Source organism: Acipenser ruthenus, chromosome 28, assembly GCF_902713425.1.
Source record: "Acipenser ruthenus chromosome 28, fAciRut3.2 maternal haplotype, whole genome shotgun sequence".
Taxonomy (NCBI): domain Eukaryota; kingdom Metazoa; phylum Chordata; class Actinopteri; order Acipenseriformes; family Acipenseridae; genus Acipenser; species Acipenser ruthenus.
The window spans coordinates 19,679,212-19,740,159 of NC_081216.1; the positions used below are offsets into that span (position 1 = coordinate 19,679,212).

Here is a 60,948-nt window from a genome sequence, read left to right on the forward strand (position 1 = left end):
GATGTGCTTGTTGTCAACCAGACCAGTGACACACTGCAAAACTGCACACTAGAACTGGCCACACTAGGTAAAGGATGAGTAGTTGATTCATCATTTATGCAGTTTTTAGGAAGTGAGGATTATTTAAACAAGATTTTCTTTTTCACATTGTGATACACCTGTAGAGTATCTGATTTTTAATCCATTGACTACAAAACATATATTGTTGTAACACTTTGAGAGCACTAGATGGTGCTGTTGTACAACAAGCCTCTCTAGTGCAAAGTAACTAAATTGGTTTCCTGAGAGTTACAGTACTGTGGTTCTTCTGCTTAATATAAATGATACGATTATAGTCACTAGCGTTATGTTAGTATTAAAAAAAAAAGGGTACAATCTGTAGTTCTGAATGTTGATTTATTTTTGTTGCTTCAACAGGAGATTTGAAACTGGTGGAAAAACCATCCCCTCTCACTCTGGCACCACATGATTTTGCAAACATAAAGGCAAATGTTAAAGTGGCTTCTACAGAAAATGGCATCATATTTGGTAACATTGGTAAGTACAGTAAATTGAACATTTAGCCATTTCATAAATATTATTATATGTCATTGAAGTACAAACACAGTTTTGTCAACTGTAGTTTACTAAGATTGCTTATAACAGGTCAGATAAAAAAAATAACTGATCCTTGTCTTTCTAGTATATGATGTTTCTGGTGCAGCCAGTGACCGAAACTGCGTAGTCCTGAGTGACATTCATATAGATATTATGGACTACATTCAACCTGCATCTTGCACAGATGCAGAGTTCCGTCAAATGTGGGCTGAATTTGAATGGGAAAACAAGGTAAGAGGAAGAGAGAACGCAATCTTTAAGAAAATAATGCACATTTTCTACCTTTTGTATACACCACACAACTTTAACATCTACAGTTACAATTTTAGAGAGATAAAACATATCTTTAATTATGTATTTCTTAGCAGACGCCCTTATCCAGGGCGACTTACAATTGTTACAAGATATCACATTATTTTTACATACAATTACCCATTTATACAGTTGGCTTTTTACTGGAGCAATCTAGGTAAAGTACCTTGCTCAAGGGTACAGCAGCAGTGTCCTCCACTGGGGATTGAACCCACAACCCTACGGTCAAGAGTCCAGAGCCCTAACCACTAGTCCACACTGCTGCCCAATATCTGTTTTCATTGTAATTGTCACTTATATTAGATGTATAGTAATTCATACAGAGAATGTACTTAAACATATATATATATTTGTTCTATTCTTTAAGGTAACAGTTAATACCAATATCGTAGATCTCAATGAGTATCTGCAACATATCCTTAAGTCTACCAACATGAAGTGCCTGACTCCAGAAAAGGTAAAATGCTTCTATTGTGTGTAAAAACACCATTCTGAATGAAATGTACAGTAAAGACAGGACTGTAGTGCAGTGAGGTAGACCTCTGCCACCAGCAAAAGATTAGATAGGGTGGAGAAGTGATTTAACATTACAAAGCAATATGGACATCAAGAAATTAATTGCTTTTAATAGACATTTCTGTCTTTTGCGAAGAATATATAATAATAATAATACAAAAATGTTAAGTTTAATTTTTTCCTTTACACCAGCTGATTTGTCTTGAGTAAAAGGCAGTCTTTAGGCATAGATCAGAGGGAGCCTGTGGCTATTCTTTGTAATAAAGGGAGTTAGGAGGATTGACTTTGACAAAGAATTATGTCATTGCCATGTTAATAAATACACAGTATAGCTTCAGTGACCATAAATATTTCAATTGATTATAATCAGTTGAAATATTTATGGTCACTGATGCTATATACATACATACAGTGCTACCCTGTTATAATGTGGTTGTCAGGGTCAATAATTAGGAGACCACGTTATTTGTGTTTCGCCATTAAAACAATTATTGCCATTTTTGTTTGCAAAATGATTTACAATGCCCACAAGCCAAATTATTATTGTAGCGTACGGTGGAAAATGAGACACACACAATTTGCAGGTACTCGAATCCACAGTTTATTGGGAGGATTATTTCCGGCCCCTGTTAGCCTGGGCCTCACCAAAAACAACAAACAGTCTTTCACTCTCACAGCAGCTTGTTGTCTCACTCAGCTCTGCCCGCGTTGATGTGGGCACCCTAATATATGCTTTCATGTCCCTGCCTCCCCGGACGTCACCCACCAATCCCAGCTGAGGCAAGCTTACCGCGTCCCTGCTAACATAAAGACCAGTCCTGCAACAGTATAAATCCCGGGTCGTTACAATATATACAGTATAGTAGAAACTGCTATTCCACCAGTTTAAAGTTTACACCACTCTTATTTGAATTGTATATGTTTTATAACAACACAGAATCCAAGGATGTTTATACACTCTTGTATTGTTTCATACTTGTTTTGTAACATTAAAGGGCAGTTTGTTTTTACTTTCATAAAAAAATATATAGTGCAAGCACAGGAGCTTTATAAGTACCATATGTCCCAGTTTCAAATTAAATGCGTTTTAAATACGGTAATGTAAAAACAGCAATAAAACAGTGTTGTAGGTTTTCTTTTTTCTTTTTTTTTGAGTTTCTATTACAATTTATCCTATCATATTTCACTATAACATCACCAGGATCACTTAAAGTATCTGAAACGTTCACCTAATGTTTGCGAGTCAAATTGCATTATGGGGGAAATGGGAGCCATGACCTTACCGTGTTATAACCGATTCCGCACTATAACGGGTCACGTTGTAACGGGGTAGCACTGTGTGTGTATGTGTAAATAATTGTATTTTTTTGTGAGATTGCTAATCTCTTTGCATATTCCCTGGTTAGGCTCTTTCTGGCTTTTGTGGTTTCATGGCTGCCAATCTGTATGCTCGTTCCATATTTGGAGAAGATGCTCTCGCTAACGTCAGCATTGAGAAACCAATCCACCTTGGACCAGACGCACCAGTCAACGGGCACATTCGTATCCGAGCAAAGAGTCAGGTAACAACTTGCTGGTTAATATCTCGCTTTGTAAATATCAGTACGTGCATTAATGCTATTGAATCAAAAATAATAAGGTAGCATTTTAAAATGTGACTGACCTTACGGGTGGGTGGGGGGGAGAGATTACAGCATAACTATTATTATTTCATACGTTTTGGAAATGGCCATTTACAAGTTCCTTAACTTGCTAACTTGGCACAATTGCACAGCATAACATGAAGACATCTTGTGGTCTGTATAGTTTGACATTGGTGCTGTGTAAGTTGTAGCCACAAGGTATTTTTTACAGGGAATGTATGACTTTTGTAGTTTTCATGAATGCCTGAGTGATGCCAGATATAACGTAATGACAACAATAGAAATAGAATGTTCTTTATTTCTGAATACATTGACACTGGTGTTCTTTTTATTACCTATATATTTTGTACTGTTTTATTTCTCATTACAGGGAATGGCGCTTAGCCTTGGGGATAAGATCAACCTGTCTCAGAAAAAATCAAATGCGTAAAACCTTTTAAATTCACTTTTAGATATTGTGACAAGTCTGGTTGAGAATATTTTTTACTTGTGTATATCTATAATCTTGGATGACAATTGCTTTAATGCTAAATACTCCAATGCTGTTATGTGTAGCTGTCCATGAGATTATTAACAGTGTTTCTTTGTCTTCTCCATTGTCTTATAAAACATGTGTATCTCTGAGTTCACCATGCAATAAATATATAGATTAAGCTTGAATGTGTTGTCATTATGTACATATGTTAGTTAAATATTGAAAGCTGATCATCGAATCAAATGCAGCATGGGGATTTACAGTATAGAATGCAACAGCTTACCACAGTATCCTGGAAACTCAAATTCACGAATTTTCCAAACCTGGAATTTTCCAAATTTTCCAAAGCTTTTTTGTTCACGTTTTATGTTCAGTAGCATTTGACCATTGATTAGTATTATAAGAAAATAATTTGATATATAACAATTATTAAGTGTTTTGAGTACTGAGCAGTTATCTTTCTTTAATACATTATACAGGTAATACTTTCGAAAAGTGATATGCTGATGCAACAAGAACTATGTGTCGTACAGCAGTGACACCACAAATCATAAGGAATTATCAATATTCATTTCCAATGGCTTGAAATCCTTGAATCTTAGCTGCTGATTTATATTTTAGTGACTATACAATCATTCTAATAAGCAGAGCCATTTTATATTTTACTTTAGCAGAACAGGAGAAACAAGATATTTACTCCAATAGCATGGTTGTCTCCTCAAAGCTGTAGATGTCAAAACGAATTTATTAAAATTGTTATTCAATATTGCTTAATTCCTTTGTGTTTTCTCTTAAATTAAATTTTGTTCGTTACTGCATGTGATGATGAGAAGTTAAAAACAGTTTCAGTCTTTTTTGGTTATTCTAGAAAATGTCCTAATTTTGAGAATCTATTTCTGTTTGAAACCACTAGAAAGATGATACACAAATCATAATTTACTGTATACTTCAAAAGCTACATTTATGAATCTTTACTTATCTTGGAATTTCAAGAATCTACTCCCCCCCCCCCCCCCCCCCCCATCACATGCTTTTCAGATGACAGTGCCTTTAAGAATCTTTCATTGACCATATCATTCTAAATTATAGTTTGCTAGCTTTAGTGTGGAAATTGAAAGTTATGATTGGCCATAGTCAAGCCTATCCATCATATTACTCATCTTGTATTACTGTGCCAGTATGGAGCACTATTTTTAGAGCCTACATTATCTAAGGAGCACTTTATTTGATGTTTAATGATTATAAAGATAAGTCGATAGAAACTTGGGAGAGTTCATTTAAAGAGAGGGTATTCCACAATGATAGTCTGCCAATTTGTATGTATGATTTTAGGTGTTTAGTTAATACCGTTCCACCTGACGTGAACTGGATTTGAATCCAGCTAAATTAGTTGTCACTGGGCTGTTGCAATACACCTCAACAAGAGAGCACACAATTTGGCACAATTACATGGGATCATCTCTGAAACTGGTGGTTTTGTTCGAAACCGTGGGTTCCACAATGCTGGTGTGCTGTAGGGACTGCAGTCATTCTAAACCCAGCTCAAGGAAAAGAGTGCAGCCAGTTTTTTTTTTTTTTTTATATAACACATTATTATTATTATTATTATTTATTTCTTAGCAGACGCCCTTATCCAGGGCGACTTACAATTGTTACAACATATCACATTATTTCACATTATACAGATATCACATTATTTTTACATACAATTACCCATTTATACAGTTGGGTTTTTACTGGAGCAATCTAGGTAAAGTACCTTGCTCAAGGGTACAACAGTAGTGTCCCCCACTGGGGATTGAACCCACAACCCTCCGGTCAAGAGTCCAGAGCCCTAACCACTACTCCACACTGCTGCCCTGTTGTGCCTCTGTTAGAAAGTAAAAGAAAAAACTATACAGCATAATACATTGGTGTTATTTGCTAAACTACCCGGATTGCTGGTAACTGAGTAAAGAAAACATTAATATTGCTAAGCTGCATAGCACAATAATTGCAGAAATCATTCCACCAGAACAGACTGAAAGATCTCAGTAAAGTTTACAGTATTTATTACAGTTAATACAGTTCATCATCATAATCACATTTAAATAGAAGTATCTATATATTAATCTATAGTACACTATATACCCACATCATGTTATATATATATATATATATATATATATATATATATATATATATATATATCTATATATATATATATATATATATAATATTATATATAGCTCTCCAAGTATTGTGCATGCAATCAAACAAAATGGAAAAGGGGTTTTAAGATGAATGGTACCATCTTATCAGGAACAGATAGCACAGTACATTATTGTGTAGGGTGTCAGATGCAGGGAGGTGTGTTTCATCTAGGCTGAACCACACATACTGCAGACGTAAGAATAAGATGACAGCTCTGTTAGAAATAAACACAATCTTAGTAATTTACAATACTGTGGTGAGCGGTAAGGTCATGCTTTTAAGAAGTGACTACAGCTAGTTGTTAACCTATTTGCAAACATTACTTGATGCACTGTCTCAGCATTGCAATATTTTAATGCTGATTTATGCTAATCCTTGGAGCAATAGTCACAGTGCAGCTCATGAACCTTTTTTATTGATTAGTTTGACATCAAAACCATTGCAGCTTTAGCATTAGATCTTCACCTTGAATGCCTCTATATTGCTTGACAGGTACATTATCTTCCCTGTTAGCCTCATAACAAATCTGATACCATGCAAATAACTCTAGCTCATCGTCATGTAATGCAGAACTATAAATAGCTATGTCTTCTTTCTATTGATCTCTTGCTGTAGTGTGGGTGTAAATAACCACATAAGGAAACGACTGTTCCTTTCCTAAAATAAGCCCTTTGAGGAAATATTTGATTTATTTAGATCAGCAGTAACAAAGAATACATTATTATGGGTTTGAGGTTTTTTTCTTGTGTTTTAGATAAATATACAGCTCATGGTAAAGTCTAGTGTTTTAACTCTTTCAGCAGTAAGTAACTTTAGTTTCAGTGTCTTCTACCAAAATTAACATAGAGATCGGAGTTGAGTTATTTTGGTCCGAGGTATTGAAAGACTCATTTAATTGAGTTACCAGTAAAAAAAAAAAAAAAATTAAGAAAAAAAAAACAGCTGTCAGAAATAAAGCTTAATTCTAAAGAACTGTAAATTCAGTTGAAATGTCGTTAGATAGATAGTTAATGACACAAGAGTGAGGACATTTTCAACTAAAGTGGTGACAAGTGTAGTCTTGTATACCAAATTCTAGTTGACATTAGATTTAAAAAATTATTAAATTGGATTATTATTTTTTTATTTTTTTAAATAGTGCTCATGAAACATGAATACTCTGGCATTGTGTATAGTGATTGCTATGATGGTGATCACCAGTAGCCAGTGCACTTAGAAAAAGAAGTGAAGAACTAAGAGATATTCAGTACAATAAAAGGGGAGCAGTAATAATATTAATAAAGCTGATCGGGTGTAAGAAAATGGATTTTATAGTACTGGTTAGCACTCCTTTAAATTAATAAAGACAATCTTTGGATGCCAGTCCAGGAAGGCTCCTTCTGGGTTTCAGGTCTTTTCAAGAAATGTGCGTAACGGTAGCTATTGCACACTGCAGATCAATGGCTAGAAAAACATTTTAAAAAAGTAATCATTTTAATAACTGCAAATAGAAAGTTAAACTACACATAACAGAAAAGCAGGAAAGAAGATTTCAATAGAAAATACTTTTCCCTGCTGAAACCCTGCCACAAAAAAAAATTGATTCACATTTTTCATTATTTTATTTTGAATAGGCATTCCTCTGGAGCAACTTAAAAAAGAGACGAAAGAGTTAAAATCCATCTCTCTAGGAACGTACATAGTAACTTTATTTTTTAACATGTCCGACTGGAGATTACATTGTAGTGCCCGAGATGAATGGAAAAATGCAGAGCAGGTGAACTCAAAGCTTAGGTAACGGTTATGAAGTGCAGTCATTCGGTTGCCTCGCTGTTATATTTTCTGATCATACCTACTTGAGGATGCCTTTTGAAGCGGAGTAAAAGGGCTGGCTTGACAATGGGGAATAGCTGTCCCTGAAGAATGCTAAAGTTGTTTGATGTGCTGCAATTAAAAAGACCTTCTGATAACTTAAGAGATCTCTGAATGCAATAGTCAACTGATTAACTACAAAGCACAAAAGGTGAATTCCAACATAACCTTCAGTCTGGTCTACCTAACCTTTTTATCTTCACATCACGTGTGACCTAAATGGACAAGACAATAAACGTACAAGTAAATAAAAACAATCAAACAAAAAAAAGAATTAAGTAGAAATCAACGAAGTGTATTATCCTTTCGCATTTTTAGATTTTTTTTTTTTTTTAAATATTAATAGAAATGCAATTATGGTCTCCTGGTGTCACTCAGGGGTCAAGCCAAAATAGTAACACCTTCCAAAAGATTAGGAAATATTCAGATATTCCTGCATTTGAAGACATCGAAACGTTTCTCCTTTAATTCAGTTTCTTTGAGTATTAATGTTTTTCTTCTCAAGGCCAGCAAAAAAAAGATTTAGCTTTTATTAAACTAGATGGTTTGGTGTCTTCTTTTGAAAAAAAAAAACAAAAAAAAACTTCAGAACTTAAATATAATATAGATACTTTAAAATGGATTGTTAGGTAGACTGAGATGGTGCTCATAAAATATGAGAGAATGGTGTATTGTTAGAGTCAAAAAACACATTTATTTGCCAAGGAAATTATTTAAAAAAAAAAAAAAAAAAAAAAACTTCCCACTCCTAAAACCTTGACTGTACCAGGAGGTCTTGCTTGCTGGGGAACAGAGTTAATTGAAATTCCTTGAATTCCTGAGCTAGTGTGTTACGGTGTGGGAGTCAATTGAAACCTATTGATTCAGCAACTACAAAACAGCCAGTGACGACCTAAAGCAGAACAAGACCTATAGATATTGGGAAAAATACTACACTACATAATTACAATACAACAGAGTGAATGCAGTGTCTTTCTCCTCAACGCAGTTTAATTATATCCTGTCTGTTTCAGTCATTGTAAGCTGCAGTGCCTCACAAACATGTTCCATTTTAAATATGATTCCTTAGTAATAGTTTATTAATTGTTTCTCCAGTAGTTTAGAATTTGATGCAGCTTCGTAAGTAAGCAGTCTGATTTCACTGTCCAGTTGGTATGTATTCCCCAAGGGCAAAGTTTGAATTGCAGTCAAACAAGCTGCCTCTTTACTTGCAATCTAGCCACTCTGGCATTATAATAACTTATCAGACACTCAAGCTACTGCCAGGTTATGGATGTCATCTGCAAGCTCAGATCTAGCTCAAGTTAGCAGAACAAAACTCTAAGCAAAGAAAAAAGGAGATATTTATTTATGAACATTTTATAGGGACACACTAAGAACTAACATTTTCGGCACAGGCTTTGAGAGGAAGTTATTTTGAAACCCCTTTGAGGCACTTCACCACTCCTTCTAAAACCTGGTACCTGAAACAGAATGTACAGTGGTGTCCCATTCCTCAATAAGAGCAAAGGCAAGGGAGAGGAGTAAGCCAATTTTAAAACTAGCAAGAAACCGTAGCAGGAAAGAGCAGTTGGAGCATTGTTGGAGTAGTTTGTTGCCAGTTTAATTCAGTTAAGTTTTGTTTTTATTTGCCCTTGCTGTTGACCCCTAATCTCAGAGAACAATCACCCCTGTTAAACAGTATTGAAATGAGTCAATACAGAAACAATATTAGGAAAAGATGCAAATAGTATGATTGCCAAAAGCAATTAAAATATGCTTGAGTGTGTCCAGATGCACTACTGTTTAGTGCGTTGACCTGCTGCAGTCTCTGAGGATCTGGAAAACTTCCCCCTTCTGGGCTGCCAAAATGATGTGCATTACTGTAACACAAGTGAGCCCATCAAGTGTGGCTTATGTAAACTGAAGTCAACAGTGTGAAACATAACAGTCAGGCCTGTAATAACAGCTGAAGAAGGGTGTGAGAAACGGGCTGATCAGCTGTAAAAACAGGCAACATTAAAAACACCAGACAGCACACATGAATCCCTCCTTTAAACTAATGTACAATGAGACAACTTAACACACTTGTACAGTATATGTGAGAAATTCGTTCAGTATTGGTGTCAGTAAAATTCAATAATATACGCTATATATTTAAATGTAACATTTAGCATTCTGGATGTCCGCACTCATGAATTTCTTTATCTCTTTATATTGCATTCATTGATAACGGAGGTTAAAAGTAAAAAGTAGTTTATTGATTACTGTGAGGTCGACCCACCTGATTTGTAGAACTTGGGAAGAGGTTTAAATTGAGCGCAAGGGTATATATGGAAATACATTAAAATGTAATAAATTATCTTTCTATATAATAAACACACTTTCTACAGCTTATTGTTTATCTATTTTCAAGTTGTATTATAATTAAATAACACAACTGGGGTCTTTTCCATTGAATTAAACAGAAATACTGCCACAGTGTAAATAATAAAGCGATCAAGGTTATGAAACACAAACTGAATGAACAGATGGCCGGCTTGAGTAATTTCTTAAACTTGGGCATAATGTTGCTTCTAATGACTTGAATACTTTCATTTTGAAAATACAGCTAGAGTTATACAACACACCACATTTCTAGCACCTTTCATCACTGAAATTGTTTGCAAAGCATAACTTGCTTTTTTACTCTGAATCTGTATTCATTTATTTACTAAATATTCCATGGCACTGCTTGAATAAAGACTATACGAAAGAACATGACTGACCATCATGATCGATGAAACTCGACGATGAAACTGAGTGGATCACTGGATGGAATCACTAACTAGGCTCTGTCCTTTCCGGTGTTCTGAGAATCCCAAATTGGATTAATGGGAACATTACCATGTAATGACCCCGGAGCATTGCACTGTCAGAGTTTTAGCCCTTGCTAATTGAAATGACTTCTTAATCATTTTAGTTCAATTCAATTATATACCCGTAGGTCAACCTAGGAATACAATGCTTTAAAATCAATATGTCTCCAAGCATTCCAACAGTTCAAACTAGGGTGACAGACTTCAGGTGAAATTTACTAGGATTAAATCATCTGTACAGTTCAACTACAGTCATAATAAACAACCCCTAGATAAAGAGGGGTTCTGATGCTAAATTGCATGATTTTACCATAAAACAGTGTTATGACTTGACAGATCCCTTCATTAATGGTGTGGCATTATTATACATTAATTATATTTTCTCAAACAATGATCAGGATCATTTTATAAAGGAATAATAAAAACAGACCCTGGTTTCACCCACATTCCACATCCCACAGGATCCAGTGCGTATCTTATTTTATTAAAAAGTTTTACTCAATTTAACCTGAAAACAGTAAAAACACCAAAATCGGAACGCTACACATAAACATAGATTTTGGTGACTTAAACAGCACTTTTTTCCTGTTAAACAAAGACATGTTCCTTAAACGACTAATACAGCAGCATTAAGGTATTTAGTACGTACATGATGTTTTAAATATTGATAACATTGGACAGTATTGCTGTTGTTCAGTTCTGGAAGGTGCTGCAATGGCTCCAATAATGACACATGAATTGTACCACAGTAATATTTTAATGGAAACAACAGCATCAGCACAATACATTAGTAAATCCGAAACATTACCTGAGTACTAAGTACTATAGGCCACTGCAGGTCTTCTAATGGTTCAGGTAAACTGGGCACTGGCATTATAGGGGTATCCTAATCTCTATAGGCACTTGAATCTAAAACAGGTCGCTATGCACAGGCTGTTGTAGAGTAATGTAAAGAAACTAATCACAGATTACCATTCCCCCACAGTCACCCGGGTAATTTTCACAATAGATTTCCAAATAGGTGCCTTATAAATTCTAGAAATAATAGCTGCCAGGAAAGGGAAATGAAATTAAAAACAAAATACTTCACAACGTACACCTGCTCCTGAAATTAGCATGGGCTACTTCCCATTTTACACACACTGTGAATTACAGTTGTCTAGTTTGCTCTTTCAATTGCTGGAACCTCACAAACAATTCCATGAAAAGTGTTCCCACCCGTCCATACCACCCCTGCTGTGGTTTAAGACGTGTCTGTGAGACAGAACCTTTAACAGATTTATATACCATATTACTATCATGGGGGGAGGGGTATTGTCAGTACATTCTCCAGTTACTTTATGGTGTGCCTCTATTAAAATATAGAGTAATAATGACTTCCCTGCTGAGGCAGTTATAAAGGAAAGTCCTTGCTCACCAGTCGCAAAGGACGCTAACTGGAGTCACATGTAAGACAACGCTGGCATAGCCCAATTTAGACTGGCCACACACAGCGTAGACCTTTGTCACTTGATACAATGGTTCGCTAAAAATGTACAAAACTGCCAAAAAAAAATACTGACCCATTCAATACACTCAATAACAATGAATGATGCAAGCTGTACACTGAAATTGTATTCAAGGCAGTTTATATGCTACTCTTATCACATGACAGTTTCATACTTTACCCTTCTGGCTGTTTTTGTTTTAATAGCTACCAGGGGCTTTGTTTGTCTGTGCAAGCTCTCCTGCAATTGTAAACATAGGTATAATGAAGAGAAAAGATTATGCAAACAAACTCCTGATCAATGCTAAGTTTATTGAACAGAAGCGAGGTGAACATAGAGTATACAAAGCAAAAACCTCCCTAAGGGTTAAATCGACCTGTCTCTAGGAATTACCTGTTATTCTGCGCTCCCTTGTGGATATAATTCTACAGCCTCCAAAAGTACAAATTTAAATAAATAATATATTTCACAAATAATACAGTAATAAAATAATAATAATATTTTTCGACACAATTATTCCTTTCATCTTCCATTACAGCGCTAGAATCAGTCATTGGAGCGGCACCAATTCAGCTGTCAATTTACTGAGCTAAACCCAGTCATCTGCTTGCCTTAAGATAGGCCACTTTGAGGAACACAAGCATTGGACAGTACATCGACCAAACAGGGCCAAGCAACAAGCAACCCACTGAGAACCCAGCAGCCATGAGCATCTTAATGATCTACAATATATTTTAATAGTGATTTCCTGGTATTCATTTATCCAAGATAGTTTATAAAAAAAACTGCGAGTGGCAAGATCTACAAACAAACAACATCTAACCTAGCATTTCCTTTAAGGACCCTTATAAAATGTTAGCATAGTAAAAGCATAGAACATTGTAATAAAGCATAGGTAAGCATTGTAAAGAATACCTAGTCATGGTAAAGCATACACACACACACACACACACACACACACACACACACACACATTGTGCTTAATATATATAATTATATAGATAGAAAACTTGCCAAGGAGCACTACTGGAAACATTTTCTTCCCATATTAAGCCCAGAGGTGCGGTATAATCACAATCTGCTTTGTGATAGAGTAGAATGCAAAGCAGTTATCTACTAAATAATGCACAGAAAAACAATCAGCAAGGTATCCACTTTCAGTTGTCTAAAACAGCAGTTTATTGTTTAAGTTTACAGAGGAACACTGTCTAAACATATTGAGCATCTTGGCTCCTTGTGAAGGGATACAGTTTTGCACTGTCTCACACACGAGGCAATTTCACTTGGACATTCTGATTTTTTTCAGGGATAACAACACACTAAAAATATACTGTTTAGGGCTTGAAACAATCAATAATGTGTGTTCATATGGCCTCTTGGTTACAACTAAGCCCAGATGTCTGTATATACAACCCATCTATATATATATACATATATATCTATATATATACATAACTAAACATAATACACACACACACACACACACAAAAACCTTCAAAAAATGTGCAACATACTTTTAACATAGAGCTCATAAATATTAAATACTTCGTTTGGCTGTGGAAGTGCCCCTAGCGATTGCCATTTGTAGTAAGTGATCCCCCTATCTTGTTTCATTTTTAGTACAGCGCTGCAGTTTGAGTATACAGTGGAGAAGGCGAAGGGACCGACTCAATGCTAGTAGCAACCTCCTGATAGACGTATTTATACAGATTTTTGTTTTTTTTTTAAAGAAAGAAAATACATCTCATATTTATTTTCCAAGCGGATTTCAAATTTTTCTCCTTCAAGCATTTATTGAATTGCACCGGCCTGTCTAAAACTGGGTGTTTATTGAGTGTTACGAGGACGGCGGTGAGTTGTAATAGGGATCCCCGATGGCAGGCTGGAAGGACCGCTCGGTGCAGGAGAAGTATCGGCTGGTTGTGGTAGGAGGCGGTGGCGTCGGGAAATCAGCTCTTACTATCCAATTCATCCAGGTCAGTAATCTGCTGGAATCCGATTCCACCACGCTGCTCCGGGGGGTGACAGGGTCGGGGATGCCTTGGAATGAGGGATGAACGGAACCCCGCTTCTGGGGAATGAGAGACCAGTACTGGTAGCCTGGGCCTACATTATACATGTAGGGGTATTTCATTGCTTAAACCTGGAGATTTTTAAAGTTATCTGATTAGGGATGGGTGGAGAGTAGACTGAGATATTATGAAAACATGTCGTTTTTCACTAAATCACTGTTTTACTTATGTTCATGTCAAAAACGGAACATAAATTTAATTTTATTGTAAACATGTTTTTTGTTTATTATTATTATTATTATTATTATTATTATTATTATTATTATTATTATTAACGGTTACAATTTTATAATTAAATAGTTGTGTAAGTATGTAGATTGTGTATGAGTAGCGTAGGCTGTGTAAAGTTGGAAAAAGCGACCAATTCATTACATCACTTTTTAATTAAATGTGTATCTTTTTGCATGAAAATAAATCAAGGTATAAGGTTAATCGGGGGGCAGGTTAAACTAAGCGGGTTTAAAAGTTGATTCATACTTCCTGCTTCTGTAGCCATACTGTATGCATACATTTCTTTATTTCTTTATGTATTTATTTTTTTGTTTTAGACTGTGATTTCATGTTCTCCAGTACTGTGATTCAATTACTAATTGTGGCACAGTACACATGATTTTACTCAATTGTTGCTACATTTGTTACGGAGTGAAGATTATTTATGCTGTGACATGTTGCTAATACATTTGTTTTTGACAAATTTAGCAATAAAAACACTTGCATTATTCATATAGCCTATGTCTCGACCAGATTACGTTTTTTAATCGGTGATCATTTTTTTGTTTTATTTTATTTTTTTAAACGCTGTTTGTGAGATGTAATCTGAAATCTTTATTTTCGGTTGATAATTTTGTTTTTAGTTTAGTAGTCAAATGCTTGAATATTGTCAATGGTTGGCTCTTATAAAATAATTTATAATAAGTATAGCTTATTATGTGTATAGTTTATTATAACTCCGTGTTAAGAAAAAAAAAGTGAGATTGTTGTTTAATCTTCCTGCGCCGATCAGAGAAAGGGGTGGGGATAGTGTACAAACTCTGCAAATTACTTTCTGTTTCTCCAATCTCCAGGCTACACTTTAGTAACAGAAAAGTCGAGGAGTGAAAAAACAAACAAAACCCTTTGTAAATTCCAGTCGCTTATGTCTTAAAATGTAAAATAAAATGTTTTCTGCGATTGTTTTATTTATTTTTTTATTTTTTCTCCTAATGTCTGAGGTATTTGAAAACACCAATTCAGCTCTGAAACGCCCCACCCGGTAAAAAAAAAAACAAACAAAACAACTAGTTTGACTTCAGGCTACAGTATTTTACAATTGAGACGATGGTGCGTCAAAAGTTTTAACGATATAGTTTATTCGATATAGCTGTGAATGCAATTCCATTCCCTTCTTTCTGTACCCGCCAATATGTTGCCGCTTGTATTTGTTATAACCTTGTAGCTTCTGTTAGTTAACTCTTTCAACACTGAAGATCTGTATGCAGGACTTAGGAAGACCGCAGTTATAGAGTACAGGAAATGTCAACGCCGCTCAAAACAACAAACCAGGAGATACATGTTCTGTATTTATACCTATTTTTAGGAAGGCCTAAAACATTGAAATTAGTTTATATATAACCCTAAGATGACCTTTCTGTAAACTTACTTGTTGCAGAAAGATTCAAAATCTTACAACTTGCTTGAGCTCTGTACTAGTGTATAACCAATGCAATTACGTGCGCATTGTACTTCACAAATTGTGATCATTTGGATAATAATAATAATAATTGCGTTCGCATGCATGGTTTACTATTGCAGGGGTTGTTTTTCAGGGCAGTGATGGGGGTGTTCTAGGTTATATAAGAACACTTACTTGACTCTGAATTGGCAGTTGTAACGTTAAAGGCAGCTGTGCATTTAAAACAGCTGTCACACCGGCAGCCTCCCTCCAGCTGTCTCCCTCTTGCCCTGTCACAGATACCCTACATTCCAATCGCACTTAAGTACTTATCCCAACAAAACTGACGGAACATCTTTTAATACGGTTGTCTTTTTTAGGTTGGCATACCAGCTTGGATATCTTCCGAGGAATACTTTGAAAACAATACATGTTTTTTTTAAGGACCAATACAGCTCAAACTTTATACTTTATGACAACAGGTTAAAATAAATACTTATTAAAACCTTAAACTATATATGCATATATGAATTATTGAGCACTACAGCTTTAAATACCCAGATGTACATATTTTCACAATTCATTTGTAAAGGGCAAGATCCCCCCTCCAAATATAACTATCATAATGTCTCTTGTTCAATAGCATAGATAAAGTGTAAAATCAGTCATACACATTTCCATATTGTATTCCGTCAATACCATTTTTTATCAATGTATTTTTCATGTGATTTATGTCTTTTTAATATGATGGATAGTGCTGCCAGTGCTTCAATTACCTGCTTGTAAAAGCTCCACATGGTTACTAAGCAGTCTGGATAAATGACATGCTCTAGCACAAATACTTGAACATGTTATTGATTATTGTTATTCTTCCTCCTAAAAATATATCAACATCATGCATTTCCTGAAATTCCTAAACAGGCCTAATAATGTCCAATGCAGGTGTTTTGTATTGGTTATGATCATTTGAGTGTGTGTGTGTGTGTGTGTGTGTGTGGGTGTGTGTGTGTGTGTTTGGTATATGCCAGGTCTCCCTTGTAAAAGAGATTTTAATCTCTATGGAACTTTCCTGGTTAAATAAAAAAATACATATTTATTCTGCCAGTGGTTTAAAAACCTTGTAGGGTTACTCATTAAACTAACACAGTCACTTAATATTTGTACTGTTTTTACAGGTTTTCTTACAACAGCCTCCAATGTCATCGCCTGCTGTTACTGTAAATAAATGGATTCAGAAGCAGTTAAATCTCACCTCCATTCTGTAGAGCCGCAGACAAGTGTACAGGGCCATTAAATACAACCCTGACAAACACTACAGTAACAACAAGTGTGCTTGTCCTTGAAGGACTCGCCTCTTACTACTTTTCTCAGAGTTGTTTTACAAAAAACAAAAAAAAATCTGTTTTGTCATATCACATATTTTTTTTAATGGTTCGTTTTTTTATATCAAATCTTATCCATGTGGAATGCTTGCAGTCAGAAGTATGCAACAAAAAAAAAAAAATGTGCAAATGCCAAGGTTAGAATAGCAGTCTGAGATTTTCTCACAAGATCAAAGGTTCTTGTTGGTTGACCTATGGATAATTTCCATGGTAACCAGCCATAGGTAGAAGTAGGTGGATAAACATGTTTCTGTTTTTCGCAGTTTTAAAAAATCAATATTTTCCTTTGTTTCATGTAAAGTTCATTTTTATTTATACTCCAGTCTAAATTAACAAAGTCTGTTGTGCTGCCATAATAATTACTAAGTGTTGCTATGGCAGCGCCATACAAGTTTATTCAGGCCAATCTATGAATGCAACATGGAGACTTTTATGTGTTTAATAGCAACATTTATGTAGTTTATACCTTGCAGCTGCCCCCTCTATCCTAAAACACACTGTGCCGTGCGCTATTGAAGTATCTATTGTCTGGAACCTTGTTTCACTTTTTTTTCAGAATGATTTGAAAGTACTTTTCCAAATTTAGCTCTGAAACATGTTTGAAATATTTCCCTGTTTACTAAAGTTTTCTCAATTTAAGCAGAACTGATTCTTTAGAGTGATGTCATATGAAAGCAGAATTAAAGCTTTAATATGAAAAAAAAGTTATAGTTATATTTGTCACTAAACTAGTACATTTCTTTGACAAAATGTTTCGGCAAGAAATCTTTATCACTATTGTCATTTATCTATTATTTTTTTCTTCTGATCTTGTAGTTAGAGGTTGTAACCAAGTCATGTTGGCATGCATCTTTATGGAAAGGGGAGTCACTTCATTGCACTTTTAATTCTCCAAAGAGCCCTAAGATAAATATATAGTAGTGGAAAACGTGAGTCAGCATTTGACTCATATGTGCTGTGCTGTGCTGTCATTGTTAAGCTCAGGGAAACACATATCCAAGTAGAGTGTTTGGGAGGGTTAAAGCATTTTTAAAAACCCTTGCCTACCAGAGTGGTAGAGACACCCAGTTACATTTTTCCATTGTTTTTCAGAATAAGTAAAGTTTGCCTGGTTGTTCTGGAAAAAAGTACTTCATTGAATCCACAAACTACCGCCTCCAAAAATAGTGTTACAGATTATTATCATAATAATTGTTCTTCACACTGTCTGCATTCACTAATATGTATGATGTAAAAAAAGAAAAAAATATTCTTTAAGCTAATTCTGAGAGCTAAATGTTAGTGAGGCATACTGCATCTTTAACTCAGAGAAACAGAAAGACCACATTATTAAATTGGGGTTGGTCATGACGTCACACTCTAAGATCATCGAGCACAACCAAAGAGTTTTCATAAAACAGAGATTAATTTCCAATAGGTCACCAAGGAATGCAGCAGCTCAGGCAGACATGTAGACATAAGTTTCCAATCCGTACTGTAGCTTTCCAAGCAGGTGGTATATGGGAAGTGGAAAACCCCAAAGTGACTCAACAACTCGTTAGGATTCCAACAGAGGAATGGCCTTTTTTGGATTGTATCTTCTAGTTGCAATGTGTTTTATGGTTTCAACTATAAATCAAATTACTTTATAGTTAAACTGTTTTTTTTTAATGGAAAGATGAAATATAAAAATGTATTCATATTACCGAAAAAATAAAACTGATGAGCTCAAGGTAACTGAGAAAAATAAAGTGTGCTTCTGCTCTCCTGTGTTGAGTTGAAAACATTTATATATTTAATTGGTAGACACATTACTGGCTAATAACTTTACAAGCTTGGTAATCAGCCAAAGTTTCAGTAACACATTCTTTAGTAGGCCAACAACTCTTTATTTAGGCTATTAAGCTTGTGATCATTTTTAAATTGTCATTTTCGTAACAACAAGGTTAAACATTATTTAAAAACAAAAAACAGTTTCTCCACTAACGTTTCAGACCCTGTTCTTGTGTGTAACCGTAAAGAGTGGTTTAGATTACTAAGACATGAGGTAATGTATGAAACATGCTGTACTGGAAAATAATGGAATAAATATAGACCCCAAGTTAGTGAGGTTGTACTGTGGTATGTTACAGAAATGTACAGACATTGCTTGCTTTTGTGAAAGGGATTGTGTTTGATTGATGCAGGATAACAATAATTTATTAAAATGTGTTCACTGTGTGTGCTTATGTGTGTTTTAACCCCTTATTTACCCAGGATATTTCTGTTCTTGCAAAAATATTTTAAAACCTTAATTTTCATTTTATTAGTGTAAAGCAATTCCTAAGGAACACAAAATTGGTAAGCACTCAGTCACTAAATAGATAAACGTTTAGTTTGAAAACACTTTTGCATGAAAAAAAAACATTATTGTAATTCCTAAGAACACATTGCTTACAATTGCAGTTGATTACGTTTGCATTTAATCCGTTTATTTACTTGCTTAAATACGTAGCTATTCAGTATCAACATGGCTGTTACCATTTTGTACGCACCATGCCAAAGGGAAAGAGCAAATTAATTCATCCCAGTTTAAGTCATTAATCAACAAGCTCCTCGGATCATGTCTCTAATCTAATATAATCTGATCATCGTAAAGTAAAACAAAGCTAGCCAAAGTCCATAAGCAGCACAGGTTTAGACCTCCTAAATGGAGCCTATTGATGGTTTTAGTGATGCTTCAGAGGGGTTATAAAAAGCATCCTGGTCTGCATGTAGCTTGCCAGTAAATCTTAGAGCGATACAAGAGATCTGCCTTGCTGAAGGAGAGATTGTGGAATCAGCCTGAAGTGGTGCCTGTGAACATGCTGGATCGTTTAAAAGGGTATTTTTAACGTGATCTTTCAGAAGCCAAAGGCTGTTGTAATGGAGAAAAATGTTTATGGGAGACATCTGGGGGTTTCTCAGCTGAGAACACTTCCCAATGCTTTCCAAAAAGAAAAGACTAAGCAATTAAACCTGCAACAAGATATTAATTGCTCAGCTTCCATCCTGAATACTCTACTACACATTAATGTTGTCTCTATGTTTAGAATTTTTTTTGGCAAAGTTCAGATTATTTTTTTTCCCCCCTACTAACTAAACAAATTGCACAAGCTTTGTTTTTACAGTTTTTATGAAGACATTCATTATAACATTTGTCATAATCTATCTACAGCTGTACCAGTTCAGGTTTAGGCTTGAAATGACGTGTTCCAGAAGTTGTTGTTATTCAAAATAGGAAGCAGAAAGCTGTTTTTCTTTAAATCACAAGTCTTCCTCATTGTAAGATAGTACAGACCTAGCCTGAAATCAGGGTTTGTCTTACCCAGTTTGAAGTTGCGTGAAGCATCTTTCTTGACAGCTGTAGTGAATCTATGTTGACTTGTACTTTAGGTTGTCAGAAATGGTCCCCTATGATTTGGTGCTGTAAAAGATTATCGATTTGGTTTGCATTGTACAGCATTGACAGATACAAACTGAATTGCAGCATTAAACATTTTCCCAGAAAAAGGCTTTCTTTGTTCCTGGTTTAAGACAGTACTGACTGAGATCATTTTCTTGGCAAAATATCACAAATTTAGCATATTATAAAAGAGATGAATATAAAAATACCTGTGTAATGTCCATAGAACTAATGCTGAAATTATTGAAGTTAAATTAAACACAGTTCAAAACTGCTCCTTTTTATAGAGACGATGCAAATACTCACAGACAGGACCTTGTTTGCGGAGTCCTACCTGGGTATTGAATGATTCCAGATAGACATTTGAGATAAACCAGTAAAGTGCACCTTGGAGGACTGGTTAAGTGGCAATCAGATATCTCTAGAAAACATAATACACACAGCATAATAAAACATTAAAACAGCATAAAAAAGATTATAATAAAAAGACTATTTTAAATAAAATTAAATATATTTCCAATCATGTATATTAAAAAAAAAAACCAATAATAATAAATAGACTATAATAAAAAGGCCTGTGAATATAAATAAGCCTTCAATCTTGACTAAAAAACAACAAGACTCCTAGCTTCTCTGACAAAAAAAGGCAGAGTGTTCCATAATGTAGGAGCCTTATAAGCAAAGGCCCTTTCTCACATACTGTTTGTATTTACCCTTGGAATAACCAAGAGCCCTGCATCCTGAGATCTAAGATTCTGTTAAGGAATGTATGGGATCAACAGCAACTTATAAATAAATGGGTGCTAATCCATTAAGGGCTTTATAAGTTAAAAATAAAATCTTAAAATCAATTCAAAACTGCACAGGAAGCCTGTGGAAGGAGGCCAAGACAGGAGTAACATGTTCACCTTTTCTGGTTTTAGTTAGAATTCTTACAGCAGCATTCTGAATAAGTTGCAAGCAAGACACCAAATACTTTGGAATCCCAGAAAAAAAAGTGCAATAGAAGCACAGGGGTTCACAGGGGTAGTACATCCTGTCGGTGCTTTCCAGGGAATCAGAGTCAAATTCCAAGAAAAAGGTTGGCATTCAGAACTAGTGGATTGCTACATTTAAATACTCTATTGGTGCATGTTACTGGAGAAAAGAAAACGCGTGTTTTTAAAATGTCATTATAGCTATAGGTTAACTGGTGACATTGCTGATTGATGGTGTTAAAATGTCGGAGCCTGCAGAACAAGTGGTTAGATGTTACTGAAAGGGTTAAACACATTCACTTACAGCCAGTATGGAGTTTGAACTTTGCACTTCCACTTGTGTGTTTATATTGCTAAGTCAAAAATAGCTACCAAACACTCAAGAAAATGCATTATACTAAACAACTGGGGACAAGAATGCGCACATATTTAAACTGGAGAATTCTCAGCAGACAACAAAAACTCCCTTTCAACTAATACAATAGGTTCAGGACACCTACACGGTGGTCATGTAACAGACCTACTGTCGGCAGTATTTGTGGGTTTGGTAAGAAGGAATTTGGTCCAGTATCTCATTGTTTTTAGTGTTTTAAATAATTTTCTAAATTTCTTCATGGACATCTTTTGTTTATTATGTAAGCATTGTTAATGTTTAGGCTAAAAAATGGAAAGTCTTGAAAAGAAATGCAAAACATGTTTGAAGACAAGAAAGGAGTAGTCCATGAAATGTGTGTTTTCTTCATACATTTTTCTAACACAATTTCTTCAGAAGTATCCCAACACTCCAGAGCAGGTCAGTTACAAGTATAATTGTGCAACTCGAAATTCATTCAAATGACATCATTATTGTAAGTGTTGAACATTAGCACACCTGTGGAATGTGAATTATACCGTATAATTGATCGATTACAGTTCCATTGCACATTTGTTTGTAATTCGATCATTATTCTTGTATTTTGAACCACTTTTGGTGATCCCGTTTGTTTAAAAAAAATAAAATAAAATAAATCATATAGTATGTTTCTGTATTTGTACCTGTGATAATTGTTTGGTTATTTAGAATAGAGTAAACATATTAATGGGTGTACTGTAGTTCTTTATGTAACTTTTTAGTGTAATTTGTAATTACTGCAGCATAATTGTAACTGTAATTGAACAGAATAGAACGGTAATTGTAATTGGTCCCAGGCCTGCTTCAGAGAACTCACTTCCAAAAAGAACTTCACCTCCTGTATGTTGTGCCATTCTGTTTTCCTGCAATGATCCAAGTGGTGGATGATAATTCTAGGGCTATGAAAATTGATTTAAAAACCTTGTATTCAGTAGTGGAACCTCTTCTTTTGAAAGTCTCACATGTAACATATGTTGATTTAAAAAAAAAAAAGTGGTAATGGGGTTCTCGCCAGCACACCCCAACATTTTCAGTGACATACACAATTTAAAATACTGTATTTTAGCTTGGAGGGGATAAGCTTGGCATTGCATACCAAACAAACCATTTAGTAATTCCACAGCTTCCAACTGTGCAAGTAGTGAAGCCCTTTAAAACAAACCCATACGAACAGTCAGTCTGCAATACTCCCTGCAGGTCTCCGAAAGGTAATGGAGACATTTCTGTCCTGTCTGCTCTAAGGCTGAGAAGGTGTTTTGGGGATAACCGTGCCAACTGCATTATATCCACCCTAAACTGTGGAAAGCAGTCTTGAGTTATTCCTTTTAATGTTGTGTAATTATAATTGACTTTGCAGCATTTTCAAGGCGCATCTGGGACTCCAGTGTTCTCTAATGTAAAACTTGCTTATAACAAAACTATTCTAAAGCAAAGTAAAAAAAAAAAAAAAGTTTGTTATTGTCCATAATGTTCTTGTAGATTTCTGTTTTCTTCTGCAAATGGTTTAGTTTAGCGTCACCGTAGTTTTTTAAACAGTTGATGTAATGCAACGTATGTTTCCACATATCGTGAACTTATTGGTTTGTATAACATAACAAATCCTTTGCTGTGCCCACAACCATTAGTGACATTTACTATATATCGTTCATATGCCCTAGTTTTCTGCATGTGTTTCTGTTCTGTTACATAGTCATAAAGTACACAACGATAGCCGATTTTGTTCAAATTCGCTTTCTTTTGCCTAATTTGTTATTGAATCTTGCCGCCACACTTTAATTGTTTGATGTTACTTCAGATTGTGTGGTTTATCAAACACTTTAACCTAACTTGAAATATCCTGTTTACGTAAATTTACTACAGGAAGAAACATGGGCTGTTTAAACCTGCAATATTGTCTGAGCTGCTGGAGATTTTCACATTTATCAAGGAGATTCCAGTACAATGTTCCTCTTTTATTATATACACACAGTGTACAGTAATTACAGTATGTGCAGCCACTATCTTTATCCCTAAGAAAAGTGCAAACATGTGCAATAAGGTTTGTAAAACTTGCAGTGTGGAAGAGTTTCACACGCATTGCTAAAGCACAACATTGAGCCACTGTGTTGGCATGAACTTCTCTGGCTCACCAGCATTCTGCCTCAGAAGACCATCGCAGTAGCACAACGTCAATGGCTGCATGTATGAAAAGGATCAGAAGTGGATACTGCGTGCTTGCATCCCAAGTTCGACAGCCTCTTAAACACTTTACAGATGTTCAGCTACCCCCATCCCTCCCTCCCCCTACAGACTTGTCAGAAACAGCTGGGATACTTCCTATGATTTCATAGGTTTCAGCCGAGCATCACAATCAGACCATGAAGTGTACTCATGCACCTAGTTCATTCAGTTTGTCAGATGATTTCCACAAGCTTGATTTTCTCTGCACCGAGCACTCGGTCGTGTAACGGGACACTGTACATAAATCGTAAGCACATTGTATAGCCGCTTCGCTGGGCTACTGTTACCGTGCAGCATCAGCAAATGATGATCTCATGGAGGGACCTCAAAGGATCAACCAGATGAATCAATCAGCTTGTTCCCAGAATGGAACACTTCATCTTCCCCATGAAATGAACACAGTTTTGTGTTGACAGAAAATGGAGCCTCCCCCACTAATGAGAAACGATGGGATTTCTCTGAGCTCTGACCAACTGTGTTCAATTGCTAATAGCTGTTTTCTTGTAGTTGCACTAGTGTTTGAAACAAGAGCAGGGTTTGGTAGGGTGGAGTGGTGGGAACTGGCATTTATTTTTAAAGTTTTTCTATGTGGTCTTCATTAAGAAAATGTGTCCTAGCAATTCATTTTTTTTAGTGTAAGCTTCTATTTAAAGTTTACATTTTATTGGTGTTTTGTATTATTTTGTATTACAAGTGTTTGAGATGGACAACTGTGTTATTACCTGTGTGAAATACCGATTTAGCTGGCTGTTTGTGACTATTTAAACTTTGAGAGAAAGAAGAAAGTCAAAAACAGGATGCCAAGGCAGGAGGTGTGTGTGTGTGTGCGTGTATCTTTTCTCTTCAGTAAAATACTTCGTTTGATATGGACTTTTGATGCATTATAGGCAGCATCCGGCTAAAGGTCGACAACAACTTTTAGTTTTAAAAATGATTACCGAATAATATTAAAATATGAACCCTTAAAAACAATAATATGTAACAATTTTGATCAAGATGAACAATAAAAAAGAAACACATTGCTATTTTGTAAACAAATATGAAAGATAATTACCAATTCTGCAGTGTTTTGCTTTCCTATTCACTTTCATCAGATTCTATTTTAGTTGCACCCAAATGCTTGATAATCACTTGCAGTCTCAGAAGTGGATGGCATGAGAATGCCTATACAGTATAGCATGGTTGGCAGTAAGGTTGCAGTCCAAGCTTTTACCACATTTCCTTTTCACCGTTCGTGTAATTGCAAAGTCTCCATATTATTATTATTATTATTATTATTATTATTATTATTATTATTATTATTATTATTTATTTCTTAGCAGACGCCCTTATCCAGGGCGACTTACAATCGCAAGCAAATACATTCAAGTGTTACAATACAAGTAATACAATAAGAGCAGGAAATACAATAATTTTTGTTCAAGTGTGACAAACCACAATTCAATAATACAGCAGATAATAGTGATAGTTACATATTATCTCCATAGATCTCCATATTAAGCTGACACATAACTGGATATATTAAACAGTTTTGAAATGATTTCATAAAAACCTCCTATCGTATTGGCTTCTTCTTTTTTTCTAGCTGGTACTTTCCATATCTACGACTGGGAAAGAGTTGAAAGTGATTACAAAATTCGATTTATTTTCGGCATTCACACGTTTTGAACGGCCATCTTCATTTTAAAAAGAAATAAAGTATACTAAAATACACTTTGTGTGTTATCGCTCCAGCTCAGTAACTATGATGGAAAAAGTTACCTAAATGAGCACCAAGTGTGAAGGATGAGGTGGGTTTAAACCATGGATGGAAGAACATTTAAACAGAATGGATGGCAGTGAATTAATTATATATTACGAAATGATTAGGGGTAGGTGAAAAACATACATGTACTTTATAGGCAGTCTAGTTTGTATAACGTTCTATTTCAGATTGGATTGAAATCTGACATTATAACAAGATGAGATTGAGTTTGACTTTTTTTTGTTTGTTTTGGTGCAGATGGAAACATTAAAATGTGTTCAGAAACTCAAAATTCACCCTGTAAAATATGTATTGGGAGGCATTTTATAACACATGTGATACATAACAGCTTTGTTCAGTTATCTACACATTTCTATGTCTGTTCAGGCAAAATTTAAACGAAAAGCAACCCTAGTTTTGTACAGTGACTCTCATCAAGTACAAATTAGGCTACAGTGCTGTGATTGCAGCTATCTTTCAATCTTGAATACTTTGCTCACAGGTTTCGTCGCCTATAAACAGATGTCACAACAGATCAGCTCAGCAAATTTCCATAATTACAAGTCAGACAATCCAGAGAAAGAACCTTGTCATTTGAGCTTAAAGTCCATCCAATCAAGCATAGACAGAGAGAGTGCCTTTAAGAAATTCATTCTGGTGTATTACTTACACCAGAATCCTTATATGGCTGGCTTAATAAATGACCACCTGCTCTTACCAGCCAAAACCTCCAGAACAGATGTATTATTATTATTATTATTATTATTCAGGCACTATGAAGAAGCAGCCATGAAGGTGCAGTCCGTTTAATGTACTCTTCATTCAGGTTTGAGTTTATTACGGGTTCGGGGTGTTGTAGAGATGTGTGCCTGTCCGTATGAAGACAGTATCTTGGTTTTTCATGGCCCTTTGCCACAGTGAAGTTACTGGAATCTGTAAACTATAATTTCTGTATAGTAGGTTATATTCCTCTACATGTGTGTTGTGGGTTTAGGGCATTATGACATGCATGTAATGTGTTTGTCATTAGCACAGGGTAAAAGTGTTATTGATGCACATTATTTGAATTAATTTCGCCTTGGAAACTTTTTTTCTTTGTGGTTAGCGGGTATACATGGATGAGTGTGGGTATTTTTTTTCTAATAGGCTGGCAGGAAACAGCCTTGTACAAATCAGAAACATTTTTTGTTTTGTTTTGTTCGCTCAAGACCTATTTGTTCTAAAAGTCCCACCAACAGGCAAATCAAGATTACTTTTTATCTCCCAGGTGTGGTATCGGTCCTATTTCTTAATCCAAAAAAAAAAAAAAAGTGACATGTTACATTGAAACCCTTTGAAGAGCAGCATCTGGTCATTTCTTTACTATTTGCTCAGTAATATAGAAACAATTTAAATCGATTAAACACATCCTTTGTGTTTTGGACAGCTGCAGTTCTAAATATCTAGCAAACCACTTATCCAATTGTGATAGAACTTGCTCAGGATATTCCTAAGTTGTGAGGGGGTCCAAATCTGGGGATACATAAAGGAGCCTGTTTTGACGTCCTTATGTACAGTTTTACTTGTACAGTGGCTATAGGTCTTGGTGAGCTTCTTTTTCATTATTCTAGTAGCTCTAATTTTGTATTTGTAACTTTGGAGGGTGATGCATGTTACTAACATACTCGCTTTTTATTAGAAATAAACTTGCACCTCCAAGAATGTAGTTAAAAAATATATGCAATGCAATATGTTTAGTCTCTGGCCAATAACTAACTTTGAAATACTGCCCCAGTATTTGAAACCTGTGTTGCATTTCTTAGCTTCTTGGGGAAACACTGAATTCCTCCTTAAATGACCACAAGTGCTGTAAAGCACATAAAAAAATACACTTCTTTAGTCTCCTGCTGTTTCCCATGTTGCTGGAAGTTAAAAATGTGTTTACAACCTTAAATATATTAAATGTTAAGACAACCAGAAAAACGCTGTGTTTTATCAATGCTAAAAATAGGAACCAATTATTAAGTAGCAAAACTTTCAGTAATAGTTCTAAGACATTTAAAATGAAAATCAATTTGTGCACAGTGCTGTGTAATTTACAATTTAATAAAGAGGTTAATGGAAGTGAAGTTGTTTCATGGTAGAGATACCATCATCTGAGATTTATTTCATGAGACCCCAGTTCTGTCATCCAAGAAAAAGACATGCTTCAGACATAACGCTGAAGAAAGAGAGTCATTTGGCTGGTTTCACAGACCATGATTAGCACTAGAGTCTGTGAGATGTTAAACACTTAAGAGCATAGTCATTTAGTGGCAAGTTTCACATTGTTGCTTAGTTATTGTTGCAAAATAAAATGTGTTTTTTTTTTTTTTTGCATTGGCGCCACTTCAGGTTTTGCTTTGAGCTGTCAAGTTGGCATTAATGAAGCTTGCAGTAATGTCTGACACTGTTGCAGAATGAGGCTCTATTTCAAATCATAGTTACCCAATGAGAATCCAGGGCAAAGGACTTTAGCAGCTAGTTTTCTACTGCACGTGGCGAAAAAAAGACTTTTAGACGCAGGGCTGTGAATTAATTTTATATATACTATCAGGAAAATGAAATTCATTTGGCAATTGCAATTATACAAATCCTGCTACATAAAGTTACTGGGGCCCAAAGTACAATATATCTAGGGCTTCTGTTTTTCATTTTTTATTCATTTCATTTTTCAGTGCTTATTTTGAGCTATTTTCAAGTTTTATGTAAATCGTTTTTTTGGGGGCTTTCACTTTTTATATACTGTATGAAATTTATTATTGTTTTTGGTTACTTTCCAAAATGATTGGGTGTTTTTTTCTGTCACAAAATGAACTCGACAGTACTTGCTCACTTAGTTGTACCTTCTTTTCTTGCTGTCTTCCACAACAAAATCATTATGGTCACAGGCACATTCTTCTGGGGTTTTTGTGTGTCAAGGCATTTCAGTACAATTTGGAATTCTGTTTTAAATTCTCACTATCTAACTGTAATAAAGCTTTAAAACCTGTGAAAATGCCTTCTACTGTAATTGTAATCTCGTTTTAAATCTCGCAAGCGGAGTCTCCAATAGAAATGTAGAATTTGCTGCCACTCAGTAGTTGGGAAGGAGGGACATTGCTCAACTGCACAGAAAAGTCGTTTGTTTTTGTTTTTTTGAAGTAGTTTTTGTTTTGTTTTTTCAAATGAGAAAGCTGTGAAGTCAACGTGAATTAAGTAACATTTCCAGCGTTTTTCCGATGTTTTTTGGCTAAACATTGATTTAATTTTTTTTGTATTGGGGGTTATGTTTTTTATCGGTTAAAACCGAAATCTTCAATTCAGTTTGCCTTTGATTATAGTTGATCAGCAGTTTTCCAAAAGCAGGTGTTTTTTTTGGGGGGGGGGGATGGGTGAAACATACATAAGTAATGATAAATACTGTTTAAACTTGTCATTTTATGCTGAGACAGGAACCAACTATAGATAGACCAAATTGGCTGTGGACATTGACAGCCATCAGCTTATTTTTTAAAATGAACTGTATCTAATTTAAAGAAAATGTAATTGAGTACATTAAACTTTTGTTCTATACAGTGTTCTTAAATAGTTGGTCAAGTTTCTCATTTTGTAACATTCAGATGTTCTCATAGGAGTTCATTTATACTTCAGAGGAAGCTTTAAAAAAATCACCCATTGCTTCCTTCCTACCCAATGCTAATTTCAAGATTTCGAGGAATAACAGTAACTTAAAACTCTTAGCTACGTACATACCTGTAATTTGCCATTTAAGATTATTATTTTGGTCTTGCAGTAATGTTTTTTGCCAAAGTTGCATTTTTTAAATATCTGGACTAAGAATAACTTGACTGTAACTGTACCTCTGCCCGGACGGGGGGGGGGGGGGGCACCCTGGTAAAGACCAAAAAAAACTATTTCCTCTCACCGGAGCCATCTAAACCTCATGATGAAATCAATCCTAATAAAACAGACAATCTGGCTGGGGGCTGTTAAAATGCAGTGTAAGAAGTAATGGCCTTGTGCCTGGATAGAGACTGGGTCCAATGAAAAGTGTCTGAGCTGTTACAGTATACATCTACAGTAGAACTTCAGTTGATCAGCTCCAGATACTATTAAAGTGTATTTTTTTATTTTAGAATTCATTTGTTATTTTTTTATTGATACTGTATTTTCTATATTGACTATAAAATGGGGAAAAAAAGGGTGTTCAAACGTTATGTTTGTATAATGCTTGTGTAAAGCGTGATTTAAGGTCGATCATCGTTGAAAGAAACTTCTATATGTACCTTAAATTATTATGACATTTATGGTAGGTCATCACAGGACAACCACTCTTTAAGAACTAGTTTTGTGACATCTGGTTGTTCTGACCTCAACTGCCACTTGGGGGAGGTCCAAGTGTATTGCTGGCTCTTCTGACCAGTTAAACTGTTCAAGCTATTTGAATAACATGTGCTTGAACAGCAGGGGGTTGATTGGTCTGTTACTAAATGCTCCAGGAACATCCAACCTTTGAATGGCAACTGTTGTACTGTTTAGAGAATATTTTTTTTAATCGTCATACTGGGTAGACTTAATAGCAATTTTGCAATCTGTTATTGACCTTTAGCAATAGGATTAAGTGAAAGGTTTTAGGTAGAATTGTGATTTTATTAGTTAGGATTAGGTTGACGTGTGTTCCTGGATCATTTGGCACCAGGTGAAACAACAGTTAGAACCCAAAAGTTTCACTTCCATATAAGCACACTGTTGATACAGGGGCTGGGAACACTTGCCTTGCTTATTAGAACTGATCACACAAGTATTGTGAGAGCAAAGAGGTGATTTTCTCATCTAGGTCAATGTGTGAAGAGTAGCATCTTGCATGTTACTTGGTTTTGTTGTTTTTGCCTTGTTTTGTGGCAAAACAGTTTAGAGGTGATGGTAGAGGTAGGCTTCAGTTGGTTATTTGCGATAAACAACCCTGCTGATTTTATCAAGTCAAATCTGTTAAACAATGACACTCTGTCATGTGGTTGTCTACTCGTTTACTTACTCTGTGCGTTTCCTTGTTTTGTGTTTATCGTTAGATAGAGCACATTATTGCTAGTCTCACTGAGCAGGAAATAGTATGTAGTTGTAAGCGAACCAGTAACCTCAACAGCCTTTAGCACTTGTCAAATTCTAAAATAGGCAAGCTTTTTGTGTGTGTGTTTGTTGTTCATCTTATGCACAGGTGGGTGTACATGCATGCACGGCAGCACGTAACTGCATCAAGTCAATTTTGATAGCACACATATCATTGTACATAAAATGCCTTTTTGTTTGTAATGTGTATTTTTACAAAAACATTAAATTCAAAGACAGTGGGCCCCATTCACATAACAAAGGATTGTTTTAAGGAATGTTTTTAATAACTGTTTTCTGTGAGTTTCTAAACAGTGCTTTGAAATGTCTAACCCTCTAAAAACAGTTGAAACCCTGTTCTGAGTTTACTTTTAAGTTGCTTCCATTTGATGTTCTCTCATCCTAGTATTGACTATTGAATATATTATTCAAATGTGGGAGAACTCGAGCATTCTTTAATCTTAGCATTTTGAAAATATAAGTACATTATATTTATTATATAAAGGACTATACCTTGCCTATACCATCCTCAAAATAAGTATACTCTAGGAGCCAGGACCTCCCTCTTCTGAATTCAATGTGGTGACCCAGCTTTGATGTCTTTCTCACTTTGACAGAGCACCATATCTGTGTATCAGTTTCATAAAAAATAAGTGGTTACAAAAAAAGAATCCCTGTCTATCCATGTAAACCGTAATATGCAAATAAGTCAGGACTTGTAAGAACAGTTTAATTAAAAACACCAAGGGGACAGCATATATGTATTTATAATATCAGGTTCCCAAGATGAACTCTTGAATTGATCAACTCGTTGTTGTTGTCATTGCAGTTTTTTTTTGTTTGTTTCTGCTTCGTAACGTCTTTTTTCTATTTTCGTGTTTTGCGACATGGTCCCCAAAGTTTTATATTCCAGATAACTGAGGTTATGTACTTGCAGTTAAAAACTGCAGACTTTGCCAGTAGATTATTGTTTGTCCTTCCTCTTTGTATGGGCAGCAGTGTGGAGTAGTGGTTAGGGCTCTGGACTCTTGACTGGAGGGTCGTGGGTTCAGTCCCAGGTGGGGGACACTGCTGCTGTACCCTTGAGCAAGGTACTTTGCCTAGATTGCTCCAGTAAAAACCCAACTGTATAAATGGGTAATTGTATGTAAAGTAATAATGTGATATCTGTATAATGTGAAATAATGGCTGTGTGGTCCAGTGGTTAAAGAAAAGGGCATGTAACCAGGAGGTCCCCAGTTCAAATCCCACCTCAGCCACTGACTCATTGTGTGACCCTGAGCAAGTCACTTAACCTCCTTGTGCTCTGTCTTTTGGGTGAGACGTAATTGTAAGTGACTCTGCAGCTGATGCATAGTTCACACACCCTAGACTCTGTAAGTCGCTTTGGATAAAGGCGTCTGCTAAATAAACAAATAATAATAATAATAATAATGTGATATCTTGTAACAATTGTAAGTCGCCCTGGATAAGGGCATCTGCTAAGAAATAAATAATAATAATAATAAATATGGTTGTGCAAACAGTAACTGGTTACCAAAAATGATTCTCTTATTAATAAACTCTAATTTCTAAATTATTGTAGGCCTCAGGTTTTTAAATGCGATGGTTGGATGTTTGTGTGCAGAAGGGGCTGACTGTTACATGAGTTCCAGCTATCTTTAATAAAAAGGCTTCTTGTTTGTATCATAAGATAACAGGACTTTCTTTGTGCTTTCTGTGAATTTATTCTCTTGTTTTGAAATGTTTGCTTTGAATTCAAAAACACCCCTGTTAGAGTAAAGATACACTCACTAGATATAAACATCTTGTTTAAATATCAAATCAAGAGTTGGCATATCAGATAAATACCACTTTTTAATGTAGCCCCTGGATAAGGTTGGCATTTTCTGGATGATGTGAATTTCTATTAAAGTCTGTTGAGAGTGAATGTGTATTTATACTTTTAGTATAAACGACTAGATTCCAGTTTAGAATAGTATGAGTTATTTGGTATTTGTTATCACAGCATGAATTCATTTCTGGGTTTTTTTAAATATCTGCTTTTTTTACAAATTGAAGTAGGAGTGTAGAACCTTGAAGAGATCTTCACAGAAGAAAATGGGGACCGCTGTGAATAGCTGATCTAATAAGATGTAAAAATACATTTTTAAAACTTTGGTTAGCTTTCTTTGTACTGCACTTTTTGTCTCAAGGAATGGTTCTTTTGTCAACAACATTAAAAGGGACAGTCGCATCCTCTCCAACAGCATCCGGACCGCACTGGATCTCACATCTGGTACCTTTTTGTCTGACAGGCGAGAATTAAACAGAATTAAACAGAACCGCACGAAAAAAAACCTCGATAACATGAGCAATAAAAAAAAAAAAAACCCGCTTTCCTGTTCCATGAATTGAATGACAAAACTGTACTGTAACGATACGTTTTAGGCTGCAGCATTCATGAGTTAGAAAATTACTCGTTTTTCTGCACCCAAAATGGTGCAAAAAACAACAGTGTTGTTGCTACTGTTTATCAGATCAGTCGACCTGCCACTGGTATTGTTCAAACCTGAAGATTGTTAAAAATGTGGCTAGGCAAAGGTGGGCCTGCAGCTACCTACACCAACAATAAGGCACAAGACCAACAAGCAGAGGAGAAGTGAAGCATATATGGAAGCTACTGTAAATCAAGGTCCGTGGGTGTACTGTATAAACACAGTGCTATCCCTCTCCTTAATTCTAAGATCTGGTGCCTTTTTGTTTCCAAATTTACCCCTGTGGTGTCTATACCATGAAAATATAAATGGCATCCATCTCCAATACATCTGCAATAACTCGTTTCAGTCTCAACGGGGGAAGTTGGACTTGGCATGGCGTCAAAGCTATGGAGTCTGTTCTAACTACCTTTTTAAATCTTTCAGCTGCTGGTGTTATTAGGAATCTTACATTTCGATCCTGAACTTTTAGGCTAACACAGCTGCCAGCCTGTCAATACTTAGCAACTGTAAAGCAGGACTACTTCCAGCCCTAACTGGATTATCCAGATACTAAAATTGCACAAAACATCTGTTTTATGATTTAGTATCATTGAGATACAAACAAAACAAAAATAATGCTAAAAATAACTGTGTGTTAATATGCTTTCTAAATTGTTTCAATTAAAATCTGAAACACATTTTGGGATATTGAGATTTGTTGAACAGGGCAACAGATGGTGATTATTCTGTAAAAAAAGCACAGTCGTGTCAAAAAGTTTTGATTCTTGGGCACCAATGTATCAATGTTAGGTCTGGTTATAAATTAAATTGGAAATTTTAATTGCACCAAATTACAGTCCAAAATCATACCAAAATGTGTGTGCAGTACACAAGGAGTGTGTCAGGCTGCTGAGCTCTTGATGTCTTGCACTCTGTTGGTTCTTTGGGAGGCATCACTGTGTTGTAGATCAAAGGTGGGAGAAAGTGATCTCCTGAAGTTGTTAGTGTTGAAATCGTTCTGAGTAAGTAAGGATGTGCTGTTCTGTAGCTTTTTAACAAGGGCTATTTAAGGGCAATTGGTAACATCAGTAAGGAACGCAGGCAGAATATTGCAATATCTAAGGTTACTGTAACTACAGGATAGTTCCTTTTGTAAATGCTTTTGTATTTTGGAATTCCTCCAAGCATATTATTTTGAAAAGCCCGATTTTAAAACCCTTCAGACTGTACACAGCCAACTGCAGTCACCAATTCAGATCAAATGCAGATGTGTAGAGTTGGCACCTATCATGATGATTAAATCCGGAGGTGGACAATTTGGGTGCATTTTTTTTCACTTATGTTAGTTCAGTACCGCAAGCCATTCGCTTTGAGATTTTGCCAGTGCAACCAGACATGTGCGTCTTTGAAGAGACTACATAATGAATATCATAAACAAAGATGGATGTACAAAATGGCAAAATGGACACTTCTTTGTTAGACCTGTGATGATAAAACAACGGTTTTACTGTCACGCAATTGCCAGCTCAAGAAAATTGTACACACACCACATTGGTCAGATCCACCATCTGCAATAGAATAGTGAATAGTGTCCGTGTTATTGTTGATGGTACAGCATTCATTAGTGCGTGCCCTCCAGCAAGGTAAGCTTGAGGATTAAAAAGTTTCCAGGACAAGGCTCCTTGAACCGTATGAGCTTTTCAATGTTGCATACTCTTGGGCAGATTTTTTTCCTGTTCGCTTCACTGAGGGGGAAAAAACATCTCAAGAATTCCCTCCCACTATCGCAACTCATCAAGACTTAATCTAGAAGCCACCAGAAGAGTGAAATATCAAACAAGTTATGTGGCAGTCCTCCTGTTCTAAGCCTGATTACCTCTTGAATTTACAAGAGGGAACATGCTAGCTTAGTAACCACAGGGTCAAGGTTTGGTCGAGTTCAGTTTCCATTAGAGAGAATTAATTTTTTTTGTTATGTCATCTGCATTTGCAGGTAAAGCAAAGAGTGAATTTCTACTCGATCATGAGTGGAAATGGAAAAAACCCCAGAAAATAAGAAGTACATTATTTCAGTCATGTAACATGTTGAGGTTCCTTTGCCTCTAAGAGAACTACCTGCTATAATTAAGATTCAGTAATGAAGTGTCTTTCTTTTAAGTACTTTTTTTCACCATAGGAGACTTGATTACCTGTTTCAACCACATGCAATGGAGAAATCTATTCCCAGAGTAGTTTTGTAAAGTGTTCAGTGGAGCTTTTTGGATTTAAAGCCTGTTGTATGAAGATGTACAATTGAATTACCATAGGGCATCATCCTGGATTCAGCTTTTATGATTGCAAAACCTTCCATTTAGAAGAGGAAGTTCTGTTTTCTGTTGCTTCCCGTTATCTACATTTTCTCTGAGAAATCTAATCAGATTTGGAATATATTTCCTTTGTTTAATATGGCATAGAGGGAGCTCTTATTTAATTTAATTTTGCGTTGAAGCTTATTTATGAGCTGTAGTAATTTAATTTTACAAGGATTGTATGACGACTCATCTACAGTAAGTGTTTACTGCCATTGATCTCCTGCTGTTAGCCACAGGTACGTTTTATACAAACACTTTCTCTACAGTGCTGGCCTAGCCTGTGGTACCATATTGTCAGCTAAGAAATCAAGCACCAATGGTTAAGATACCAACATGCTGTGGGTTTCATTTTCCTTGTGACAGTGCAGTCATAAGGTGTTTTTTTTTCCTGACTGAAGGGTAATCACTGAGCAGTGAAGATCAAACACCAGTGTTTACTTAAAACACTGCATGAGCACATGGAGTTCTGCATATCCTGTACCCACAACAAGCTCAAGGTCACCTGTCTTTTTATTTCATTTTTTTTTTTGCACAGTAAATCCTGTAGTGGTTAAAGCTTGTTTGATGACAGTATTAAGTAGGGGGTGTAATGATACACTAATGTCACGATACAATACATATTGCGATATGCAGGTCACGATAAAGTAAAGCAAAATATCATATACAGTATATATATATATATATATATACACACACACACACACACACACACACACACACACACACACAGTGGAGAGTCAATTATCCAAACCGATACTAGTTTGCATAATCGATTTGTATGGATAATCGAACAGGTATTAATAACAATTACTGTATCTTTAATAATGTATAGAATAACGTTAACATACACAAGATGAACCTGTTTTATATCACCATGCTTAATATCATACTGTTTTATATATCACGATTTTTCAAAAACCACTTGCCACGAGAAATTACCTCTCTTACTAACATCTCACAAACCTGCTTATTGTCACGTTTTGTGCAGCTTGTTTCCATGCTGCGTGGCCGGGCTTTACTAAGTAACCACAGGATATAATTAATTTTCAGCGGAACTAACAACCAGTAATTATCTCGGCTGATAAACTGACATTTTGTGCAGCCTATCAAATGCTGCATGGGCGGCCTTAAAGGATACAGTTTAGTTACAAAACTGTGTGTGGAGTTCATCATCCTATGAAGAAACCATATTACAGGTAGTCTTCATCATATATATATATATATATATATATATATAGTTTATTATTTTGAAGCATCCGGCCACCTGTACTATACTATACACTAACTACTATAATCTATAAACATTTGTCTCTTAATAACATGGACAGTAAATCCCTTAAAAAAAAAAAAACAGGTTGTGGTATTTCATAAATTCGGGATCTGGCTTTTCCTCATGAAGCTGTGAACATACAGTATTAAAGCGAGAGCTGTCTGAATAAAGATCATGAACCTCTGCGATTTTTCAGAAATCCTTCATGCCATTTTTCTGCCTCCGACAGCAAAACAAGCAGGCTTTAATACATAGCTTAGTTACAATAACAGAAACACAATAGATAGGCTTAGTGGGGAACTGAAACAGGGGACTGGAGCTCATGCGAATCACATAACCAGAGAGGTCACAGGACTTTCAATGAGGTTCAGTGTTCGCTGAACTGCAATTACTCAAATGCAGCTGTCCAGCATTTTTAAGAGATATGGGGGCATGCAAATAAATATTCTCTGCTAATTGGCTTACAGTAATGGCTAAGTATTGCATTTTGTAACTTTTGTAACCTTAGTGTAATTGTCTGTGAACATCAATGGTAACATTCTTCCTGTTGTAGAGTGCTTTGAACGATTTAATACATTATTTCCCCTTTGTTAGTAGTCCAGGAATGTGGGGACCCGTATCTCACACCTGAAGTTGGGGAAGGGAGTCTGTAGCCATGGAATATGTGTCTGTGTGATAAAGCACAGGGACCTGTAGGGTTTGGTCCTCCTCTGCTAAATCAGTGGTTCCACAACTGCATTCATTTTAATCAGCAGTGCTTTAAACACACCAACACATTACCACTAGCTGATCAGGTCACTCATGCTGTTTTCATTGGCATGCACAGCTGCACAGGTCCGGTGCCAAGATGGGTGATGTCAGACATGGAAGAAGGTCGGACAAAGTACTGTGATTGAATGTGCTGCTACGCATGTTAATAAACAAACAAAGTAAATATTTAAACAAAACAAAACAAAACGGCACGGTGGCCAAAACAGACAGACAACCAGACACGGAACACACAAGTATCGCGCTGGTATATATCCAGCATGAATAGCAATTGTATTTACTTTAATTCACCTCTCGACTCATTCTGCCTCTGAACACACTAATCCCGTTCATCCAAAGCTGCTTGTTTTTATATTGTGGGCGAGGGATTAACTGGCTATCAATTAACTAGTTTATACCTCGACCACATTCGGCACAGGTTTTCTCACATGCGTGGTCAACAGCCCAGTTTGTCAATAATCAATCGCTGTTGAGCACGCATTCTCACAATTTTGTCTGGATGGGGCATTTTAAACCCATCCAGGTGATAAACAATAATAAGAAAACATTGTGGTTTTACACACTAAACCATACATCAAAATAATAACAACACAAATACAAAATAATACATATGCGCACAGGGGCGGGGAGTACCCATTCACAGTCACAAGTATGTATTTTTCTTCTGTTTTTAAGTGTTAGAAATAAGTACTACATACAGTACTGTACACACATGATGGGAGGGATACAATGAAGTGCAATGAAAATACCCGTAATGAAACTTTAACAAGTTATTAAGAGTACAGTTTGTCTGGAAATGAATATACCAGCAGCAGTTCATGTTTTGGTGTGATTTTTGGTTGATCAGTACAGATCAGGTCTCGTTTGACCCAGTAAAACCTGGGATTTGATCCAAAGTAGGATACACAGTGAGCCCTGGAATCCGATGTGCCCCAGCCAGAAACGATGTGTCCAACTACAAGGGGCTAACATATGTATAATTTAGATTCAGTTCATGTGAACCTTGGGAAATACAAAACAATCAGGAAATAACAAAACATTTTGTAGTGAAATATTGTCTGCTTCTCCTTTTCACCCTTCGCTTATTGGAAGCTAGTCCTACCACATAAGGACAAGGGTAGATTTACAATGCTATTTTACATGCAAATATAGAAAAGCAGTTAACCAGAAATATTATTACAGAACCTTTCAGAATTGTTGGCCTATATAAAAAATTTGACCTTCCATCATTTTGTAATATTTATAACCTGTTTTCTTCAATACAGTATGCTGAAACTTAAATCTGTACAACACTTCTTTCATGTTATTGAGTTTTTTGATAGTTACGGATACAAGTTAATTTTCTTTTTTTTTTTTTTTAATTTAGTCGTCGGCAACTTATTTATTAATTTTTTTTACCCCGGTTTTTCTCCCCATTTTTGTATGCCCAATTATTATCTGTATCCTCGCCCTCGCCTCTGTCCCCCCCGCCAACTTGGGGAACACTGGCTGGAACACGCGTCCTCCAAAATGTGCTCCTGCCAATCCGTCATTTTTCACACTGCGGATCCACAGCGAGGCCACCAGACCTATAGTGCCGGATGACAACACAGATCTGGTGACTCCACTGCAGAACCACAGGCGCCCTATCGGCCACAGGGGTCGCTGATGTGCGGTGAACCGTGGATTCCCCTGCCGACCTAAGACCGCCCTACCTGGGCGGCGCTCGGCCAATTGTGTGCCACCCCCTAGGAACCCCCGGTAATGGTCAGCTGTGACATAGCCTGGATTCGAACCTGCGATCTCCAGGCTATAGGGCACATCCTGCACTCCAGGTGGAGCGCCTTTACTGGATGCACTACTCGGTAGCCCACAAGTTAATTTATGTCTGAGTGTAAAGGTTAACTTCTTGATTTTCTGCTTTTTGTCTTTGCGTTCTCACAATTACTTTGCTCCCTGCTGGATAAAAAAACTTTGCACAGAAATAGCTCCACTCGATACAAATCTGTGCATAATGTAGGCCCCTCAAAAAACAATGGGAGGCAACGGTGAACTGACTTTGAAAGCCTTCGGTACAAGGCTTTTATCGCGGTTCTTTGATGTGGCCTCCAGTGTGTATTCAAACACAGATAGTGTCCCAGAAATAATCTGATCTTTCACAAATTGATTGAAATTGTAATCGCAGCGCTGTTAAATTGATCTTGGTCTCCTCTTGTATTTATCACAACCTTAAACAGAGCCATATCCTTTTGCATAACAGGTCTGTATCACAGCCACCTGACTTACTGCAGCATGCAGCTTTAAACAAACAAGTCAAGAACAAGTTTCACCTGTAGCTAAGCTGCTGTTAAACCACATTTCTCCACTGAGGATCTTGGAGTTTGTATTGGTCTCTAGGCAGAAACGTTAAAGTTAAGTTAATCAATGTTAGACTTTTTTTCAATTTTTTTTTGTTGTTGTTTTTTTTAAAGCAACAGGTGCCAAAGATGGTCCTTAACCAGCAGAGAGTGTAAATGGTTGATGCATAGCTTCAAACATCTACTTTGTTTCCTATGGATCTAGGTTATTGGGTGAATCCCTGCAATTCGATAGATTAGCGATAGACTTGGAAAGTTTTAATAACTGATAAACACATACTGACCTTGGTAAATGTGCTTCAACTTGTGCTTACAAATGTAAATGTTGTATACACAAGTATTACTTCAATCAGATAAGGAATATGTAGATTATGATCTGTTTTGGAAATATGTTGGCCTGTGTCTACAGTAAATGCAGTACTGTATGTATATACAGTACAATAACATTATTTGTTATATTATTATGTTATGATAGTAAGTAGGGCTATGATGGTACCCCTCAAGATCATGGTTCCACAAATGGTAGGGTGACCAGATTTTCAAAGCTCAAAACCAGGACAATTGAAAAGACTAATTTAAACATGTTAAATACCGGCTATTTAAATAGCCACCCTCTCACTTAGTATTATCTTCTTTTTTTAAGCAGCTATCTAATTTCAGTACACTTCCGGGTGTATTGTGGCTAATTAGTTTAACTTGCCATATTGTGTAATATATGTATTGCTACTTTTTTTTTTATTGAGGTTTTTCTCCAGAAGTGGAACTGGCTAGGATTGTAAACTCTAGGTTTGCCTTTGGCTTTTTCTTTCCTTTACAGCCCAGCGGCTGAGATGTTTCAATGCCAGCAGGGCTTTCTTTCCTGTTGGAATGAATGCAGTGCTCATGACAAAGGCCCTGTGCAAATCGCAATTTCATGGGCTGTGCCATGTTTTTTACAATATTCTTAAGAAATAAAAATAAATTATTTCATAATTATTATTTGTATTTCATACAAAAAAAATCACATTAACGAAACTGTAGAGCTCTGTTGTTTGCCTGCATATACTATTCGCCATGCACACAGTACTGTGCAGTGATTTATGATTTATGACTATATGCAATCTAGTCAGGAAATTAAAATACTACACACTGTAAACAAGAAAATGTTTGTCTCTAAAAAGGCTAAAAATGCGTCTGCAGCAATGCGTCTGCAGTTTTACACAGTGATGGAGGTAAGCTCTTCTGTACGTCCTGCAAGGTTACTGTGTGGTCCAGTAGTTAAAGAAAAGGGCTTGTAACCAGGAGGTCCCCGGTTCAAATCCCACCTCAGCCACTGACTCATTGTGTGACCCTGAGCAAGTCACTTAACCTCCTTGTGCTCCGTCTTTCGGGTGAGACGTAATTGTAAGTGACTCTGCAGCTGATGCATAGTTCACACACCCTAGTCTCTGTAAGTCGTCTTGGATAAAGGCGTCTGCTAAATAATAATAATAATAATAATAATAATAATAATAATACTGTAGATCACTACCGAGAATCGGCTGTTGACAGGCGTTTAGATTCAAGTATTCACCCAAAGAGAAAGGCGGAAATCCAGAGCAGTACTGCAACTGCTTTACTTGCAAACAAACAAAAAAACAGTGACTTCCATGTTCCAAAAGTCCACTGAAAACTGTGAAGCACAAAACACATTAAATTTTGACCTGCGTTTGCGCAAATATACCTTTGAAAAATTGGACAACCAAAAGTTACGCAAATTCTTCGCAAATTCTTCAGACAGAGTGTAGCAAATGGTGGAGTGATTCCTTCATCAGCCCAGCTGAGACATGAATACTTTATCTAAAGTTTCCAAATATCACAAGCAGGAGATTATGGAATTGGTAAAACAGTCTGGTTGCTTGTCAGTCGTCACTGTCGAGTCGACTGATGACCAAGATCAGTATGGGTTAGACATTGTATTTATTTTGGAAGACCTAAATGATGAACATGCATTTTACGTACTAGAACTGAAAGCTGTCCTTGCAGATACACTTTACCTACAGGCTGTTAATTACAACACCGTTTCACAAGCTATTGTAAGGTGCTTGAATAACTTTGACGTTGATTTTGATGTCAGTGCATTTATCTCTATAGTTGATGTTTAAAAAAAAATAATAATAACCTGTACACATAATTTTATAAAATAGTTCCGTACACAGTCAGTGAAATATGATACTTTACTCATGACACTGCTGTGAATTTTAAAGAAAATGTGCACGATTTTCACTGGGCCTTACTCATGACTTCAGACTTGTTATTCACAACCTGCTTCCCAATTACTTCCCCTCCTTGGCCTAAAGCAGTACAGTAGATTGCACAGTACCATTTGCACTTACAGGAATCTATCCAATTGATCTAAACACAGGTACAGCTAGAATCTGCCATCATTTAAATTAGTAAAATATTAACCTTCTTGACGTTTTATTTTCTTTTTACATTTTGCATGCTGGAATAAACTAAAGAAACTTACATGCAGGTTAGGTGTCTGATTTTTCTAACCTTTATGACATAAACATTTAAACTGTGCTTTTTAGATCAGCTGCTGTTCAGTTCAATTGAATGTACTCCACAGTAGGTTGTCTCTGTAGACAGAATAGAAGTTTTAAGCCAGAATTAAAATATTCCTAATTCCAGTTATGACAACACCCCTCTTTCACCAGCAGATGTGCTGATGACTGCATGTAGTAAATTGATATCCAAGAGTACTGTCCACACCAATTAATATGAAGGATATACAGTACAATAATTAATGTGTATACTAATTTCCATTGCAGTGCATTATACAGTATGTGACTTCTGCTACACCTTTACAATTTTAGACAGAAAATACACTACAGAAAGGTGAGAAAAGTGCATGGTTAGTATTGGGGTGCTTTTTTTAAAGAATATATTAACTTGTACTGTATACTGGGTTTTTCCATTGGGCAGTTATTGGATCTTCTGCCAGGGTGTGCAGACTACCTCTGTGGCAGAGAAAGCCAGCCTTGTGAATGACGAATGAAATCCTGTTCCAGAGGACTCTGACTCGTACCTCGACGATGTGTCTCTGCATATTTGTGTTTTGTCATCATGTTTTGTTGGATTTAATGCTGTTCTAGCATCCCATCTGTGTTTCTAGTCACTCTTCAGCAATTGTGACTCACAAGTTTGTTAGCCATTTCTACAAAAAGGTCTACAGTTTTTGTTTAGCCAGGGGAAGAAAAACAAAAGCATTAACCATAAAGGGTTCATTTCCCCAGACTGTGGCAATAAGATTTCATTGGAAATGGACAACCCTGCTAAAAAATAAAATTGGAAAATTAAACTGCTTTACTGTGTCAAGGAATGCCCTTTATCTTTCTTACTGGCTGTTTAGTGTGTTAGATGTTTGGGAGAGCTCTTGCAGTAAAATTGCAAATAAATCAGAAATAGATAGTGCGTGGTATACTTTCTTCCAATAAAGTGCAGCCTCCTAGAAGCCAGCTGCTTTTAAGAGACACGCATCACTGCATTTCAACTTCCCAGAATGCCTCTTGTGGAACAGAGTTCAGGAGTTACTGCAGGAGCTCCAGCCCTTGCACTGCAATGCTACATTCCTCAATTCATGTTTCAGTTCAGCCAGTGAGTTATGTGTAGAAAGTGCCTCTGCTTCACTGATCCCTCTCTCAGCTACACTTCAGACTACAAGGGAAATTATATAAAATCTAGAAAGGAAATGATTAATGGGCTCTCTGCAAATACAAGTCAAGCGGATTATTTGCCTAGAATTTTGCGGCTGCATTTTTGTCTTCCTTAAAACAGGAAATATTGTCACTGGAAGTGGGAAGTCATTAGCTAAGCTGCCACAAATGACCACAAACTGTCTTGGTTTGTGATTGGAGCTCACTGTAAATCCCTTAGGATTAAGCCAGTCATAACTGGAAGTTCTCATCTTTCTTTTAAACAAGGTGTAGAAGCTAGGGTTAGGGCTGTTTGTCTTATGAGTGGTAAATTGTGAATAACTGTGTTTTTGTAAGAAAGGTCTAAAGAAAATAGTTATTTGAAGAGCAACGCTTTTTGAAATGATTTGAGGCTTAAATCACAACCACTATGAATAAATAAATAAGAATAGTCACTGAGTTACTTGAATTAATTTTACATTGATCAGGTAGACAACAGATTAGCAATGGCCCGAGTTTGATCCGTTATCAGTTGATTTTGTCTATTGTGAAGTGAACATCTGAGCCATGTTTGGTAATCATATTAATCTTAAAAAAAGCTGTTAACTAGCAGTCATGATATTAAGTACAATCATGGTGCTTTTGATTTTAACAAGCTGCTGCAAGTGACTCATTGTAAAATGTCAGTGATTCTGAGCAGTAGTAAGTTGAAGTGACATACAAGGGTTACAAACATGATATAAAAGCAGCAAGCATTCAAAACAAGTCTCTTATGATGAGCTGGCCAGCTGAATGTGCTGAACTTCTTATAAATGATACATGTCGTTACAACATGAAACACATTGTATTTGATTAGATGTTTTGCGCGTTGGGTTGCATACATTTCTGCACAGAGCAAAATGTACTGAAGTCGTAGAGGGCGCTTTTAATATGCCTTCCCAGATTCTAGAGGGACTTTGTCTTGTGACAGAACCTCAGTGACTGCCATGATTACCACTGGCACTGCAATAGTGAATTCCTCTGCCAAGAAATTGGTATCAGCTATGAAAGCTTTGTATTACAGTCTTCTGTGATCTTATTCTGGGGCCCGGACGATCTATATGTCATTATCTTATAAACCAGTGCAGTGCTTTAAAAATACTTTACATTTCACTTTGTATAATTTATTTTAAGAATAAGAATGCTATCTCATTGTACTGGCCCAATTACTGCATGTGTTTTCTCATTCATGATGCTGTTTGGGACAGAGAATGTTAAATGTTGACACAGGTTAGCTCCCCCCAGAATTTTTCTGAAATGATGTCCTTGTTTACCAGGCTTATTAATATGCTTTGCCATACCTAGATATTCTTTGTATTGCCTACCATATGTGTTACCATGCTTTCACTGTGCTGTATTACACTTTGCTATGCTTTTTTAAAATTTAATTAATATATACTTGAGCCTGCAACCCCCTAATTCTGTGTAATCAGCTGTAGTTTTATTTTTCCATTAGCTGTTGCTAATTAATTTCCAGTTTTCATTCAGCTGCCCTTGAAATTTCCTTTGAGGTGCTGGTGCCTTCTTGCTCCGATTTATTGAGGAAGTGTCGATTGATTGAGGAGCTCTTCAAGAATTCTGAATGCGAGGGCTGTGGGACAGGCCCTTGATTAGACGGTTGGCATGGCGCCCATGTGACTGTGATGACCTGGCTGCTTCCAGACTGTACTAAAAGTACCCGGCACACTCCACAACAATACATACAGCATTGTTAATGAGTAAAAGCCCTCTCACATCTGGTGGTGAAATTACATTTCACTGAGAGACTCTGGTGCAGCTTCTACTCTCTGTGGACTCCTAGAGATCCATGGCTGTTTCTGGGAGTCCAAAAGTAAAGGTTTTGCATCACCTACAATTTTAGGATTGAGATGATTTAAAAAAAAAAAGAAACTTTATGAACATAATTTTAGATATTTTATTTAACATCATGTAATCAAAGAAACTACAAAATTATATCTCAAGTGTACCGGAAGCCATAGTATGTCATTTTAGATTTTGAAATGTTTCTTCAATTTTTGTATATGGGAAAACTGCAAAGCGGTATGCAATTCAATATGTTAACGTAACATTATGCGGCGGGTTTCATACATCTTTATGAAGCAAAATGAGTTAATTCTATTGGGTGAGGCAAAACTTTTGGCCTTAGATGTATATTTAGGGTGTCTGGTTTAAAAAAAAAAAGTCCTACTAGTATTGCATTGTCAGCATAAAGAGGAATGGATTGATCAGCAGAAGAAACATGTGTCTGTGAGTAGAATGTTACCTGGTTAAGTCGTGCTGGTAATCTTTGCATTAATCCCTTTTCTTATTAAGGGTTCCTCTGGCTTATTGAAGTGCTGTTAGAGCTGAATAGAATGCAATTAAATATGGACGCTGTGTTGCTTATTAATCTTGATCTGCTAATGGATGGCGAGTATTATCTAAAAGCTATTTGATTTTAATAAGGCTACTCAATCACTTAGGAATTTAGAAGAAGGACACTGTGATGAAAGTTCTTTAGAAGAAGTATTATCTTTTGGAGTAATTTATTATTTTTTTCCTTCTGTGGGTATATGCTCACAAAACTCCCAAATTAAAAAAAAAACAGGTGAAGAGACATTATACTTTTTTTATTTGTTGTGTTTTTTTTTTTTTTTAATAATTAGCAACTGTGTAATTCTCATTTAAAACGAACATATTGACGCTGTGGTCAAGGTAACGTGTGTTTTTTTTTTTAAAAAGTCCTCCAATATAATACCACTAGCCTGTGCTCATTTTTGTTAGGTTGTACATCTGCATTTATTACTGTAAATGATTAATCCTTTGGTGCAGTTGGTTGTTTACCAGTTAGATATACGCACACTTTCAAAAAACAAGTTCACTGTTGAACTTTAAAATTATACTGTTAGTACAAATTTGATTTCACTTTCACTTCCTCACACAGTTAAAATAAATCAACAGATAACATGAAAACACAAAAGACAGCCACAAGTGACTCAAAGCACAATGCTTTGCAATATATCAAGACTGTGTACGTTTAAACTCATACATGGTGTATGGTTTAGGCTTTCTCCCCCCCCCCCCCACAGTCCATCTATAAACTTCTCATTAGTTTCACTTTTAATAGAAAAGAAAGTCCCTGACTTCAGTTTTCCTAACAACGGGTCCATTGTCCATTCACCTCTCTATCTTGGATTCAAGTCAAATCCCTGAGCAAAAAGCTATTAAATGTCATAGATTAGTCCTGGTGGTCCAAGTCCAGTCTTGAGTCTATGCCAGCCACTGCTCTCACTGAGTAGGTGTTGCATGAGTGCCCAGGTCAGACCAGGTTTGCAATGAAATCTTGGATCCCCTTTCATACAAGGGGGGTAATGAGATTACTTGGTGCTATGATAAGAGTATCAAATTCCTGTTGTTTAAGTGCATGGACAACTAGCGCATGTATTTATTTATTTTTACTCAGTTTGATGTGTTAATAGTTTAAGAGTTTAATTGTTAAATGTTTCGAATTTAGACTAAACGTTGTCAAAAGGATGCAGGCAAAATATAGATTTTGTTTAAATAGTATCAAGTGTACAGTGTTGTCCAGTTTTTCATATTCAGTGATTCTACGCAGGCATCCATATACAGTTTAATGTTGAACTCCTACAGTCTTAAATGGAAAATTGCATTCACTCCCAATAACATGTTTAAGTTTGAACAATTTTAGTCCTAAAGTTTTTAAATTTTTTACTGAAACTAACAGCCCAATAACATTGCAGTTTGTGTACAGTATAGTAAATAATCTTGTTAATGTATTTTTCAATTAATCTACTAGATTAGGTCATGGAAGAGAATACAGTAATTACAGGAAGTTATGGATAAAGAAAGATGGACCTGATTTAGTTAGGTCTGTAAGCACCCTGATGTTGTTTATTCATTTTAATAACATCCTGAAATAGGCTGCACTCTCATCCTTTATTCGTCTGTTGGTAAGATAGTGAAGGATCGATGTGCTCGGCTAAATCCAGCTGTATGATTACAATAGTAATGATGGATCTTGTTCAGTATTTTCCGTTAACTACATCTTTATGTGAATAGCCATTGAGAGAGAAACCAGAACCATTAAAAAAAAAAAAAAAAACTTAAAAACGAGTGGTGAAATACTGGGAAGACAACAAACAGTGTACGTTTCAGGCTGAGATTTCAGTCTCAAAGCCTTCTGCCTTCTGAGTGGGACAATCCCCTTTGTGACATCACCATCACTCAGCATGCCTGGGACTGTAGCTGCCGCTCACTCCATGGGCAGCCTGTACTGTGTGTAGGTGGAGCTTCCTTCCTCTCTTTTCCTGGTGTAAGATGTCACACCTAACAGCAATACAGGGACCACTGCCCCTCAGTGCTAGACTTAATATTTGACATGAATATGCATGATGTACGCTACCATACATTTACATTAATCAGGTATGTAATATTCACCACCTTGGTGTTTTTAAGGGATTGTTTCCCACAAGCCATTACTATCATGGGACCAAAAACATACGCATGCAACAAACTATAGATGTACTGGTTAATTTGTTATTTCCTAAGTGATTTAAGGTGACCTCCCTGCCAACTGCCAGACTGACAAGTGAAAACTTGATTTGGGGATTGACAAAGCAGCTTACCTAATAACTTTGACTTGTTTGCTAATAGGTCATGGATAATTGAGCCGTGTAATAATGTACTGACCAGCCTTATTTACCATTGGTATACATTATTATTATTATTATTATTATTATTATTATTATTATTATTATTATTATTATTATTATTATTAAGTAATATGAATGTGTAATGGAGAAGTAGTATTTTTAGATGTAGTTTGGTAATATATGTAAATTGATGCAATGGATGCACTGCAGTGAATTATTGCAGCACTACCCAGCAGAAGCATTGTGAAATGGAGTTAACCCTCTAGTGCTTCAGTAATGATAAACTGCTATGGTTTAAAAGGGACATGTGGCCAAAAGACTAGACTGTTGGAATAAAACCCTAAAAGGTTAATTGCTTTATGTAGCATTCTGCTCCATGAGTCTACAGTTTTTAAAAATATAAATGTATTATACCGCCTCCAACTGTATGTGAGAATTCACACATCTATTCAGAATAATTTTCAAGGTTCATTTAGTTTAACCAAAAAATGTGTTTTTTAGTGAGCTTTTGTTATCTAAGCCAGGGGTGTCCGAAATTGGCCCCTCAATCCTAGTCTTTGTTCCAACCCTGTTCTAAATTGTTTAATTGAACCAAATAAACATCCGTCCAGATCTTAAAGTAGTTAATTATATCATTTTACCTGTTAAACCTGGAGTGGAATGGCCCTTCAGGACCGTGATTGGACACCCCAGATCTAAGCGCTATTGCTATTGGATCCCATTCTGATCCAGTTGGATTCCATTCTGATTGCTGTCTGATTCATTTGTCATATACAGTGGTGCCTAAACCCAGGGTCCTTGGCCACCAAATTAGACATTTTAAGTTTGCAAAGAAGTGATTTTTAACATCTCCTTGTTCTTTGCGTTCTTTGCAGTCTTACTTCGTCACAGATTATGACCCGACAATTGAAGATTCCTACACAAAACAGTGTGTGATAGATGAGAGGGCAGCACGGCTGGACAGTAAGTACAATATAGAAGAGCAAAGACTACGGTATATTCAACATTGCAGTAACAGCAGAGAAATTGGCTACTTTTCAAGAGCTGAAAAAAAAGTAAAAAGGTTTAATTTAAGCAAATTATCGGTTCAATTAAGGGTATAGTTAAGTACTTGAGAGCTCAGTTGGAATGACAACCCTGCAGACACAGGGGGTTTGAGAAGCCCTGCTTTAAATGAATTAACAGTTTGCCTCAGGTGTAGATTACTATGTAATTGTTTCATTTTTCGGGGGAGGGGGGCGGGAGGCGGGAGTAATATTTAATATTTCCACGCTGTCAAAAAGACTTTCTCTGTATTAGCCTGGTTACAATTGAGACAGCTTCATGTTTTGACTCCCTGCTAATGTTCATTTGTGCTGGGCCATAACTGACTCGTGTGGCTTCCCTTTTGTTGTCAGTCCTAGACACAGCCGGACAGGAAGAGTTTGGGGCCATGCGAGAACAATACATGAGGACAGGGGAGGGTTTCCTTTTGGTTTTCTCTGTCACCGATAGAGGAAGGTAAGCCTAAAACACTGGACACATGCAGCAACATACTCTCTTTCTGTCATTATGCATGATCATATGGAGTGTTACCCATGTGCTTATGAATCTGTCATGGTTTTTTGTTGAGTCTTAGTTGTGGATTAGAAGCCAGTTTTCCTTTTAAATAGTCAGGCTTTTGTCCTTCTCTTCAATAAAGGATCTTGCAGTTCATTTTCAATACAGTAGAGGTTTGAACATTCTTCTTCTTTATCCCCTGCTAGGGATGCATGTTGTGGAAAAGGAGAATATAGTGGTGGTGTATGTAAGAACATACATACTATGTTATAAGGTGTACATTCAGTTTGTATATGTCTGGTATAGAGATTATGTTGGTTTAGAATTCCATATGGTTGTAATACAGGACTGCCTGCCTGAATGTCTGTCGTGATTCTCTACTGTATACAGTATTAACAACAGAGGACAGAGACATTCTCAAAAGGTTCTGTTAATGTGCTTCACATCAGCCCTGGGAGTGTTAGTGACTCACAAAGTGCTTACAGCTGAGTTAGTGAAAAGGAAGAGGTTTGATTCTCGTGGCCCTGATCATTTTCCAATGAGATTTAAAACCCTACACTAAGGACTCATTATTCTAAAACTCCAGGAATCAGATATTTAACAACCTGTTGTACTTACTGTGGTCACAGAATGTTGGCTGTTTTTATAAAAGGGACTTTTTGTTTAAATGCACCTCAGAAATGGACTTGTGATGTATGTCCATCTCCTTTTTTTTCCTACTCATTTTTAGTTTTGAAGAAATCTACAAATTCCAAAGGCAGATCCTCCGAGTAAAAGACCGTGATGAGTTTCCCATGATCCTCGTTGGTAACAAGGCAGACCTGGAGCACCAGAGACAGGTGAGGACTAGCGAATAATTCTTGGAGCCTCTGGCATTCCAGGATTTTTTGTAGTGGGGACTGTGGATGTCACCACAGGGTTTCCATTTGATTTAATTTGTGAATTACTCAGGATTCTCTGTCTCTTTTAAATGCATTAGAAGGACTGTATGCAAATCCCCTCAGTTAAACAAGGTCAATGCCAGCATTTCCCTATTATTTGCTGTCACTATGTCTCCTAGTTTACAGTAGTGTAATGGGAGGACATTCTTTCTTATCAGCTCTAGAAGGCTCCAACAAACTGAAACACCTTACCTGTGTGTCTAGATTTCTGTTTTGTGTTGCTTTTAGTCTCTTAACAACTGTTTGCATCTACTACATGGCCCTTTGAGGCCCTTTTTAAGGGACAGTATTTGTTGTTTGTAAATGGACAGGGCTTTTGTTCCGCTTACAGCCAGCTAAATGACACCTTTTTATTGTAGGCTGGGGGGAAATGTATATTTATCAAATTGTTATATCTGTTGCTTGGTGTTTATTTTGCTTTAAATGTACAAAATCATGGCCAGACCCAAAGCTGTGTAGTGGACAGCCACACTGTATGGCACCAGTGATGAGTTTCCGGCACAGCTTTCTGAAGGAACTGGACTGTTTAAAAGTGCCGGCAGCAGTTGTCAGTGGAATATGACCTTCAGAACATTTGGTAGTTTTTTTGTAGTGATAGAAGAGAACCTCTTTATTGTACTGTATGTCTAAAGTGCCATCTAGTGGATATAAAGGGACAGTCTATAAAGACTTGTCAGTCAGTTGTTTCATCTGGGAAACAGTGTGAAGATCTCTCTTTATCTGGGCCAGCTCATAATTAAGCACTTTAACCCGCTTCAGGCCAGAGGGTTCCAAAATAAGTTTCTGACAAAAACGTGAAATATAAAGCAGTTTGCATGAAACGTTCAAGTTGTACATATTGAAATGTGCACAACTTGAATGTACAGAATGTGGAGTAGTGGTTAGGGCTCTGGACTCTTGACCGGAGGGTCGTGGGGTCGTGGGTTCAATCCCCGGTTGGGAACACTGCTGTTGTACCCTTGAGCAAGGTACTTTACCTAAATTGCTCCAGTAATAACCCTACTGTATAAATGGGTAATTGTATGTAAAAAATAATGTGGTATCTGTATAATGTGAAATAATGTATAATGTGATATCTTGTAACAATTGTAAGTCGCCCTGGATAAGGGTGTCTGCTAAGAAATAAATAATAATAATAATAATAATATTTGCCCTATTGTATTGGGTTGCTTAGATTGCACTTAATTAGATCACCAGTGGAGGGCACCAGAATACCCAGAATTTCAATATAATACTGTACTAACCTAGCATGTTGAGGCCAGTAAACCCTGTACAATATGGCTTTTTTAAAATCATTTTCTGCAAGGTCATACTTTTAATTGAAGGAGTTCCCGTGTGATGCTCAGTGATCATGCATACCAGAACATATTAACTGGGGATTCTGGTGGATTTTCTTTCATGTAATATTTTCTTTTTATATATATTTAGGTGACGCAAGAAGAGGGGCAACAGCTAGCAAGGCAACTAAAAGTAACCTACATGGAAGCCTCTGCAAAAATCCGAATGAACGTAGACCAAGCTTTTCATGAACTGGTTAGAGTTATAAGGTGAGGCTCGGTTTTACTGCATTCATTCTACTGTATTGGTCAAGGAATGCTACCCAGCTATACAATTAACAAGCCACAGTTCAAGATGGAAAACAGAAGAAAATCTTTTGATAGAGGTTTTTGTTTTTCCCCCTTGGCATTTTCTTTTGAATGTTCATTTGATATAAAGGTGGGCATAATTAGTATGCTGGTGCTTCACAGTCGTAGTTCTGTCTTTAGTCAAACCTTTCATTTTAAATTTGTGATGCACTTTCATGACTTGCTGTGAAATAGCTTGCATACCACTGAATTCCCAAGAGCAGCTTCTAATGAATTTGCTTTCTCTTCTTCTAAAGGTCTGCTTTTCTGTGTACCCAAGGTGTATTGTTACTGCATACTGCAGGCGCTATGCAGATATTTTGCTGCACAGGCAGATATTAACACCTCACAACTTTTTTTGCTCTTCCCTATTTATCTGCTCAATATTTTAAACTATACCGGTGAATTAATGTGCAATGTAAAAAAAAAAAAAAAAAAACTTGCCTGTAAAAATTTCAAAGTACATTTTATTGTTATAAACATAATTTTATTGTCCACCAACCAATGCTTTAAAATCTGGGGAGCCAGTGATAATATTGCTAGTGCTAATAATGAGTTTTAAACCTTGCTAAAGATTGGCTATAGTTCATTGGGTTCTACTCGCATGGCCTGCTGTACATACTGTATAGAACAGCTTGGCAGAGCCTTGTTGTACTTTACACAAGGCAAAGGTTGCACGACACTGTAAAACCTGGTATTACTTGTGGGCAATATAGTAGAAGTTATTATTCTTAAAGCAATAACTGCTTATTATAAATGTGTAAACCTGTTCTCAATGTCGCTCTCTGAAAATGATAGCAGATCTACACTTTACAACAAATTGATGCTTGCCGTAGTTCTAGGAGTGAGGCTCAGCTCGCTACGCTAATCCTATTGGTTCCTCCACCTATATATTCCCGGCTCACGTTACAATACTTGTTCTGCAAGCCTTTCTCCTCCACTCCCCACGGCCTCCTTTGCAGCTGTATCTCCCTTCTGGGAGTCGGTGGTCCTCCTTCACCCGGCCTTGGTGACCTCTGACCGATGTCGCAGGTCACACCTCAAATGAGGGCGCCTCCTATCGGTCCAAAGACGAGATCCTGGGCCAAACAATCAACCATCCCACACCGCACTTTACATGAGCTTCGGTCTTCGATCTAAAAATAGACCACAAGCTATTTAATTTAAAGTTCATAAATGAAGGTTGTTACACAGGCAAATGATTTACCAGGAATCTATTTTAAAATGAAGGGATTTATTAATCATGCATTAAATCTAATACTTTCATAAAATCAGCAAGCAATGCAGAATATCAACATAAACGATCAAGCAGGCAATACATTAAAACTATTGCACAGTCTATATTACGTTATACAATGTTACGACAAACCAGGCATTTGAACAACAATTTATCAATTTATAGTAATAACATTTGAGTAATTGGTCAAAGCAACTTCTATAGATTTCACTGTAAGAGATTATCTTCTAATCGCTTAGCTTAAAAACTGCACGTTGCATGCAGTTACAATGGAAACTCCTTCATAGCTTACCATACACAAAACAATAGACACATTTAGGGTTTCGGCTCTTCAAAAGCAGTGCTGTGTTAGTGAAACATCTGACTCTGTATCATAAGGTATTTTCCAATAGTACTGCAGGTGACGTAGTATCACTTGCATAAGCCATTCTGTAAAATGACTTTACAATGAATACCACAAGTTACCAAAATTACAATATGAGCTCTATTTATATGGTAAGATGCCTGTTATTTAGTCACATACACGTATATATTGTGCTCTATATATCATACCCCGATAAGCATTAGCTTGATTCTTGCATGTCATGTCGTTTAGGTAAAGCAGGACATCTTAAGGGAACCAGATCAGTGGTACGCCAACTTGACAGCTTTGTAGCCATTTAGAAGGGACCATTTGATTTGTTAAAAGTTGTTTTTTTAAGGGATTATCTTGATTAATTGGTGGTAGCCAGTGTCTGCTCATTCGCAGACTTAAACTAATTACTGAGAATACCAATCTGGTTACATATGATCTACAAACTATAGCAATCAAAGATGTAAGGCTATATTGATGATTGTTATTATACTATAGATGAATAGTACTATCATAGAACTCTAATGGAACTGGCTGACTAAACTTAAACAGAATAGTTCACATCATTTAAAAACCTACCCTACGTTACTTATTTTTTTTCCACAGAAAGTTTCAGGAGCAAGAATGCCCGCCCTCTCCAGAACCAACACGCAAAGAAAAGGACAAGAGTGGCTGCCACTGTGTGATCTTCTGAGGGATCCTTTCACTTTCATCTGCAACCAGCTGCTGCCACCAGTCCCTACTCCTGCCTTCTGACATCACATCATGGTTCAATCAGTACTGCCTTCAATAGCTGTATGACTTGTAAGAACGGTCACTGTGATAGCCTCAGTCCAACAAGCTGGCTCTGTGAAGTCCCAAAGCAAGACTGAGGCAACTGAAAAACAACAACACACAAACGAAACTAAACACTAAGGCTGCTTGTTAAATTGCCACATGATGACATTTGTACTTTCAACCGAAACAAGGAAACAAACAACACCACCCATAATAATAATCCGGAATGTATAAGTAAAGTAATCCGGAATGTATAAGTAAAGTTTGTTTTTAGCTACTGGTAATTTTGTCTTATCGAGTGAGGTGTTTTAATCACGCTTTCACGTCTTGTATGTCGTGCCATTTTCAGTTTTACTTTAATGTGCTAATCAGCTACTGTACATACTGAAATTCATCACGATTGGAATAATATTTCTAATCAATTCAATATTTAAGTACAGAGAGTGATGACAAGGTTGGTTGTTGTGCCAGGATGAAAAAAAAATATTGAAGCCAAAAAAATGGCAACATTAATTGTTGGCCCGATTTTGTCAATGTTTTTCATTTTAATTTAATTTTGTATTTCTTTTTATAATGTTGCCATTTTGTTCCAGTGGCCATATCCAGTCAGTCTACTGTATTGTATCAAGGACAATCGGACTGGCGTTCTTTTGACCTAACAATATATTGTCATGTCAAGTGAAGCTTGGTACCTTGGTAAAGTTGGACCTTTTGAACTTGCTGGGCCTCCAGGGTCTTAACTGACTGTAGCCAGTAGTACAAGTTTAAGAATGTAATGATAATGCAACACTGTTGTAACCATGTGCTTATAACCAATGTTCACCAAAGCTGACACTGTAACTCTGTAATGACCCATCCTGAAATTTGATTCAACCTAACCTGGCCTGGAAGTCCAATCCATCTAGATATTAGGGGTGATCCTCCTGATTGCTGGTTGGAGGTTGAACTCTCCAACCCAGAGAACTCTGCTGGGACAGGCCATTCACTGATTTCCTGGGTGGAGGCATGTTTTAAATTCACAGTTTTATTGTTCAAGAGGGTTCACATCACTATTAAGATATTTCAAAGTCTGTTTTGTCTTTCTTTTGATGTGAGTATTTCCGAATAAGGGATACAAAGAAACAAAATGTTAGTTTTTGTTTTATCTTCATGTAATATAAAAAAAAAGATGGAACTAATCCTTCAATTGTTGGAGAAGATTAAATGTTTTTTGCTATATACTTTTATACATTATTTTCTTATCAGACTAGTTAACAAGTATTTTTATATGTTTGTAAGCGAATATGCTTTCACAGCATAACTTGTGTATATGTAAAGATGAGTATTTAATTCTCACAGTCCTTTTTTTTTAACTGACAAGACTTTAGGTCTAAGTTGAAATCCTCCCGTTTGCTCAGATGGTCCTATCATTAAAGACAAGTCTTTACACTATGATAAGAACCAGTTTAAAACCTCCTGCTGACGATCATTTCGTTTGACTGTGGATGGGCTCTCAATTATTTGTTCTGTAAATTGTTGTTTAAGTCCCCAGAACAGCTGTGTTCCCTGTACTGGAATACTGACTGACCGTGCATGACTTTCTTTTGAAGAGTGTCTGTACATCCAATTCCATCATGTGTTTCTTTCCTTTTTTTAAAATCTTATTCTATCCCTGTATAGCTTCTGGTGCTATAATAAAATGATGATTTAACCAATTAAAAAAAAAAAAGAAAAAGAAAACTATAGAGAAGGATATGTACAACATATCGAAACGTTGGGCAGCTGGCTCTTTGAGCTAATATATATATATATATATATATATATATATATATTTTCCTCTTTTGTTTTTTCCATACCCATTTCAAATTTAACATTATTACATCTAAAGAGTACGAATGATTTTGATTATTAATGTAGTGTTTGCTGTTTGTGGAAGTTGAGAGATGGCATCACTGCTGATATTGGCGTTACATTCAATGTGATACTTTGCTCCTATGACCTTTTATAGCACAGTACCGTTATAGGTAGTTTGTCCATAATGTCATCCCACATTGGAAGATGGAGCACAAATAGTATAGTGTATTAACCAGCGATGATGTTATAAACTCCCAAGACTGTAGCAGTCTTTACAGTCACCATTGCAGAAACCTGCTTTGAGGGGTAAAATGAACTTATATAACAGTATACCCCACTGAGTCGTTCTGCTGTGATAGCAAATGCATAGTGTTTTAGGAACTGTGCAGTGCATCTGTGGGATGTATTTGAAGATGTGAATAGATTGGTGGCAAGGGAGACTAATTGGGGTGAAATGAGCAATAAATGGCAGTCATATCATGAATGACTTCAGTTTATTTAGTTTACAGAGGATGTGCGTACAGTATGAGATAAGATGAGTAAATGGAGAGAAAGGCATAAATAATACAAACCAGCATTGGCAGTTAATGCAATAGCAAATGTATCAAAAAACATATTAAATTGCAATAAAAATTACAGCCATCTGCCTCGTTACAGTCTTAGCTATGAACATTACAGCAAATCATTAAAGCTGCATTTCTACTGTCCCCAAGTTACATGCAATGACGCAGCAGCTTGAAGGCTCTGAGTCATAATGCTTTAAGAGAGATGTGAGCGAAATGAACACTGCTGATGTGAGGAGAGGAATGCAAAACTAGTCACAAAGGTTTTTATTACAAAAACAGGGTGGCAAAGAGCCACTGAACCATTCTAATGCAGGGGCCCGTTTCCCAAAAGCCTCTTCAGCCTAACTGTGAAACCATTGTAAGAATAGCATTTGAAAGCACCGGTGTTTCCTAAGAAAATGTGTCTCCAGTTGCTTTTAAATTTCTCCTTGAGTTAGCGAGGTCAGAGTAGGTTTCGGGATGCTATTGAAGTTTTAAAATATGTTTCAACACCCACGTACACTCTGCAGGTGTTTTAAAAAGAACACCATTAAGTGGTGTTTTGTAAGAATCTGTGAATTAATGCATTCAAGTTGAATGAGGCCTGTCCACAACGAGTTCATCTAATTAGACCATTAAATGATCAATCACATTATTATACACATTACAGTGGAATGGCTCATAATAAGCAACGTTTACCACCCCTTAGACACATGGAAGAACAATCCGTGCTAGTTTTGAAAATGTTCCATATTTCTAATGCCATTATTATCTTCTAAATAAGACCTATTGGTCCTTTACAGAAAGGCGGCAGGAGATACAAATTAAGACAATCATGGCAATCGTCAGCAAAGAGTTGAGTGAAATCCGAACAATGCTGAGAATCTGTAGATCTTCACAAAGCGCAACCTGAGAATAGCAGGGCAGTCCTGTTAAAAGCAAACACAATTGAAGGTACAGTACAGTATACAATGTGGTATTTCTTGAAAGCTGACAGGTTAACAGTCTGGTTAGCAGATGCACTTGGAACTTAGGCATGATTCCGAGAGCTATGTTGAGGACAAAGGTGCTGACAACTTCTTAACGCTTGTATCTTTTAAAGTCTGTTTCAAAGGTATTTTATTTTTCAAAATGGCCGCTGTAGTGCACTGATAGTGTAAGGGTTATTGCTCACCTTGTCAAACAGGTAACAGCAATAACGATCCATGATGTGTTACAGAACAGAAGAGCCAGAGTACTTTTATTAATCGCTTATCCTGCAGTGATTTATAGCGGACAGCTCTCAAACACCAGTGTACTAGAGCTGCCATTATGAAACTGACTTTCAAAGTTAAAAGTGTACAAAAATTGTTCCGATTTTTTCAATGAAAAGAAAAATGACAGGTTTGTTATTTAAACAGTTGTAGCAACACATGGGGGGCGTATAACGCTATATTTTTCAGAATCCCGCTATTTTGAAAACTTTTTAAATAGTCACCAAGATATGATGAGTGAAACAAACACTGATACAAAGTGTCAATTTACTAAAGCAACAAAGTTAAATCAATTTGTACTTAAAATGCATACAAACATACATACACTGTTGATGTATCATGAGTGAATAAAGTGAACATTTCTAATACATATTTAATTCATGTAATATTTAAACTCAACATTAAACATATTATCCAACACAAAGTTTACCTGCCATACTGTACTGTGTGTAATGCAGCCACTTATGAACAGAGAATCCCTAATAGTACAATACCATTGAGAATCATTTGTATAGAACCATCTGTGGTTCAGTATTTAAGAATATATCTATATCTATCTTAGATATATTTTTGCACCAAAAATATTCTGTTACATTTAATATCCATAATTTTATACAACATTGTTTTTACATCAGTTGTTACTCCTGCTGCAGTATACTAGTTTCTATTGACAACCACTAATACATCCTATACATTAACTTGCCTTACTAATGTAAATTCTTAACAGATTATAACAATAAAGTTGGTTAAATTAGCAAATGTCAATTAGATTTTGTGTTTATCAAATACTGTACTATAATATAACGAATATTAGTATGCATATGGTTTTCTGAATAATGTTTGTGATAGTGCCACTGTAGATCCTAAATAAAAGTTAGTGTTAAAATATAGTTTTTATAGTTTAATTAAACTAAATACACACACTAAGATTGAAAGGATAAGGCAATTTGTAAAACAGATTGTGTTAGTAATCAAAGATTTAACATAAAAAGTGTGTTAACCCACGTACCATGAGTTATTTTATGCTGGACAAGACTCTGTTGATAAAGTTGTCAAAATAAAATGGTAAATAATATCTTGTACGTAATAAAAGGGTAACATCAATGTAAAAAAAAAAACATGTATAAATCTCTTGTGACTTTTACAAGGGGTCAATCAATTGCATTTGAATGTGTCTGTGATAAATCAACTTGATCTCAGCCCATTTTGAAAATCATGCTGTATGTGTTATTGAAACCTTTCCAAACAACTTATTATAATCTAACAAGTAACTATACTTTTTAAAACACAACACACAGTTGCTAAAAAAACATTAATAATAATAATAATAATAATAATAATAATAATAATAATAATGTATAGTTGAACAGTCTCCAACCCAAGAATTTCATTTTATTTATAGCACCTCTATTATTTATATTAATAAATAAAATTATACATAATAAACTAATAATACACTAATGGACCCCAATGTATCGTGTGATATAGTTACACATTAGCATTATATTGTACTTACGTTTAACATTGAGATAAGTGCCGCTGCCAATGAGGTTTCCAACACTCACGAGATCCAGTTCGCAGTAACAGATACCAGAGTCTCTCTCCATCACGTTATGGATGTATATCAAAGCATCGTGCTTCGTTTTGAAATCTCTTGCATTTGTCATCTCCAATCTCCCCAAATGGGCCATCATGTTCTAAAAGGGATTTTGCACTATCAGAGCCATTTTTCCAGATAGCTGATCCTGTAACAGAGGCACCTGCAGCAGAATTAAAGGTGCACTTTAAATGGGCTTTTTCACCTTCTGTCACCTCTAGGCTGAAAGACGAATATATTCTGGCAAGCCACACCTGAAATATAATTGAAAGCCGATTTCTATAGATACGAATATTTATTCTTCATGCAAGGTTTTAGGTGGGGAATTCATTAATGAAATGATTTAATGTACAAAAACATTTCAGATTTTGATTCACTGCTTACATTCTTTTATTTTACTGATTGTTACCAATTGTAATTACAATGTAATAGCAACACTGAACATGCTTCAATTCTGTCATTTGATTGTAACTACACTGTAAGTACATGCATACTTGCACAGAGTATAAATAACGTAACTGAAAGTGTTATAATTACATATAATTACATATGTTTATGATTTAATTTTTTATACTGGTTAATTGTGTATTAGTATTATGAGTATTATTAGTATTATTGTTAAGATGTTCTCATTTAATGTTGACATAAACCCCTAAAAATGTTTTGGACTTATTCCAAATAAAATAATAACCACATGCCTTCAAATATTTAAATTAATATGTGCATGTAACAAAATTATATAAAAGGAGGAAAAAATGCAACAATGTAACTGTCGGAAACTATTAAAATAAACACTAAAATGTGTTAATATGTTCTGTCATATCTTACCAGTTAACAATAGCAGTATTAAATATAATTTTT

At 36.1% G+C, this 60,948-nt stretch overlaps 2 protein-coding genes across 2 annotated transcripts in view; both read left to right on the forward strand.

Moving 5' to 3' along the window:
• Window positions 1-3,728, forward strand: part of LOC117434433 (coatomer subunit beta) — an 11,237-nt gene extending 7,509 nt beyond the window's left edge. The window contains exons 17-22 of the mRNA XM_034056977.3: window positions 1-67; window positions 418-537; window positions 683-828; window positions 1,277-1,366; window positions 2,832-2,987; window positions 3,439-3,728. The exon at window positions 1-67 is cut by the window's left edge and continues 78 nt beyond it. Coding sequence (XP_033912868.1) covers window positions 1-67; window positions 418-537; window positions 683-828; window positions 1,277-1,366; window positions 2,832-2,987; window positions 3,439-3,498 — 639 coding nt within the window. The 3' untranslated portion in view covers window positions 3,499-3,728. The remainder of the gene's footprint in view (window positions 68-417; window positions 538-682; window positions 829-1,276; window positions 1,367-2,831; window positions 2,988-3,438) is intronic.
• A 9,791-nt stretch (window positions 3,729-13,519) lies between these two features.
• LOC117435061 (ras-related protein R-Ras2) lies at window positions 13,520-56,077 on the forward strand. Its single transcript, XM_034057961.3, has 6 exons — window positions 13,520-13,887; window positions 49,264-49,351; window positions 49,786-49,888; window positions 50,658-50,766; window positions 52,297-52,415; window positions 54,689-56,077. Exons 1-6 carry the CDS (start codon window positions 13,786-13,788, stop codon window positions 54,774-54,776), a joined length of 609 nt encoding a protein of 202 aa, XP_033913852.1. The 5' UTR covers window positions 13,520-13,785; the 3' UTR covers window positions 54,777-56,077.
• The last annotated feature ends 4,871 nt before the right edge of the window (window positions 56,078-60,948 follow it).

Bases quoted from the DNA above. Each gene is read 5' to 3' on its own strand.
- LOC117435061 (XM_034057961.3), top strand. From the start codon at position 13,786: ATGGCAGGCTGGAAGGACCGCTCGGTGCAGGAGAAGTATCGGCTGGTT. The intron at 49,352-49,785 runs GTAAGTACAATA...TTTTGTTGTCAG, and splicing joins GAGGGCAGCACGGCTGGACA to TCCTAGACACAGCCGGACAG. The intron at 50,767-52,296 runs GTGAGGACTAGC...ATATATATTTAG, and splicing joins ACCTGGAGCACCAGAGACAG to GTGACGCAAGAAGAGGGGCA.